Source organism: Schistocerca serialis, unplaced genomic scaffold (genome assembly GCF_023864345.2).
Source record: "Schistocerca serialis cubense isolate TAMUIC-IGC-003099 unplaced genomic scaffold, iqSchSeri2.2 HiC_scaffold_1393, whole genome shotgun sequence".
NCBI lineage: Eukaryota > Metazoa > Arthropoda > Insecta > Orthoptera > Acrididae > Schistocerca > Schistocerca serialis.
In genome coordinates this window covers 32,898,490-32,970,578 of record NW_026047617.1, presented here as the reverse complement: position 1 = coordinate 32,970,578, position 72,089 = coordinate 32,898,490, and positions in this window count along the sequence as shown.

The window sequence follows — 72,089 nt, the reverse complement described above, 5'->3', positions numbered from 1 at the left end:
ATCCCTTGGTCCTTCACATTGACCACGAAACACAGAAATTACACCGGGGTTGAATACAAAAGGCAGAAAGCCTACTTAAGTACAAGAAGATTGAATGTTCTAAGAGTTTGTGATTTGGGAGGCTCCTAGGAGACCAGTATTAGATTCCGATGCATCAGTGTAGGGTTACTTTATCCGTTGGATTTTCACATCGATCATGAAACACAAAAATTACATCGGGATTGAATACAATATCCGCAATGCCATCATAAGTACAAGAAGAGTGAATCTTCTAAGTGTTTGTGCTTTAAGAGGCTCCTGGAAGACCAGTATTTGATTCCGATGCAATAGTGCAGGTTTTCCGTATACCTTGGACCTTCATATTGACCATGAATCACAGAAATAGCATAGGGATTGAGTACTAAAAGCACAATGCCGACTTAAGTACAAGAAGATTTAATCTTCTAAGAATTAGTGTTTGAGTGGCTCCTGGGAGACCAGTATTAGATTCCGATGCACCTGTGCGGGTTCACTGTATCCCCTGGACCTTCACATAGACCATCAAACACAGAAATTGCATCGAAATTAAATACAAATGGCTCAATGCCGGCTTAAGTACAAGAAGATTGAATATTCTAAGGTTTTGTGTTTGAGCGGCTCTTGGGAGACCAGTATCGGATTCCGATGCACCAGTGCAGGTTTACTGTATCCCTTGGACCTTCACATTGACCATGAAACACAGAAATTAAACCGGGATTGAATACAAAAGGCAAAATGCCGACTTAAACACAAGAGTGAATCTTCTAAGAGTTTGTGTTTTGAGCGGCTCCTGGGAGACCAGTATTAGGTTCCAATGCATCAGTGCAGGTTTACTGTATCCCTTGGAGTTTCACATTGACCATGAAACACAGAAATTGCTACGGGATTGAATGCAAAAGACACAATGCCGACTTAAGTACATGAAGAGTGAATCTTCTAACAGTTGGCGACATGAGCGGCTTCTGGGAGACCAGTAATAGATTCCGATGCTTCAGTGCAGGTTTTCTTTATCCCTTGGACTTTCAAATTGTCCATGAAACACAGAAATTGCATCGGGATTGAATACAAAAGGCACAATGCCGACTTATGTACAAGAAAAGTGAATGTTCTAAGAGTTTGTGCTTTGAGCAGCTCCTGGGAGACCAGTATTAGATTCTGATGCACCAGTGCAGGTTTACTTTATCCCTTGGTCATTCACATTGACTATGAAACACAGAAATTTCATCGGGATTGAATACAAAAGGCACAATGCCTACTTAAATACAAGACGAGTGAATCTTTCAAGAGTTTGTGCTTTGCGAGGCTCCTGGGAGACCAGTATTAGATTCCGAAGCACCAGTGCAAGTTTACTGTATCCCTTGACCTTCAAATTGACCATGAAACACAGAAATTGCATCGGGATATAATACAAAAGGCACAATGCCGACTTAAGTACAAGAAGAGTGAATCTTCTAACAATTGGCGACTAGAGCTGCTTCTGGGATACCCGTATTAGATTCCGATGCACCACTGCAGGTTTATTGTATCCCTGGGACCTTCACATTGACCATGAAACACAGAAATTGTATCGGGATATAATACAAAAGGCACAATGCCGTCTTAAAAAAAAAGAAGTGTGAATCTTTAAAGTGTTTGTACTTTGAGCGGCTCCTGGGAGATCAGTATTAGATTCCGAAACCCCAGTGCAGGTTTACTTTATCCCTTGGTCCTTCACATTGAGCATGAAACACAGAAATTGCATCGGGATTGAATACATAAGGCACATTTCCTACTTAAGTACAAAAAGAGTGAATCTTCTAAGAGTTTGTGATTTGAGCGGCTCCTGGGAGACCAGTATTAGATTCCGATTTAATAGTGCTGGTGTACTGTATCCTTTGCACCTTCACATTGACCATGAAACACAGAAATTGCACGGGGATTGAACACAAAAGGTACAATGCCGACTTAAGCACAAGAAGAGTGAATCTTCTGAGAGTTTGTGCTTTGAGCGGCTCCTGGGACACCAGTGTTAGATTCCTATCCACCAGTACAGGTTTACTGTATCCCTTGGGCCTTCACATTGACCATGAAACACAGATATTGCAACGGGATTGAATACAAAAGGCACCATGGTGACTTAAGTAAAAGAAGAGTGAATCTTCTAAGAGTTTGTGCTTTGAGCGGCTCCTGGGAGACCAGTATTAGATTCCGATGCACCAGTGCAGGTTTACTTTATCCCTTGGTCCTTCACATTGACCATGAAACACAGATATTGCAACAGGGTTGTATACAAAAGGCACCAAACCTACTTAAGTACAAGAAAAGTGAATCGTCTAAGTGTTTGTGATTTGGGAGGCTCCTGGGAGACCAGTATTAGATTCCGATGCACCAGTGCAGGTTTTCTTTATCCCTTGGAAATTCATATTATACATGAAACACAGAAATTGCATCGGGATTGAATACAAAATGCGCAATGAAAACATAAGTACAAGAAGAGTGTATCTGCTAAGTGGTTGTGCTTTAAGAGGCTCCTGGGAGACCAGTATTAGAATCCGATGCAATACTGCAGGTTTTCTGTATCCCTTGGACATTCACATTGACTATGAAACAAAGAAATAGCATAGGGATTGAATACAAAAGGCACATTGCCGACTTAAGTACATGAAGAGTGAATCTTCTAACAGTTGGCGACTAGAGCGGCTTCTGGGAGACCAGCATTAGATTCCGATGCACCAGTGCAGGTTTTCTTTATCCCTTGGAAATTCATATTATACATGAAACACAGAAATTGCATCGGGATTGAATACAAAAAGCACAATGCCGACTTATGCACAAGAAAAGTGAATGTTCTAAGAGTTTGTGCTTTGAGCGGGTCCTGGGAGACCAGTATTAGATTCTCATGCACCAGTGCAGGTTTACTTTATCCCTTGGTCCTTCACATTGACTATGAAACACGGTAATTGCATCGGGATTGAATACAAAAGGTACAATGCCGACTTATGTACAACACTACTGAATCTCCTAAGAGATTGTACTTCGAGCGGCTCGTGGGAGAACAGTATTAGAATACGATGCACCAGTGCCGGTTTACTGTATTTCTTGGACCTTCACATTGGGCATGGAGCACAGAAATTGCATCAGGATTGAATACAAACTGCACAATGCCGACTTACGTCAAGAAGAGTGAATCTTCTATGAGTTTGTGATTTGAGTGGCTCCTGGGAGACTAGCATTAGATTCCGATGCACCGGTGCAGGTTTACTTTATACCTTGGATTTTCACATTGACCATGAACCACAGAAGTTGCATTGGGAGCGATTACAAAATGCACAATGACGACTTAAATACAAGAAGAGTGAATCTTCTAAGAGTTTGTGTATTGAGCGGCTCCTGGGAGACCAGTATTAGATTCCGATGCACCAGTGCAGGTTTACTGTATCCCTTGGACTTTCACATTGACCATGAAACACAGAAATTGCATCGGGATTGAATACAAAAGACACAATTCCGACTTAAGTACATGAAGAGTGAATCTTCTAACAGTTGGCGACTTGAGCGACTTCTGGGAGACCAGTATTAGATTCCGATGCACCAGTGCAGGTTTTCTTTATCCCTTGGACATTCATATTGTCCATGAAACACAGAGATTGCACCGGGATGGAATACAAAATGCACAATGCTGACTTACGTACAAGAACAGTGAATCTTCTATGAGTTTGTGTTTTGAGTGGCTCCTGGGAGTCTAGTATTAGATTCCGATGTACCACTGCAGGTTTATTGTATCCCTTGGACCTTCACATTGACCATGAAGCACAGAAATTGTATCGGGATATAGTACAAAAGGCACAATGCCGTCTTAAAAAAAAGAAGTGTGAATCTTTAAAGTGTTTGTACTTTGAGCGGCTCCTGGGAGATCAGTATTAGATTCCGATGCACCAGTGCAGGTTTACTTTATCCCTTGGTCCTTCACATTGAGCATGAAACACAGAAATTGCATCGGGATAGAATACAAAATGCACAATGCCGACTTAAGTACTAAAAGAGTGTATCTTCTAAGCGTTTGTGCTTTGAGCGGCTCCTGGGAGACCAGTATTAGATTCCGATGCACCAGTGCAGATTCACTGTATCCCCTGGACCTTCACATTGACCATGAAACAAAGAAATTGCATCGAAATTAAATACAAAATGCACAATGCCGGCTTAAGTACAAGAAGAATGAATATTCTAAGGTTTTGTGCTTTGAGCGGCTCTTGGGAGACCAGTATTGGATTCCGATGCAACATTGCAGGTTTACTGTATCCCTTGGACCTTTACATTGACCATGAAACACAGAAATTGCATCTGGATTTAATACAAAAGGCACAATGCCGACTTAAACACAAGAGGAATGAATCTTCTAAGAGTTTGTGTTTTTTAGCGGCTCCTGGGAGACCATTATTAGATTGCGATGCACCAGTGCAGGTTTACTGTATCCCTTGGACCTTCACATTAACCATGAAACACAGAAATTGCATCGGGATTGAATACAAAAGGCACAATGCCGACTTATCTACATGAAGAGAGAATGTTCTAAGAGTTTGTGCTTTGAGCGGCTTCTGGAAGACCAGTATTAGATTCTGAAGCACCACTGCGGGTTTATTGTATCCATTGGACCTTCACATTGACCATTAAACACAGAAATTGTATCGGGATTAAATACAAAAGGCACAATGCCGACTTAAGTTCAAGAAGAGTGAATCTTTTAAGTGTTTGAACTTTGAGCGGCTCCTGGGAGATCAGTATTAGATTCCGATGCACCAGAGCAAGTTTACTGTATCCCTTGGACCTTCACATTGACAATGAAACAAAGAAATTGTATCGGGATTGAATACAAAAGGCCCAATGCCGACTTAAGTACAAGAAGATTGAATCTTTTAAGTGTTTGTACTTTGAGCGGTTCCTGGGAGATCAGTATTAGATTCCGTTGCACCAGTGCAGGTTTACTTTATCCCTTGATCCTTCACATTGACCATGAAACACAGAAATTGCATTGGGATAGAATACATAAGGCACATTTCCTACTTAAGTACATGAAGAGTGAATCTACTGAGAGTTTGTGATTTGACCGGCTCCTGGGAGACCAGTAATTAATTCCGATTTAATAGTGCTGGTGTACTGTATCCCTTGCACCTTCACATTGACCATGAAACACAGAAATTGTACGGGGATTGAATACAAAAGGCACAATGCCGACTTAAGCACAAGAAGAGTGAATCTTCTAAGAGTTTGTTTTTTGAGCGGCTCCTGGGACACCAGTATTAGATTGCGATGCACCAGTGCAGGTTTACTGTATTCCTTGGACCTTCACATTAACCATGAAACACACAAATTGCATCGGGATTGAATACAAAAAGCACATTGCCGACTTAATTACAAGAAGAGTGAATCTTCTAAGAGTTGGCGACTTGAGCGGCTTCTGGGAGACCAGTATTAGATTCCGATGCACCAGTGCAGGTTTCCTGTATCCCTTGGACATTCACATTGTCCATGAAACACAGAAAATGCATCGGGATTGAATACAAAAGGCACAATACCGACTTATCTACGAGAAGAGTGAATGTTCTAAGAGTTTGTGCTTTGAGCGGTTTCTGGAAGACCAGTATTAGATTCCGATGCACCACTGCAGGTTTATTGTATCCCTTGGACCTTCACATTGATCATGAAACAGAAATTGTATCGGGATTTAATACAAAAGGCACAATGCCGACTTAAGTACAAGAAGAGTGAATCATCTAACAGTTGGCGACTTGAGCGGCTTCTGGGAGACCAGTATTAGATTCCGATGCACCAATGCAGGTTTTCTGTATCCCTTGGACATTCACATTGTCCATGAAACACAGAAATTGCATCGGGATTGAATACAAAATGCACAATGCCGACTTATCTACATGAAGAGAGAATGTTCTAAGAGTTTGTGCTTTGAGCGGCTTCTGGAAGACCAGTATTAGATTCTGAAGCACCACTGCGGGTTTATTGTATCCATTGGACCTTCACATTGACCATTAAACACAGAAATTGTATCGGGATTTAATACAAAAGGCACAATGCCGACTTAAGTACAAGAAGAGTGAATCTTTTACGTGTTTGAACTTTGAGCGGCTCCTGGGAGATCAGTATTAGATTCCGATGCACCAGAGCAAGTTTACTGTATCCCTTGGACCTTCACATTGACAATGAAACAAAGAAATTGTATCGGGATTGAATACAAAAGGCCCAATGCCGACTTAAGTACAAGAAGATTGAATCTTTTAAGTGTTTGTACTTTGAGCGGTTCCTGGGAGATCAGTATTAGATTCCGTTGCACCAGTGCAGGTTTACTTTATCCCTTGATCCTTCACATTGACCATGAAACACAGAAATTGCATTGGGATAGAATACATAAGGCACATTTCCTACTTAAGTACATGAAGAGTGAATCTACTGAGAGTTTGTGATTTGACCGGCTCCTGGGAGACCAGTAATTAATTCCGATTTAATAGTGCTGGTGTACTGTATCCCTTGCACCTTCACATTGACCATGAAACACAGAAATTGTACGGGGATAGAATACAAAAGGCACAATGCCGACTTAAGCACAAGAAGAGTGAATCTTCTAAGAGTTTGTTTTTTGAGCGGCTCCTGGGACACCAGTATTAGATTGCGATGCACCAGTGCAGGTTTACTGTATTCCTTGGACCTTCACATTAACCATGAAACACACAAATTACATCGGGATTGAATACAAAAAGCACAATGCCGACTTAATTACAAGAAGAGTGAATCTTCTAAGAGTTGGCGACTTGAGCGGCTTCTGGGAGACCAGTATTAGATTCCGATGCACCAGTGCAGGTTTTCTGTATCCCTTGGACATTCACATTGTCCATGAAACACAGAAATTGCATCGGGATTGAATACAAAAGGCACAATACCGACTTATCTACGAGAAAAGTGAATGTTCTAAGAGTTTGTGCTTTGAGCGGTTTCTGGAAGACCAGTATTAGATTCCGATGCACCACTGCAGGTTTTTTGTATCCCTTGGACCTTCACATTGATCATGAAAAAGAAATTGTATCGGGATTTAATACAAAAGGCACAATGCCGACTTAAGTACAAGAAGAGTGAATCATCTAACAGTTGGCGACTTGAGCGGCTTCTGGGAGACCAGCATTAGATTCCGATACACCAGTGCAGGTTTTCTGTATCCCTTGGACATTCACATTGTCCATGAAACACAGAAATGGCATCGGAATTGAATACAAAAGGCACAATGCCGACTTATCTACATGAAGAGGGAATGATCTAAGAGTTTGTGCTTTGAGCGGCTTCTGGAAGAGCAGTATTAGATTCTGAAGCACCACTGCAGGTTTATTGTATCCCTTGGACCTTCACATTGACCATGAAACACAGAAATTGCATCGGGATTGAATACAAAAGGCACAATGCCAACTTATCTACGAGAAGAGTGAATGTTCTAAGAGTTTGTGCTTTGAGCGGTTTCTGGAAGACCAGTATTAGATTCCGATGCACCACTGCAGGTTTATTGTATCCCTTGGACCTTCACATTGATCATGAAACACAGAAATTGTATCGGGATTTAATACAAAAGGCACAATGCCGACTTAAGTACAAGAAGAGTGAATCTTTTAAGTGTTTGTGCTTTGAGCGGCTCCTGGGAGATCAGTATTAGATTCCGTTGCACCAGTGCAGGTTTACTTTATCCCTTGATCCTTCACATTGACCATGAAACACAGAAATTGCATCGGGATAGAATACATAAGGCACATTTCCTACTTAAGTACATGAAGAGTGAATCTACTGAGAGTTTGTGATTTGACCGGCTCCTGGGAGACCAGTAATTAATTCCGATTTAATAGTGCTGGTGTACTGTATCCCTTGCACCTTCACATTGACCATGATACACAGAAATTGTACGGGGATTGAATACAAAAGGCACAATGACAACTTAAGCACAAGAAGAGTGAATCTTCTAAGAGTTTGTATTTTGAGCGGCTCCTGGGACACCAGTATTTGATTGCGATGCACCAGTGCAGGTTTACTGTATTCCTTGGACCTTCACATTAACCATGAAACACACAAATTGCATCGGGATTGAATACAAAAAGCACAATGCCGACTTAAGTACAAGAAGAGTGAATCTTCTAAGAGTTGGCGACTTGAGCGGCTTCTGGGAGACCAGTATTAGATTCCGATGCACCAGTGCAGGTTTTCTGTATCCCTTGGACATTCACATTGTCCATGAAACACAGAAATTGCATCGGGATTGAATACAAAAGGCACAATGCCAACTTATCTACGAGAAGAGTGAATGTTCTAAGAGTTTGTGCTTTGAGCGGTTTCTGGAAGACCAGTATTAGATTCCGATGCACCACTGCAGGTTTATTGTATCCCTTGGACCTTCACATTGATCATGAAACACAGAAATTGTATCGGGATTTAATACAAAAGGCACAATGCCGACTTAAGTACAAGAAGAGTGAATCTTTTAAATGTTTGTGCTTTGAGCGGCTCCTGGGAGATCAGTATTAGATTCCGATGAACCAGAACAAGTTTACTGTATCTCTTGGACCTTCACATTCACCATGAAACACAGAAATTGTATCGGGATTGAATACTAAAAGCACAATGCCGACTTAAGTACAAGAAGAGTGAATCTTTTAGGTGTTTGTATTTTGAGCTGCTCCTGGGAGATCAGTATTAGATTCCGTTGCTCCAGTGCTGGTTTACAGTATCCCTTGGTCCTTCACATTGACCATGAAACACAGAAATTGCACGGGGATTAAATACTAAAGGCACAATGCCGACTTGAGCACAAGAAGAGTGAATATTCTAAGAGTTTGTTCTTTGTGCGGCTCCTGGGACACCAGTATTAGATTCCTATCCACCAGTACAGGTTTACTGTATCCCTTGGACCTTCACATTGACCATGAAACGCAGATATTGCATCGGGTTTGAATACAAAAGTCACTATGGCGACTTAAGTACAAGAAGAGTGAATCTTCTAAGAGTTTGTGCTTTGAGCGGCTCCTGGGAGACCAGTATTAGATTCCGATGCACCAGTGCAGGTTTACTATATCCCTTGGTCCTTCACATTGACAATGAAACTCAGTAATTGCATCGGGATTGAATACAAAAGGCACAATGCCGACTTAAGTACAAGAAGATTGAATCTTCTAACAATTGGCGACTTGAGCGGCTTCTGGGAGACCCGGATTAGATTCCGATGCACCAGTGCAGGTTTTCTGTATCCCTTGGACATTCAGATTGACCATGAAACACAGAAATTGCATCGGGATTGAATACAAAAGACACAATGCCGACTCAAGTACATGAAGAGTGAATCTTCTAACAGTTGGCGACTAGAGCGGCTTCTGGGAGACCAGGATTAGATTCCGATGCACCAGTGCAGGTTTTCTTTATCCCTTGGAAATTCATATTATCCATGAAACACACAAATTGCATCGGGATTGAATACAAAAAGCACAATGCCAACTTATGTGCTAGAAGAGTGAATGTTCTAAGAGTTTGTGCTTTGAGCGGCTCCTGGGTGTTCAGTATTATATTCTCATGCACCAGTGCAGGTTTACTTTATCCCTTGGTCGTTCACATTGACTATGAAACACGGTAATTGCATCGGGATTGAAGACAAAATGTACAATGCCGACTTATGTACAACACTAGTTAATCTTCTAAGAGATTGTACTTTGAGCGGCTCCTGGGAGATCAGCATTAGATTATGATGCACCAGTGCTGGTTTACTGTATTTCTTGGACCTTCACATTGAGCATGGATCACAGAAATTGCTTCAGGATTGAATACAAACTGCACAATGCCGACTTACGTCAAGAAGAGAGATTCTTCTATGAGTTTGTGATTCGAGTGGCTCCTGGGAGACTAGCATTAGATTCCGATGCACCAGTGCAGGTTTACTGGGTCAGTTGACCATCACATTGACCATGAAACACAGAAATTGCATCGGAATTCAATACAAAAGGTACAATGCCGACGTAAGCACAAGAAGAGTAAATCTTCTAAGAGTTTGTGCTTTGCCGGCTATTGGGAGACCAGTATTAAATTACGATGCACCAGTGCAGGTTTACTGTATCCCTTGGACCTTCACATTGACCATCAAACACAGAAATTTCATCGGGATTAAATACAAAATGCACAATGCCGACTTAAGTACTAAAAGAGTGTATCTTCTATGCGTTTGTGCTTTGAGCAGCTCCTGGGAGACCAGTATTAGATTCCGATGCACCAGTGCAGATTTACTGTATCCCCTGGACCTTCACATTGACAATGAAACAAAGATATTGCATCGAAATTAAATACAAAATGCACAATGCCGGCTTAAGTACAAGAAGAATGAATATTCTAAGGTTTTGTGCTTTGAGCGGCTCTTGGGAGACCAGTATTGGATTCCGATGCAACAGTGCAGGTTTACTGTATCCCTTGGACATTTACATTGACCATGAATTACAGAAATTGCATCGGGATTGAATACAAAAGGCACAATGCCGACTTAAGTACAAGAAGATTGAATCTTTTAAGTGTTTGTAATTTGAGCGGCTCCTGGAAGATCAGTATTAGATTCCGTTGCACCAGTGCATGTTTACTTTATCCCTTGGTCCTTCACATTGACCATGAAACACAGAAATTGCATCGGGAGAGAATACATAAGGCACATTTCCTACTTAACTACATGAAGAGTGAATCTACTGAGAGTTTGTGATTTGACCGGCTCCTGGGAGACCAGTAATTAATTCCGATTTAATAGTGCTGGTGTACTGTATCCCTTGCACCTTCACATTGACCATGAAGCACAGAAATTGCACGGGGATTGAATACAAAAGGCACAATGCCGACTTAAGCACAAGAAGAGTTAATTTTCTAAGAGTTTGATCTTTGAGCGGCTCCTGGGACACAAGTATTAGATTGCGATGCACCAGTGCAGGTTTACTGTATTCCTTGGACCTTCACATTAACCATGAAACACACAAATTGCATCGGGATTGAATACAAAAAGCACAATGCGCGACTTAAGTACAAGAAGAGTGAATCTTCTAATAGTTGGCGACTTGAGCGGCTTCTGGGAGACCAGTATTAGATTCCGATGCACCAGTGCAGGTGTTCTGTATCCCTTGGACATTCACATTGTCCATGAAACACAGAAATTGCATCGGGATTGAATACAAAAGGTACAATGCCGACTTATCTACGAGAAGAATGAATGTTCTAAGAGTTTGTGCTTTGAGCGGTTTCTGGAAGACCAGTATTTGATTCCGATTTAATAGTGCTGGTGTACTGTATCCCTTGCACCTTCACATTGACCATGAAACACAGAAATTGCTCGGGGATTGAATACAAATGGTACAATGCCGTCTTAAGCACAAGAAGAGTGAATCTTCTAAGAGTTTGTGCTTTGAGCGGCTCCTGGGACACCAGTGTTAGATTCCTATCCACCAGTACAGGTTGACTGTATCCCTTGGACCTTCACATTGTCAATAAAACACAGATATTGCACTGGGATTGAATACAAAAGGCACCATGGCGACTTAAGCACAAGAATAGTGAATCTTCTAAGAGTTTGTGCTTTAAGAGGCACCTGGGAGACCAGTATTAGATTCCGATGCAATAGTGCGGGTTAACTGTATCCCCTGGACCTTCACATACACCATCAAACACAGAAATTGCATCTAAATTAAATACAAAAGGCTCAAAGCCGGCTTAAGTAGAAGAAGAATGAATATTCTAAGGTGTTGTGCTTTGAGCGGCTCTTGGGAGACCAGTATTGGATTCCGATGCACCAGTGAAGGTTTACTGTATCCCTTGGACTTTCAGATTGACCATGAAACACAGAAATTAAATCGGGATTGAATACAAAAGGCACAATGCCGACTTAAGTACAAGAAGAGTTAATCTTCTATTAGTTAGTGTCTGAGCGGCTCCTGTGCGACCAGTATTGGATTCCGATGCACCAGTGCAGGTTTACTGTATCCCTTATACCTTCTCATTGACCATGAAACACAGAAATTAAATCAGGATTGAATACAAAAGGCACAATACCGACTTAAACACAAGAAGAGTGAATCTTCTAAGAGTTTGTTTTTTGAGCGGCTCCAGGGAGACCAGTATTAGATTCCGATGCTGCAGTGCAGGTTTTTTGTATCCCTTGGACCTTTACATAGACCATGAAACACAGAAATTGCATCGGGATTGAATACAAAAGACACAATGCCGACTTAAGTACATGAAGAGTGAATCTTCTAACAGTTGGCGACTAGAGCGGCTTCTGGGAGACCAGTATTAGATTCCGATGCACCAGTGCAGGTTTTCTTTATCCCTTGGAATTTCATATTATCCATGAAACACAGAAATTGCATCGGGATTGAATACAAAAAGCACAATGCCGACTTATGTACAAGAAGAGTGAATGTTCTAAGAGTTTGTGCTTTGAGCGGCTCCTGGGAGACCAGTATTAGATTCTCATGCCCCAGTGCTGGTTTACATTATCCCTTGGTCCTTCACATTGACTATGAAACACAGAAATTGCATCGGGATTGAATTCAAATGGCACAATGCCTACTTAAATACAAGACGAGTGAATCTTCTAAGAGTTTGTGGTTTGCGAGGCGCCTGGGAGACCAGCATTAGATTCCGATGCACCAGTGCAGGTTTACTGGGTCCGTTGACCTTCACATTGACCATGAAACAAAGAAATTGCATCGAAATTAAATACAAGAGTCTCAATGCCGGCATAAGTACAAGAAGAATGAATATTCTAAGGTTTTGTGCTTTGAGCGGCTCTTGGGAGACCAGTATTGGATTCCGATGCAACAGTGCAGATTTACTGTATCCCTTGGAACCCTACATTGACCATGAATCACAGAAATTGCATCGGGATTGAATACAAAAGGCACATTGCCGACCTAAACACAAGAGGAGTGAATGTTCTAAGAGTTTGTGATTTTGAGCGGCTCCTGGGAGACCAGTATTAGATTGCGATGTACCAGTGCTGGTTTACTGTATCCCTTGGACCTTCACATTGACCATGAAACACAGAAATTGCATCGGGATTGAGTTCAAAAGGCACAATTCCGACTTAAGTACAAGAAGAGTGTATCTACTAACATTTGGCGACTTGAGCGGCTTCTGGGAGACCAGTATTTGATTCCGATGCACCACTGCAGGTTTATTGTATCCCTTGGACCTTCACATTGACCATGAAACACAGAAATTGAATCGGGATTTAATACAAAAGGCACAATGCCGACTTAAGTACAAGAAGAGTGAATCTTTTAAGTGTTTGTACTTTGAGCGGCTCCTGGGAGATCAGTATTAGATTCCGATACATCAGAACAAGTTTACTGTATCCCTTGGATCATCAAATTGACCATGAAACATAGAAATTATATCGGGATTGAATACAAAAGGCACAATGCCGACTTAAGTACAAGAAGAGTGAACCTTTTAAGTGTTTGTACTTTGAGTGGCTCCTGGGAGATCAGTATTAGATTCCGATGCACCAGTGCAGGTTTACTTCTTCCCATGGTCCATCACATTGACCATGAAACACAGAAATTGTATCGGGATTGAACACATAAGGCACATTTCCTACTTAAGTACAAGAAGAGTGAATCTTCTAAGAGTTTGTGATTTGAGCGGCTCCTGGGAGACCAGTATTTGTTTACGATTTAATAGTGCTAGTGTACTGTATCCCTTGCACCTTCACATTGACCATGAAACACAGAAATTGCACGGGGATTGAATACAAAAGGCAGAATGCCGACTTAAGCACAAGAAGAGTGAATCTTCTAAGAGTTTGTGCTTTGAGCGACTCCTGGGACACCAGTATTAGATTCCTATCCACCAGTACAGGTTTACTGTACCCCTTGGACCTTCACATTGACCATGAATCACAGATATTGCATCGGGATTGAATACAAAAGTCACTATCGCGACTTAAGTACAAGAAGAGTGAATCTTCTAAGAGTTTGTGCTTTGAGCGGCTCCTGGGAGACCAGTATTAGAGTCCGATGCAGCAGTGCAGGTTTTCTGTATCCCTTGGACATTCACATTGTCCATCAAACACAGAAATTGCATCGGGATTGAATACAAAAGGCACAATGAAGACTTATGTACAAGAAGAATGAATGTTCTAAGAGTTTGTGCTTTGAGCGGCTCCTGGGAGACCAATATTAGATTCCGATGCAATAGTGCAGGTTTTCTGTATCCCTTGGACATTCACATTGACAATGAAACACAGAAATAGCATAGGAACTGAATACAAAAAGCACAATGCCGACTTAAGTACAGGATGAGTTAATCTTCTAAGAGTTTTTGTTTTGAGCGGCTCCTGGGAAACCAGTGTTAGATTTCTATCCACCAGTACAGGTTTACTGTATCACTTGGACCTTAACATTGACCATGAAACACAGATGTTGCACCGGGACTGAATACAAAAGGCACCATGGCGACTTAAGCACAAGAAGAGTGAATCTTCTAAGAGTTTGTGCTTTGAGCGGCTCATGGGACACCGGTGTTAGATTCCTAACCACCAGTACAGGTTTACTGTATCCGTTGGACATTCACATTGCCCATGAAACACAGATATTGCACCGGGATTGAATACAAAAGGCACCATGGCGACTTAAGTACAAGAAGAGTGAATCTTCTAAGAGTTTGTGCTTTAAGAGGCTCCTGGGAGACCAGTATTAGATTCCGATGCACCAGTGCAGGTTCACTGTATCTCCTGGACCTTCACATAGACCATCAAACACAGAAATTGCATCGAAAATAAATACAAAATGCTCAATGCAGGCTTAAGTACAAGAAGAATGAATATTCTAAGGTTTTGTGCTTTGAGCGGCTCTTGGGAGACCAGTATTGGATTCCGATGCACCAGTGCAGGTTTACTGTATCCCTTGGACGTCCACATTGACCATGAAACACAGAAATTAAATCGGGATTGAATACAAAAGGCACAATGCCGACTTAAGTACAAGAAGAGTTAATCTTCTAAGAGTTAGTGTTTGAGCGGCTCTGGGGAGACCAGTATTAGATTCCGATGCACCAGTGCTGGCTTACTGTATCCCCTGGACCTTCACATAGACCATGAAACACAGAAATTGCGTCGATATTAAATACAAAAGGCTCAATGCCTGCTTAAGTACAAGAAGATTGAATATTCTAAGGTTTTGTGGTTTGAGCGGCTCTTGGGAGACCAGTATTGGTTTCCGATGCAGCAGTGCTGGTTTACTGTATCCCTTGGACCTTCACATTGACCATGAAACACAGAAATTAAATCGGGAGTGAATACAAAAGGCACAATGGTGACTTAAACACAAGAAGAGTGAATCTGCTAAGAGTTTGTGATTTGAGCGGCTCCAGGGAGACCAGCATTAGATTCCGATGCAGCAGAGCAGGTTTACTGTATCCCTTGGACCTTCACATTGACCATGAGACACAGAAATTGCATCGGGATTGAATACAAAAGACACAATGCCGACTTAAATACATGAAGAGTGAATCTTCTAATAGTTATCGACTAAATCGGCTTCTGGGAGACCAGTATTAGATTCCGATGCACCAGTGCTGGTTTTCTTTATCCCTTGGAAATTCATATTATCCATGAAACACAGAAATTGCATCGGGATTGAATACAAAAAGCACAATGCCGACTTAACTACAAGAAGAGTGAATCTTCTAACAGTTGGCGACTTGAGCGGCTCCTGGGAGATCAGTATTAGATTCCGATGCACCAGTGCAGGTTTACTTTATCCTTTCGTCCTTCACATTAACCATGAAACACAGAAATTGCATCGGGATTGAATAAATAAGGCACATTTCCTACTTAAGTACAAGAAGAGTGCTTCCTCTAAGAGTTTGTGATTTGAGCGGCTCCTGGGAGACCAGTATTAGATTCCGATTTAATAGTGCTGGTATACTGTATCCCTTGCACCTTGACATTGACCATGAAACACAGAAATTGCACCGGGATTGAATACAAAAGGCACATTGCCGACTTAAGCACAAGAAGAATGAATCTTCTAAGGGTTTGTGCTTTGAGCGGCTCCTGGGACACCAGTGTTAGATTCTTATCCACCAGTACAGATTTACTGTATCCCTTGGACCTTCACATTGACCATGAGACACAGGTATTGCATCGGGATTGAATACAAAAGGCACTATGGCGACTTCAGTACAAGAAGAGTGACTCTTCTAAGAGATTATGCTTTGTGCGGCTCCTGGGAGACCAGTATTAGAAACCGATGCACCAGTGCAGGTTTACCTTATCCCTTGGTCCTTCACATTGACCATGAAACACAGAAATTGCACCGGGGTTGAATACAAGAGACACAAAACCTACTTAAGTACAAGAAGAGTGAATCTTCTAAGAGTTTGTGATATGAGAGGCTCCTGGAAGACCAGTATTAGATTCCGATGCACCACTGCAGGTTTATTGTATCCCTTGGACCTTCACATTGACCATCAAACACAGAAATTGTATCGGGATTTAATACAAAACGCACAATTCCGACTTAAGTACAAGAAGAGTGAATTTTTTAAGTGTTTGTACTTTGAATGGCTCCTGGGAGATCGGTATTAGATTCCGATGCACCAGAGCAAGTTTACTGTATCCCTTGGACCTTCACACTGACCATGAAACACAGATATTGCATCGGGATTGAATACAAAAGTCACTATGCCGACTTAAGTGCAAGAAGAGTTAATCTTCTAAGAGTTTGTGCTTTGAGCGGCTCCTGGGAGACCAGTATTAGATTCCGATGCACCAGTGCAGGTTTACTATATCCCTTGGTCCTTCACATTGACCATGAAACACAGTAATTGCACCGGGGTTGAATACAAAAGGCACAAAGCCTACTTAAGTACAAGAAGAGTGAATCTTCTAAGAGTTTCTGATTTGTTAGGCTCCTGGGAGACCAGTATTAGATTCCGATGCACCAGTGTAGGTTTACTTTATCTCTTGGATTTTCACATGGACCATGAAATACAAAAATTAGATCGGGGTTGAATACAAAATCCGCAATGCCAACATAAGTACAAGAAGAGTGAATCTTCTAAGAGTTTGTGCCTTAAGAGGCTGCTGGGAGACCAGTATTAGATTCCGATGCAATAGTGCAGGTTTTCTGTATCCCTTGGACATTCACATTGACAATGAAACACAGAAATAGCATAGGGATTGAATACAAAAAGCACAATGCCGACTTAAGTACAAGAAGAGTTAATCTTCTAAGAGTTAGTGTTTGAGCGACTCCTGGAAGACCAGTATTAGATTCCGATGCTCAAGTGCGGGTTCACTGTATCCCCTGGACCTTCACATAGACCATCAAACACAGAAACTGCATCGAAATTAAATAACAAAGGTTCAATGCGGCTTAAGTACAAGAAGAATGAGTATTCTCTGGTTTTGTGCTTTGAGCGGCTATTGGGAGACCAGTACTAGATTCCTATGCAATAGTGCAGGTTTTCTGTATCCCTTGGACATTCACATTGACAATGAAACACAGAAACAGCATAGTACTTAAGTACAAGAAGAGTTAATCTTCTAAGAGTTAGTGTTTGAGCGGCTCCTGGGAGACCAGTATTAGATTCCGATGCACCAGTGCAGGTTTACTGTATCCCTTGGACCTCTACATTGACCATGAAACACAGAAATTGCATCGGGATTGAATACAAAAGGCACAATGCCGACTTAAAGACAAGAGGAGTGAATCTTCTAAGAGTTTGTGTTTTGAGCGGCTCCTGGGAGACCAGTATTAGATTGCGATGCACCAGTGCAGGTTTACTGCATCCCTTGGATCTTCACATTGACCATGAAACACAGATATTGCATCGGGATTGAATATAAAAGCTCAATGCAGACTTAATTACAAGAAGAGTGAATCTTCTAACAGTTGGCGACTTGAGCGGTTTCTGGGATAGCAGTATTAGATTTCGATGCACCAGTGCAGGTTTTCTGTATCCCTTGGACTTTCACATTGTCCATGAAACACAGAAATTGCATCGGGATTTAATACAAAAGCACAATGCCGACTTAAGTACAAGAAGAGTGAATCTTCTAACAGTTGGCGACTTGAGCGGCTCCTGGGAGATCAGTATTAGATTCCGATGCACCAGTGCAGGTTTACTTTATCCTTTCGTCCTTCACATTAACCATGAAACACAGAAATTGCATCGGGATTGAATAAATAAGGCACATTTCCTACTTAAGTACAAGAAGAGTGCTTCCTCTAAGAGTTTGTGATTTGAGCGGCTCCTGGGAGACCAGTATTAGATTCCGATTTAATAGTGCTGGTATACTGTATCCCTTGCACCTTCACATTGACCATGAAACACAGAAATTGCACCGGGATTGAATACAAAAGGCACATTGCCGACTTAAGCACAAGAAGACTGAATCTTCTAAGGGTTTGTGCTTTGAGCGGCTCCTGGGACACCAGTGTTAGATTCTTATCCACCAGTACAGATTTACTGTATCCCTTGGACCTTCACATTGACCATGAGACACAGGTATTGCATTGGGATTGAATACAAAAGGCACTATGGCGACTTCAGTACAAGAAGAGTGACTCTTCTAAGAGATTGTGCTTTGTGCGGCTCCTGGGAGACCAGTATTAGAAACCGATGCACCAGTGCAGGTTTACCTTATCCCTTGGTCCTTCACATTGACCATGAAACACAGAAATTGCACCGGGGTTGAATACAAGAGGCACAAAACCTACTTAAGTACAAGAAGAGTGAATCTTCTAAGAGTTTGTGATATGGGAGGCTCCTGGAAGACCAGTATTAGATTCCGATGCCCCAGTGTAGGGTTACTTTATCCCTTGGATTTTCACATCGACCATGGCACACAAAAATTACATCAGGATTGAATACAAAATGCGTAATGCCAACATAAGTACAAGAAGAGTGAATCTTCTAAGAGTTTGTGCTTTAAGAGGCTCCTGGGAGATCAGTATTGGATTCCGATGCAACAGTGCCGGTTTACTGTATCCCTTGGACCTTTACATTGACCATGAACCACAGCAATTGCATCGGGATTGAATACAAAAGGCACAATGCAGACTTAAGTACAAGAAGAGTGAATCTTCTAAGAGTTTGTGCTTTAAGAGGCTCCTGGGAGACCAGTATTAGATTCCGATGCACCAGTGCGGTTTGGCTGTATCCCCTGGACCTTCACATAGACCATGAAACACAGAAATTGCATCGAAATTAAATACAAAGGGCTCAATGACGGCTTAAGTACAAGAAGAATGAATATTCTAAGGATTTGTGAGAGACCAGTATTGGATTCCGATGCACCAGTGCAGGTATACTGTATCACTTGGACCTTCACATTGACCATGACACACAGAAATTAAATCGGGATTGAATACAAAAGGCACAATGCCGACTTAAACACACGAAGAGTGAATCTTCTAAAAGTTTGTGTTTTTAGCGGCTCCTGGGGGACCAGTATTAGATTCCGATGCACCAGTGCAGGTTTACTGTATCCCTTGGACCTTCACATTGACCATGAAACACAGAAATTGCATCGGGATTGAATACAAAAGACACAATGCCGACTGAAGTACATGAAGAGTGAATCTTCTAACAGTTGGCGACTTGAGCGGCTTCTGGGAGGCCAGTATTAGATTCCGATGCACCAGTGCAGGTTTTCTTTATCCCTTGGACATTCATATTGTCCATGAAACACAGAAATTGCATCGGGATTGAATACAAGAAGCATTATGCCGACTTATGTACAAGAAGAGTGAATGTTCTAAGATTTTCTGCTTTTAGCGGCTCCTGGAAGACCAATATTAGATTCCGATGCACCAGTGAAGGTTTTCTGTAGCGCTTGGGCCTTTACATTGACCATGAAACAGAGAAATTGCATCGGGATTGAATACAAAAGGCACAATGCCGACTTAAGTACAACACTAGTGAATCTTCTAATAGTTTGTACTTTGAGCGGCTCCTGGGAGATCAGTATTAGATTGCGATGCACCAGTGCAGATTCACTGTATCCCCTGGACCTTCACATTGACCATGAAACAAAGTAATTGCATCGAAATTAAATACAAAGGGCTCAATGCCGGCTTAAGCACAAGAAGAATGAATTTTCTAAGGTTTTGTGCTTTGAGCGGCTCTTGGGAGACCAGTATTGGATTCCGATGCAACAGTGCAGATTTACTGTATCCCCTGGACCTTTACATTGAGCATCAAACACAGAAATTGCATCGGGATTGAATACAAAAGGCACAATGCCGACTTAAACACAAGAGGAGTGAATCTTCTAAGACTTTCTGTTTTGAGCGGCTCCTGGGAGACCAGTATTAGATTGCGATGCACCAGTGCAGGTTTACTGTATCCCTTGGACCTTCACATTGACCATGAAACACAGAAATTGCATCGGGATTGAATACAAAAAGCACAATGCCGACTTAAGTACAAGGAGAGTGAATCTTCTAACAGTTGGCGACTTGAGCGGCTTCAGGGAGACCAGTATTAGATTCCGATGCACCAGTGCAGGTTTACTATATCCCTTGGTCCTTCACATTGACCATGAAACACAGTAATTGCACCGGGGTTGAATACAAAAGGCACAAAGCCTACTTAAGTACAAGAAGAGTGAATCTTCTAAGAGTTTCTGATTTGGGAGGCTCCTGGGAGACCAGTATTAGATTCCGATGCACCAGTGTAGGTTTACTTTATCTCTTGGATTTTCACATCGACCATGAAACACAAAAATTACATTGGGATTGAATACAAAATGCGCAATGCCAACATAAGTACAAGAAGAGTGAATCTTCTAAAAGTTTGTGCCTTAAGAGGCTGCTGGGAGACCAGTATTAGATTCCGATACAATAGTGCAGGTTTTCTGTATCCCTTGGACATTCACATTGACAATGAAACACAGAAATAGCATAGGGATTGAATACAAAATGCACAATGCCGACTTAAGTACAAGAAGAGATAATCTTCTAAGAGTTAGTGTTTAAGCGGCTCCTGGGAGACCAGTATTAGATTCCGATGCACGAGTGCGGGTTCACTGTATCCCCTGGACCTTCACATAGACGATCAAACACAGAAACTGCATCGAAATTAAATAACAAAGGCTCAATGCGGCTTAAGTACAAGAGGAATGAATATTCTCAGGTTTTGTGCTTTGTGCGGCTCTTGGGAGACCAGTATTAGATTTCTATGCAATAGTGCAGGTTTTCTGTATCCCTTGGACATTCACATTGACAATGAAACACAGAAATAGCTTCGGGATTGAATTCAAAAGGCACAATGCCGACTTAAAGGCAAGAGGAGTGAATCTTCTAAGAGTTTGTGTTTTGAGCGGCTCCTGGGAGACCAGTATTAGATTCTCATGCCCCAGTGCAGGTTTACATTATCCCTTGGTCCTTCACATTGACAATGAAACACAGAAATTGCATCGGGATTGAGTACAAATGCACAATGCCTAATTAAATACAAGACGAGTGAATCTTCTAAGAGTTTGTGGTTTGCGAGGCGCCTGGGAGACCAGTCTCAGATTCCGATGCAGGAGTGCAGGATTTCTTTAACCCTTGGAAATTCATATTATCCATGAAACACAGAAATTGCATCGGGATTGAATACAAAAGCACAATGCCGACTTATCTACATGAAGAGTGAATGTTCTAAGACTTTGTGCTTTGAGCGGCTTCTGGAAGACCAGTGTTAGATTCCGATGCACCACTGCAGGTTTATTGTATCCCTTGGACCTTCACATTGACCATGAAACACAGAAATTGTATCGGGATTTAATACAAAAGGCACAATGCCGACTTAAGTACAAGAAGAGTGAATCTTTTAAGTGTTTGTACTTTGAGCGGCTCCTGGGAGATCAGTATTAGATTCCGATACATCAGAACAAGTTTACTGTATCCCTTGGATCATCAAATTGACCATGAAACATAGAAATTATATCGGGATTGAATACAAAAGGCACAATGCCGACTTAAGTACAAGAAGAGTGAACCTTTTAAGTGTTTGTACTTTGAGTGGCTCCTGGGAGATCAGTATTAGATTCCGATGCACCAGTGCAGGTTTACTTCTTCCCATGGTCCATCACATTGACCATGAAACACAGAAATTGTATCGGGATTGAACACATAAGGCACATTTCCTACTTAAGTACAAGAAGAGTGAATCTTCTAAGAGTTTGTGATTTGAGCGGCTCCTGGGAGACCAGTATTTGTTTACGATTTAATAGTGCTAGTGTACTGTATCCCTTGCACCTTCACATTGACCATGAAACACAGAAATTGCACGGGGATTGAATACAAAAGGCAGAATGCCGACTTAAGCACAAGAAGAGTGAATCTTCTAAGAGTTTGTGCTTTGAGCGACTCCTGGGACACCAGTATTAGATTCCTATCCACCAGTACAGGTTTACTGTACCCCTTGGACCTTCACATTGACCATGAATCACAGATATTGCATCGGGATTGAATACAAAAGTCACTATCGCGACTTAAGTACAAGAAGAGTGAATCTTCTAAGAGTTTGTGCTTTGAGCGGCTCCTGGGAGACCAGTATTAGAGTCCGATGCAGCAGTGCAGGTTTTCTGTATCCCTTGGACATTCACATTGTCCATGAAACACAGAAATTGCATCGGGATTGAATACAAAAGGCACAATGAAGACTTATGTACAAGAAGAATGAATGTTCTAAGAGTTTGTGCTTTGAGCGGCTCCTGGGAGACCAATATTAGATTCCGATGCAATAGTGCAGGTTTTCTGTATCCCTTGGACATTCACATTGACAATGAAACACAGAAATAGCATAGGAACTGAATACAAAATGCACAATGCCGACTTAAGTACAGGATGAGTTAATCTTCTAAGAGTTTTTGTTTTGAGCGGCTCCTGGGAAACCAGTGTTAGATTTCTATCCACCAGTACAGGTTTACTGTATCACTTGGACCTTAACATTGACCATGAAACACAGATGTTGCACCGGGACTGAATACAAAAGCCACCATGGCGACTTAAGCACAAGAAGAGTGAATCTTCTAAGAGTTTGTGCTTTGAGCGGCTCATGGGACACCGGTGTTAGATTCCTAACCACCAGTACAGGTTTACTGTATCCGTTGGACATTCACATTGCCCATGAAACACAGATATTGCACCGGGATTGAATACAAAAGGCACCATGGCGACTTAAGTACAAGAAGAGTGAATCTTCTAAGAGTTTGTGCTTTAAGAGGCTCCTGGGAGACCAGTATTAGATTCCGATGCACCAGTGCAGGTTCACTGTATCTCCTGGACCTTCACATAGACCATCAAACACAGAAATTGCATCGAAAATAAATACAAAATGCTCAATGCAGGCTGAAGTACAAGAAGAATGAATATTCTAAGGTTTTGTGCTTTGAGCGGCTCTTGGGAGACCAGTATTGGATTCCGATGCACCAGTGCAGGTTTACTGTATCCCTTGGACCTCCACATTGACCATGAAACACAGAAATTAAATCGGGATTGAATACAAAAGGCACAATGCCGACTTAAGTACAAGAAGAGTTAATCTTCTAAGAGTTAGTGTTTGAGCGGCTCTGGGGAGACCAGTATTAGATTCCGATGCACCAGTGCTGGTTTACTGTATCCCCTGGACCTTCACATAGACCATGAAACACAGAAATTGCGTCGATATTAAATAGAAAAGGCTCAATGCCTGCTTAAGTACAAGAAGATTGAATATTCTAAGGTTTTGTGGTTTGAGCGGCTCTTGGGAGACCAGTATTGGATTCCGATGCAGCAGTGCTGGTTTACTGTATCCCTTGGACCTTCACATTGACCATGAAACACAGAAATTAAATCGGGAGTGAATACAAAAGGCACAATGGTGACTTAAACACAAGAAGAGTGAATCTGCTAAGAGTTTGTGATTTGAGCGGCTCCAGGGAGACCAGCATTAGATTCCGATGCAGCAGTGCAGGTTTACTGTATCCCTTGGACCTTCACATTGACCATGAGACACAGAAATTGCATCGGGATTGAATACAAAAGACACAATGCCGACTTAAATACATGAAGAGTGAATCTTCTAATAGTTATCGACTAAATCGGCTTCTGGGAGACCAGTATTAGATTCCGATGCACCAGTGCTGGTTTTCTTTATCCCTTGGAAATTCATATTATCCATGAAACACAGAAATTGCATCGGGATTGAATACAAAAAGCACAATGCCGACTTATGTACAAGAAGAGTGAATGTTCTAAGAGTTTGTGTTTGAGTGGCTCCTGGGAGACCAGAATTAGATTCTAATGCACCAGTGCAGCTTTACTTTATCCCTTGCTCATTCACATTGACTATGAAACACAGAAATTGCATCGGGATTGAATACAAATGGCACAATGCCTACATAAATAGAAGACGAATGAATCTTCTAAGATTTTGTGCAATGCGAGGCTCCTGGGAGACCAGTATTAGATTCCGATGCACCGGTGCAGGTTTACATTATACCTTGGATCTTCACATTGACCATGAAACACAGAAGTTGCATTGGGAGCGATTACAAAATGCACAATGTCGATTTAAATACAAGATGAGTGAATCTTCTAAGAGTTTGTGCTTTTAGCGGCTCCTGGAAGACCAGTATTAAATTCCGATGCACCAGCGCAGGTTTACTGTATCGCTTGGACCTTTACATTGACCATGAAACACAGAAATTGCATTGGGATTGAATACAAAAGGCACAATGACGACTTAAGTACAAAACCAGTGAATCTTCGAAGAGATTGTACTTTATGCGGCTCCTGGGAGATCAGTATTACATTGCGATACACCAGTGCTGGTTTACTGTATTTCCTGGACCTTCACATTGAGCATGAATCACAGAAATTGCATCAGGATTGAATACAAAATGCACAATGCCGACTTACGTCAAGAAGAGTGAATCTTCTATGTGTTTGTGATTTGAGTGGCTCCTGGGAGACTAGTATTAGATTCCGATGCACCAGTGCAGGTTTACTGGGTCCGTTGACCTTCACATTGACCATAAAACACAGAAATTGCATCGGAATTAAATACAAAGGGCACAATACCGACGTAAGCAGAAGAAGAGTAAATCTTCTGAGAATTCGTGCTTTGCCGGCTATTGGGAGACCAGTATTAGATTACGATGCACCAGTGCAGGTTTACTGTATCCCTTGGACCTTCACATTGACCATCAAACACAGAAATTGCATCGGGATTGAATACAAAATGCACAAAGCCGACTTAAGTACAAGAAGAGTTAATCTTCTATGAGTTTGTGATTTGAAAGGCTCCTGGGAGACTAGTATTAGATTCCGATGCACCAGTGCAGGTTTACTGTATCCCTTGGGCCTTCACATTGACCATGAAACACAGAAATAGCATCGGGATTGAATACAAAAGGCACAATGCCGACTTAAATACAAGAGGAGTGAATCTTCTAAGAGTTTGTGCTTTTGAGCAGCTCCTGGGAGACCAGTATTAGATAGCGATGCACCAGTGCAGGTTTACTGTATCCCTCGGACCTTCACATTGACCATGAAACACAGAAATTGCATCGGGATTGAATACAAAAGGCACAATGCCGCCTTAAGTACAAGAAGAGTGAATCTTCTAACAGTGGGCGACTTGAGCGGCTTCTGGGAGACCAGTATTAGATTCCGATGCACCAGTGCAGGTTTTCTGTATCCCTTGGACATTCAAATTGTGCACGAAACACAAAAATTGCATCGCAATTGAATACAAACAGCACAATGCCGACTTATCTACAAGAAGAGTGAATGTTCTAAGAGTTTGTGCTTTGAGCGGCTTCTGGAAGACCAGTATTAGATTCCGATGCACCACTGCAGGTTTATTGTATCCCTTGGACCTTCACATTGACCATCAAACACAGAAATTGTATCGGGATTTAATACAAAACGCACAATTCCGACTTAAGTACAAGAAGAGTGAATTTTTTAAGTGTTTGTACTTTGAATGGCTCCTGGGAGATCGGTATTAGATTCCGATGCACCAGAGCAAGTTTACTGTATCCCTTGGACCTTCACACTGACCATGAAACACAGATATTGCATCGGGATTGAATACAAAAGTCACTATGCCGACTTAAGTGCAAGAAGAGTTAATCTTCTAAGAGTTTGTGCTTTGAGCGGCTCCTGGGAGACCAGTATTAGATTCCGATGCACCAGTGCAGGTTTACTATATCCCTTGGTCCTTCACATTGACCATGAAACACAGTAATTGCACCGGGGTTGAATACAAAAGGCACAAAGCCTACTTAAGTACAAGAAGAGTGAATCTTCTAAGAGTTTCTGATTTGGGAGGCTCCTGGGAGACCAGTATTAGATTCCGATGCACCAGTGTAGGTTTACTTTATCTCTTGGATTTTCACATGGACCATGAAATACAAAAATTAGATCGGGGTTGAATACAAAATCCGCAATGCCAACATAAGTACAAGAAGAGTGAATCTTCTAAGAGTTTGTGCCTTAAGAGGCTGCTGGGAGACCAGTATTAGATTCCGATGCAATAGTGCAGGTTTTCTGTATCCCTTGGACATTCACATTGACAATGAAACACAGAAATAGCATAGGGATTGAATACAAAAAGCACAATGCCGACTTAAGTACAAGAAGAGTTAATCTTCTAAGAGTTAGTGTTTGAGCGACTCCTGGAAGACCAGTATTAGATTCCGATGCTCAAGTGCGGGTTCACTGTATCCCCTGGACCTTCACATAGACCATCAAACACAGAAACTGCATCGAAATTAAATAACAAAGGTTCAATGCGGCTTAAGTACAAGAAGAATGAGTATTCTCTGGTTTTGTGCTTTGAGCGGCTCTTGGGAGACCAGTACTAGATTCCTATGCAATAGTGCAGGTTTTCTGTATCCCTTGGACATTCACATTGACAATGAAACACAGAAACAGCATAGTACTTAAGTACAAGAAGAGTTAATCTTCTAAGAGTTAGTGTTTGAGCGGCTCCTGGGAGACCAGTATTAGATTCCGATGCACCAGTGCAGGTTTACTGTATCCCTTGGACCTCTACATTGACCATGAAACACAGAAATTGCATCGGGATTGAATACAAAAGGCACAATGCCGACTTAAAGACAAGAGGAGTGAATCTTCTAAGAGTTTGTGTTTTGAGCGGCTCCTGGGAGACCAGTATTAGATTGCGATGCACCAGTGCAGGTTTACTGCATCCCTTGGATCTTCACATTGACCATGAAACACAGATATTGCATCGGGATTGAATACAAAAGCTCAATGCAGGCTTAATTACAAGAAGAGTGAATCTTCTAACAGTTGGCGACTTGAGCGGTTTCTGGGATAGCAGTATTAGATTTCGATGCACCAGTGCAGGTTTTCTGTATCCCTTGGACTTTCACATTGTCCATGAAACACAGAAATTGCATCGTGATTTAATACAAAAGCACAATGCCGACTTAAGTACAAGAAGAGTGAATCTTCTAACAGTTGGCGACTTGAGCGGCTCCTGGGAGATCAGTATTAGATTCCGATGCACCAGTGCAGGTTTACTTTATCCTTTCGTCCTTCACATTAACCATGAAACACAGAAATTGCATCGGGATTGAATAAATAAGGCACATTTCCTACTTAAGTACAAGAAGAGTGCTTCCTCTAAGAGTTTGTGATTTGAGCGGCTCCTGGGAGACCAGTATTAGATTCCGATTTAATAGTGCTGGTATACTGTATCCCTTGCACCTTCACATTGACCATGAAACACAGAAATTGCACCGGGATTGAATACAAAAGGCACATTGCCGACTTAAGCACAAGAAGACTGAATCTTCTAAGGGTTTGTGCTTTGAGCGGCTCCTGGGACACCAGTGTTAGATTCTTATCCACCAGTACAGATTTACTGTATCCCTTGGACCTTCACATTGACCATGAGACACAGGTATTGCATCGGGATTGAATACAAAAGGCACTATGGCGACTTCAGTACAAGAAGAGTGACTCTTCTAAGAGATAGTGCTTTGTGCGGCTCCTGGGAGACCAGTATTAGAAACCGATGCACCAGTGCAGGTTTACCTTATCCCTTGGTCCTTCACATTGACCATGAAACACAGAAATTGCACCGGGGTTGAATACAAGAGGCACAAAACCTACTTAAGTACAAGAAGAGTGAATCTTCTAAGAGTTTGTGATATGGGAGGCTCCTGGAAGACCAGTATTAGATTCCGATGCCCCAGTGTAGGGTTACTTTATCCCTTGGATTTTCACATCGACCATGGCACACAAAAATTACATCAGGATTGAATACAAAATGCGTAATGCCAACATAAGTACAAGAAGAGTGAATCTTCTAAGAGTTTGTGCATTAAGAGGCTCCTGGGGGACCAGTATTGGATTCCGATGCAACAGTGCCGGTTTACTGTATCCCTTGGACCTTTACATTGACCATGAACCACAGCAATTGCATCGGGATTGAATACAAAAGGCACAATGCAGACTTAAGTACAAGAGGAGTGAATCTTCTAAGAGTTTGTGCTTTAAGAGGCTCCTGGGAGACCAGTATTAGATTCCGATGCACCAGTGCGGTTTGGCTGTATCCCCTGGACCTTCACATAGACCATGAAACACAGAAATTGCATCGAAATTAAATACAAAGGGCTCAATGCCGGCTTAAGTACAAGAAGAATGAATATTCTAAGGATTTGTGCTTTGAGCGGCTCATGGGAGACCAGTATTGGATTCCGATGCACCAGTGCAGGTATACTGTATCACTTGGACCTTCACATTGACCATGACACACAGAAATTAAATCGGGATTGAATACAAAAGGCACAATGCCGACTTAAACACACGAAGAGTGAATCTTCTAAAAGTTTGTGTTTTGAGCGGCTCCTGGGGGACCAGTATTAACTTCCGATGCACCAGTGCAGGTTTACTGTATCCCTTGGACCTTCACATTGACCATGAAACACAGAAATTGCATCGGGATTGAATACAAAAGACACAATGCCGACTGAAGTACATGAAGAGTGAATCTTCTAACAGTTGGCGACTTGAGCGGCTTCTGGGAGGCCAGTATTAGATTCCGATGCACCAGTGCAGGTTTTCTTTATCCCTTGGACATTCATATTGTCCATGAAACACAGAAATTGCATCGGGATTGAATACAAGAAGCATTATGCCGACTTATGTACAAGAAGAGTGAATGTTCTAAGATTTTCTGCTTTTAGCGGCTCCTGGAAGACCAATATTAGATTCCGATGCACCAGTGAAGGTTTTCTGTAGCGCTTGGGCCTTTACATTGACCATGAAACAGAGAAATTGCATCGGGATTGAATACAAAAGGCACAATGCCGACTTAAGTACAACACTAGTGAATCTTCTAATAGTTTGTACTTTGAGCGGCTCCTGGGAGATCAGTATTAGATTGCGATGCACCAGTGCAGATTCACTGTATCCCCTGGACCTTCACATTGACCATGAAACAAAGTAATTGCATCGAAATTAAATACAAAGGGCTCAATGCCGGCTTAAGCACAAGAAGAATGAATTTTCTAAGGTTTTGTGCTTTGAGCGGCTCTTGGGAGACCAGTATTGGATTCCGATGCAACAGTGCAGATTTACTGTATCCCCTGGACCTTTACATTGAGCATCAAACACAGAAATTGCATCGGGATTGAATACAAAAGGCACAATGCCGACTTAAACACAAGAGGAGTGAATCTTCTAAGACTTTCTGTTTTGAGCGGCTCCTGGGAGACCAGTATTAGATTGCGATGCACCAGTGCAGGTTTACTGTATCCCTTGGACCTTCACATTGACCATGAAACACAGAAATTGCATCGGGATTGAATACAAAAAGCACAATGCCGACTTAAGTACAAGGAGAGTGAATCTTCTAACAGTTGGCGACTTGAGCGGCTTCAGGGAGACCAGTATTAGATTCCGATGCACCAGTGCAGGTTTACTATATCCCTTGGTCCTTCACATTGACCATGAAACACAGTAATTGCACCGGGGTTGAATACAAAAGGCACAAAGCCTACTTAAGTACAAGAAGAGTGAATCTTCTAAGAGTTTCTGATTTGGGAGGCTCCTGGGAGACCAGTATTAGATTCCGATGCACCAGTGTAGGTTTACTTTATCTCTTGGATTTTCACATCGACCATGAAACACAAAAATTACATCGGGATTGAATACAAAATGCGCAATGCCAACATAAGTACAAGAAGAGTGAATCTTCTAAAAGTTTGTGCCTTAAGAGGCTGCTGGGAGACCAGTATTAGATTCCGATACAATAGTGCAGGTTTTCTGTATCCCTTGGACATTCACATTGACAATGAAACACAGAAATAGCATAGGGATTGAATACAAAAAGCACAATGCCGACTTAAGAACAAGAAGAGATAATCTTCTAAGAGTTAGTGTTTAAGCGGCTCCTGGGAGACCAGTATTAGATTCTGATGCACGAGTGCGGGTTCACTGTATCCCCTGGACCTTCACATAGACGATCAAACACAGAAACTGCATCGAAATTAAATAACAAAGGCTCAATGCGGCTTAAGTACAAGAGGAATGAATATTCTCAGGTTTTGTGCTTTGTGCGGCTCTTGGGAGACCAGTATTAGATTTCTATGCAATAGTGCAGGTTTTCTGTATCCCTTGGACATTCACATTGACAATGAAACACAGAAATAGCTTCGGGATTGAATTCAAAAGGCACAATGCCGACTTAAAGGCAAGAGGAGTGAATCTTCTAAGAGTTTGTGTTTTGAGCGGCTCCTGGGAGACCGTTAATAGATTGCGATGCACCAGTGCAGATTTACTGCATCCCTTGGACCTTCACATTGACCATGAACCACAGATATTGCATCGGGATTGAATACAAAAGGCACGATGCCGACATAAGTACAAGAAGAGTGAATCTTCTAACAGTTGGCGACTTGAGCGGTTTCTGGGATAGCAGTATTAGATTCCGATGCACCAGTGCAGGTTTTCTGTATCCCTTGGACTTTCACATTGTCCATTAAACACAGAAATTGCATCGGGATTTAATACAAAATGCACGATGCCGACATAAGTACAAGAAGAGTGAATCTTCTAACAGTTGGCGACTTGAGCGGCTTCTGGGAGATCAGTATTAGGTTCCGATGCACCAGTGCAGGTTTACTTTATCCCTTCGTCCTTCACATTAACCATGAAACACAGAAATTGCATCGGGATTGAATAAATAAGGCACATTTCCTACTTAAGTACAAGAAGAGTGCTTCCTCTAATAGTTTGTGATTTGAGCGGCTCCTGGGAGACCAGTATTAGATTCCGATTTAATAGTGCTGGTATACTGTATCCCTTGCACCTTCACATTGACCATGAAACACAGAAATTGCACGGGGATTGAATACAAAAGGCACATTGCCAACTTAAGCACAAGAAGAGTGAATCTTCAAAGGGTTTGTGCTTTGAGCGGCTCCTGGGACACCAGTGTTAGATTCTTATCCACCAGTACAGATTTACTGTATCCCTTGGACCTTCACATTGACCATGAAACACAGGTATTGCATCGGGATTGAATACAAAAGGCACTATGGCGACTTCAGTACAAGAAGAGTGACTCTTCTAAGAGATTGAGCTTTGTTCGGCTCCTGGGAGACCAATATTAGAATCCGATGCACCAGTGCAGGTTTACCTTATCCCTTGGTCCTTCACATTGACCATGAAACACAGAAATTGCACCGGGGTTGAATACAAAAGGCACAAAACCTACTTAAGTACAAAAAGAGTGAATCTTCTAAGAGTTTGTGATTTGGGAGGCTCCTGGGAGACCAGTATTAGATTCCGATGCCCCAGTGTAGGGTTACTTTATCCCTTGGATTTTCACATCGACCATGAAACACAAAAATTACATCAGGATTGAATACAAAATGCGTAATGCCAACATAAGTACAAGAAGAGTGAATCTTCTAAGAGTTTGTGCTTTAAGAGGCTCCTGGGAGACCAGTATTGGATTCCGATGCAACAGTGCGGGTTTACTGTATCCCTTGGACCTTTACATTGACCATGAAACACAGCAATTGCATCGGGATTGAATACAAAAGACACAATGCAGACTTAAGTACAAGAAGAGTGAATCTTCTAAGAGTTTGTGCTTTAAGAGGCTCCTGGGAGACCAGTATTAGATTCCGATGCACCAGTGCGGGGTGGCTGTATCCCCTGGACCTTCACATAGACCATGAAACACAGAAATTGCATCGAAATTAAATACAAAAGGCTCAATGCCGGCTTAAGTACAAGAAGAAAGAATATTCTAAAGATTTGTGCTTTGAGCGGCTCATGGGAGACCAGTATTGGATTCCGATGCACCAGTGCAGGTTTACTGTATCCCTTGGACCTTCACATTGACCATGACACACAGAAATTAAATCGGGATTGAATACAAAAGGCACAATGCCGACTTAAACACACGAAGAGTGAATCTTCTAAAAGTTTGTGTTTTGAGCGGCTCCTGGGAGACCAGTATTAGATTCCGATGCACCAGTGCAGGTTTACTGTATCCCTTGGACCTTCACATTGACCATGAAACACAGAAATTGCATCGGGATTGAATACAAAAGACACAATGCCGACTGAAGTACATGAAGAGTGAATCTTCTAACAGTTGGCGACTTGAGCGGCTTCTGGGAGGCCAGTATTAGATTCCGATACACCAGTGCAGGTTTTCTTTATCCCTTGGACATTCATATTGTCCATGAAACACAGAAATTGCATCGGGATTGAATACAACAAGCATTATGCCGACTTATGTACAAGAAGAGTGAATGTTCTAAGATTTTCTGCTTTTAGAGGCTCCTGGAAGACCAATATTAGATTCCGATGCACCAGTGCAGGTTTTCTGTGGCGCTTGGGCCTTTACATTGACCATGAAACAGAGAAATTGCATCGGGATTGAATACAAAAGGCACAATGCCGTCTTAAGTACAACACTAGTGAATCTTCTAAGAGTTTGTACTTTGAGCGGCTCCTGGGAGATCAGTATTAGATTGCCATGCACCAGTGCAGATTCACTGTATCCCCTGGACCTTCACATTGACAATGAAACAAAGTAATTGCTTCGAAATTAAATACAAAGGGCTCAATGCCGTCTTAAGCACAAGAAGAATGAATTTTCTAAGGTTTTGTGCTTTGAGCGGCTCTTGGGAGACCAGTATTGGATTCCGATGCAACAGTGCAGGTTTACTGTGTCCCCTGGACCTTTACATTGAGCATCAAACACAGAAATTGCATCGGGATTGAATACAAAAGGCACAATGCCGACTTAAACACAAGAGGAGTGAATCTTCTAAGACTTTCTGTTTTGAGCGGCTCCTGGGAGACCAGTATTAGATTGCGATGCACCAGTGCAGGTTTACTGTATCCCTTGGACCTTCACATTGACTATGAAACACAGAAATTGCATCGGGATTGAATACAAAAAGCACAATGCCGACTTAAGTACAAGGAGAGTGAATCTTCTAACAGTTGGCGACTTGAGCGGCTTCAGGGAGACCAGTATTAGATTCCGATGCACCAGTGCAGGTTTTCTGTATACCTTGGATATTCACATTGTCCATGAAACACAGAAATTGCATCGGGATTGAATACAAAAGGCGGAATGCCGACTTAAGTACAAGAATAGTGAATCTTTTAAGTGTTTGTAAGTTGAGCGGCTCCTGGGAGATCAGTATTTAATTCCGATGCACCAGAGCAAGTTTACTGTATCCCTTGGACTTTCACATTGACCATGAAACACAGAAATAGCATAGAGATTGAATACAAAAGGCACAATGCCGACTTAAGTACAAGAAGAGTTAATCTTCTAAGAGTTAGTGTTTGAGCGGCTCCTGGGAGACCAGTGTTAGATTCCGATGCACCAGTGCGGGTTCACTGTATCCCCTCGACCCCCACATTGACCATGAAACACAGAAATTGCATCGAAATTAAATACAAAAGGCTCAATGCCGGCTTATGTACAAGAAGAATGAATATTCTAAGGTTTTGTGCTTTGAGCGGCTTTTGGGAGACCAGTATTGGATTTCCATGCACTAGTGCAGGTTTACTGTATCCCTTGGACCTTCACATTGAGCATGAAACCACGCCCGGGTTCCCGGGTTCGATTCCCGGCGGGGTCAGGGATTTTCTCTACCTCGTGATGGCTGGGTGTTGTGTGCTGTCCTTAGGTTAGTTAGGTTTAAGTAGTTCTAAGTTCTGGGGGACTTATGACCACAGCAGTTGAGTCCCATAGTGCTCAGAGCCATTTGAACCATTTTTGAGCATGAAACACGGAAATTGCATCGGGATTGAATACAAAAGGCACAATGCCTACTTAAAATCAAGACGAGTGAATCTTCCAAGAGTTTGTGCTTTGCGAGGCTCCTGGGAGACCAGTATTAGATTCCGATTCACCGGTGCAGGTTTACTTTATACCTTGGATCTTCACATTGACCATGAACCACAGAAGTTGCATTGGGAGTGATTACAAAATGCACAATGACGACTTAAATATAAGAAGAGTGAATCTTCTAAAAGTTTGTGTATTGAGCGGCTCCTGGGAGAACAGTATTGGATTCCGATGCACCACTGCAGGCTTACTCCATCACTTTGACCTTTACATTGACAATGAAACACAAAAATTGCATCGGGATTGAATACAAAAGGCACAATGCCGACTTAAGTACAAGAAGAGTGAATCTTCTAACAGTTGGCGACTTGAGCGGCTTCTGGGAGAGCAGTATTAGATTCCGTTGCACCAGTGCAGATTTTCTGTATCCCTTGGACATTCACATTGTCCATGAAACACAGAAATTGCATCGGTATTGAATACAAAAAGCACAATGCCGACTTATGTACAAGAAGAGTGAATGTTCTAACAGTTTGTGTTTTCAGCGGCTTCTGGAAAGCCAGTATTACATTCCGATGCACCACTGCAGGTTTATTGTATCGCTTGGACCTTCACATTGACCATGAAACACAGAAATTGTATCGGGATTGAATTCAAAAGGAACAATGCCGACTTAAGTACAAGAAGAGTGAATCTTTTAAGTGTTTGTACTCTGAGCGGCTCCTGGGAGATCAGTATTAGATTCCGATGCATCAGTGCAGGTTTACTTTATCCCTTGGTCCTTCACACTGACCATGAAACACAGAAATTGAATCGGGATTGAGTACATAAGACACATTTCCTACATTAGTACAAGAAGAGTGAATCTTCTAAGAGTTTGTGATTTGAGCGGCTCCTGGTAGACCAGTATTAGATTCCGATTTTATAGTGCCAGTATACTGTATCCCTTGCACCTTCACATTGACCATGAAACAGAGATATTGCGCGGGGATTGAATACAAAAGGCACAATGCCGACTTAAGCACAAGAAGAGTGAATCGTCTAAGAGTTTGTGCTTTGAGCGGCTCTTGGGACACCAGTGTTAGATTCTTATCCACCAGTACAGATTTACTGTATCCCTTGGACCTTCACATTGACCATGAAACACAGATATTGCATGGGGATTGAATACAAAAGGCACTATGGCGACTTAAGTACAAGAAGAGTGAATCTTTTAAGAGATTGTGCTTTGAGCGGGTCCTGGGAGACCAGTATTAGATTCCGATGCCCCAGTGTAGGGTTACTTTATCCCTTGGATTTTCACATCGACCATGAAACACAAAAATTACATCGGGATTGAATACAAAATGCGCAATGCCAACATAAGTACAAGAAGAGAGAATCTTCTAAGAGTTTGTGCTTTAAGAGGCTCCTGGGAGACCAATATTAGATTCCGATGCAATAGTGCAGGTTTTCTGTATCCCTTGGACATTCACATTGACCATCAAACACAGAAATAGCATAGGGATTGAATACAAAAGGCACAATGCCGACTTAAGTACAATAAGAGTTAATCTTCTAAGAGTTAGTGTTTGAGCGGCTCCTGGGAGACCAGTATTAGATTCCGATGCACCAGTGTGGGATCAGTGTATCCCCTGGACCTTCACATAGACCATCAAACACAGAAATTGCATCGAAATTAAATACAAAAGGCTCAATGCCGGCTTAAGTACAAGATGAAATGAATATTCTAAGGTTTAGTGCTTTGAGCGGCTCTTGGGAGACCAGTATTGGATTCTGATGCACCAGTGCAGGTTTACTGTATCCCTTGGACCTTCACATTGACCATGAAACACAGAAATTAAATCGGGATTGAATACAAATGATCACAATGCCGACTTAAACACAAGAAGAGTGAATCTTCTAAGAGTTTGTGCTTTGAGCGGCTCCTGGGAGACCAGTATTAGATTCCGATGCACCAGTGCAGGTTTACTGTATCCCTTGGACCTTCACATTGACCATGAAACACAGAAATTAAATCGGGATTGAATACAAAAGGCACAATGCCGACTTAAACACAAGAAGAGTGAATGTTCTAAGATTTTGTGCTTTGAGCGGCTCCTGGGAGACCAGTATTAGATTCTGATGCACCAGTGCAGGTTTACTTTATCCCTTGCTCATTCACATTGACGATGAAACACAGAAATTGCATCGGGATTGAATCCAAAAGGCACAATGCCTACTTAAATACAAGACGAGTGAATCTTCTAAGAGTTTGTGCTTTGCAATGCTCCTGGTAGACCAGTATTAGATTCCGATGCACCGGTGCAAATTTACATTATACCTTGGATCTTCACATTGACCAAGAAACACAGAAGTTGCATTGGGAGCGATTACAAAATGCACAATGACGACTTAAATACAAGAAGAGTGAATCTTCTAAGAGTTTCTGCTTTTAGCGGGTTCTGGAAGACCAGTATGAGTTTCCGATGCACCAGTGCAGGTTTACTGTATCCATTGGGCCGTCACATTGAGCATCAAACTCAGAAATTGCGTCGGGAATGAATACGAAAAGCACAATGCCGACTTATGTACAAGAAGAGAAAATCTTCTAAGAATTGGTGATTTGAGCGACTTCTGGGAGACCAGTATTGGACTCCGATGCACCAGTGCAGTTTTTCTGTATCCCTTGGACCTTCACATTGTCCATGAAATATAGAAATTTCATCGGAATTGAATACAAAAGGCACAATGCCGACTTAAGTACTAAAAGAGCGTAACTTCTAAGAGTTTGTGCTTTGAGCGGCTCCTGGGAGACCAGTATTAGATTCCGATGCACCAGTGCAGGTTCACTGTATCCCCTGGACCTTCACATTGACCACGACACACAAAAATTGCATCGGAATTAAATACAGAAAGCTGAATCCCGGCTTAAGTACAAGAAGAATGAATATTCTAAGGTTTTGTGTTTTGAGCAGGTCTTGGGAGACCAGTATTGGATTCCGATGCAACAGTGCAGGTTTACTGTATCCCTTGGACCTTTACATAGACCATGAAACACAGAAATGGCATTGGGATTGAATACAAAAGGCACAATGCCGACTTAATCACAAGAGGAGTGAATCTTATAAGAGTTTGTGTTTTGAGCGGCTCCTGGGAGACCAGAATTAGATTCCGATGCACCAGTGCCGGTTTACTGTATCATTTGGACCTTCACATTGACCATGAAACACAGAAATTGCATCGGGATTGAATTCAAAAGCACAATGCCGACTTAAGTACAAGAGGAGTGAATCTTTTAAGTGTTTGTACTTTGAGCGGATCCCGGGAGATCAGTATTAGATTCGGATGCACCAGAGCAACTTTACTGTATACCTTGGACCTTCACCTTGACCATGAAACACAGAAATAGCATAGGGATTGAATAGAAAAGGCACAATGCCGGTTTAAGTACAAGAAGAGTGAATCTTCGAAGGGTTTGTGCTTTGAGCGGCTTCTGGAAGACCAGTATTAGATTCCGATGCACCACTGCAGGCTTACTGAATCCCGTTGACCTTTACATTGTCCATGAAACACAGAATTTGCATCGGGATTGAATACAAATGCACAATGCCGACTTAAGTACAAGAGGAGTGAATCTACTAAGACTTTGTGATTTGAGTAATTCCTGGGAGACTAGTATTAGATTCCGATGCACGAGTGCAGGTTTACTGTATCCCTTGGGCCTTCACATTGAGCATGAAACAAAGAAATTGCGTCGTTATTGAATACGGAATGCACAATGCCGATTTAAGTACAAGAAGAGTGAATCTTCAAAGGACTTGTGCTTTGAGCGGCTTTTGGAAGACCAGTATTAGATTCTGATGCAGCAGTGAAGGCTTACTGTATCCCTTTGACTTTTTACATTGTCCATGAAACACAGAAATTGCATTGGGATTGAATACAAAATGCTCAATGCCGACTTCAATACGACAAGAGTAAATCTTGTAAGGGTTTGACCTTTGAGCGTCTCCTGGGCACCAGTATTAGATTCCGATGCACCAGTTGCAGGTGTACTGTATCCCTTGGACCTTCACATTGAGCATGAAACACAGAAATAGCATCGGGATTGAATACAAAAGGCACAATGCCGACTTAAGTACAAGAAGAGTGTATCTTCCAAGAATTTGTGATTTGAGTGGCTCCTGGGAGACTAGTATTAGATTCCGATGCACCAGTTCAGTTTTACTGTGTCCCAAGACCTTCTCATTGACCATGAAACACAGAAATTGCATCGGGATTGAGTACAGAAGTCACAATGCCGGTTTAAGTACAAGAAGAGTGAATCTTCGAAGTGTTTGAATTTTGAGCTGCTTCTAGGAGACCAGTATTAGATTCCGATGCACCACTGCAGGCTTACTGAATCCATTTGACCTTTACATTGTCCATGAAACACAGAAATTGCATCGGGATTGAATATAAAAGGCACAAAGCCGACTTAAGTACAAGAAGAGTGAATCTTCTAAGACTTTGTGCTTTAAGCGGTCCCTGGGAGACCAGTATCTGATTCCGGTGCACCAGTTCAGGTTAACAATATCCCTTGGACCCTCACTTTGACCATGACACACAGAAATTGAATCGGGATTGAATACAAAATGCTTAGTGCCGACTTAAGTACAAAATGAGTGAATCATCTAAGGATTTGTGATTCGAGCGGCTCCTGGGAGACCGGTATTAGATTCCGATGCACCAGTGCAGGTTTAGTGCATCCCTTGGACCTTCACATTGACCATGAAACACAGAAATAGCATCGGGATTGAATACAACAGGCACAATGCCGACTTAAGTACAAGAAGAATGAATCTTCTAAGAGTTTGTGATTTGAGCGGCTCCTGGGAGACGAGTATTGGATTCCATTGCACCTGCGCAGGTTTACTGTGTCCCTTGGACCATCTCATTGACCATGAAACACAGAAATTTCATCGGGATTAAGTACAAAAGGCACAATGCCGGTTTAAATACAAGAAGAGTGAATCTTCAAAGGGTTTGTGCTTTGAGCGGCTTCTGGAAGACCAGTATTAGATTCCGATGAACCAGTGCAGGCTTACTGTATCCGTTGGACCTTCACATAGACCATGAAGCACAGTTGCATCGGGATTGAATACAAAATGCACAATGCGGACTTAAGTACAAGAAGAGTGAATCTTCTGTGAGTTTGTGATTTGAGCGGCTCCTGGGAGAGCAGTATTAGATTCCGATGCACCAGTGCAGGTTTGCTGTATCCCTTGGACCTTCACATTGACCATGAAACACAGAAATTGCATCGCGATTCAGTAAAAAAGGCACAATGCTGACTAGGGTAAATGAAGAGTGAATCTTCTGAGAGATTTCATTTTGAGCTGCTCCTGGGAGATCGGTGTTGGATTCTGATGCAGCAGAGCAGGTTTTCAGTATCCCTTGGACTCTCATATTGACATTGAAACACAGAAATTGCATCGGGATTGAATACAAAAGGCACAATGCCGACTTAAGTACAAGAAGAATGAATTTTGTAATTGTTTGTGATTTGTTCGGCTCCTGGGAGACCAGTATAAGATTCCGATGCCCCAGTGCAGGTTTACTGTATCCCTTGGACCTTCACATTGACCACGAAATAGAAATTGCATCGGGATTGAATACAAAAGGCACAATGCCGGCTTAAGTACAAAAAATGTGAATCTTCTAAGAGTTTGTGAATTGAGTGGCTCTTGGGAGTCTAGTTTTATATTCCGATGCACCGTGCAGGTTTACTGTGTCCCTTAGACCTTCACATAGACCATGAAGCACATAAATTGCATCGGGATTCAATACAAAAGGCACAATGCCGACGTAAGTACTAGAAGAGTAAATCCTCTAAGAGTTTGTGCTTTGCCGGCTATTGGGAGACCAGTATTAGATTCCGATGCACCAGTGCAGGTTTACTGTATCCCTTGGACCGTCACATTGACCATCAAACACAGAAGTTCCATCGGGATTGAATACAAAAGGCACAATACCGACATAAGTACAAGAAGACTGAATCTTCTATGAGTTTGTGATTTGAGCGGCTCTTGGGAGACCAGTATTAGATTCCGATGCACCAGTGCAGGTGTGCTGTATCCCTTGGACCTTCGCATTGACCATGAACCACAGAAATTGCATCGCGATTGAATATAAATGGCACAATGCTGACTTAAGTAAAAGAATACTGAATCTTCTAAGAGATTTTATTTGAGCGGCTCCTGGGAGATCAGTGTTTGATTCAGATGCAGCAGTGCAGGTTTCCTGGATCACTTGGTCTCTCACATTGACATTGAAACACAGAAATTGCATCGGGATTGAATACAAAATTCACAATGCCGTCTTAAGTAGAAGAAGAGTGAATCTTGTAAGGGTTTGTGATATGTGCGGCTCCTGGGAGACCAGTATTAGATTCCGATGCACCAGTGGAGGTTTACTGTATCCCTTAGACCTTCACATTAACCATGAAACAGAAATTGCTTCGGGATTGAATAGAAAAGGCACAATGCCGACTTAAATACTAAAAGAGAGTATCTTCTACGAGTTTGTGCTTCAAGCGGCTCCTCGGAGACCAGTATTAGATTCCGATGCACGAGTGCAGGTTTATTGTATCCCTTGGAAATTTACATTGACCATAAATTACATAAATTGCATCGGGACTGAATACAAAAGGCACAATGCCGACTTATGTACAAGAAAAGTGAATCTTCTAAGAGTTTGTGATTTGAGTGGCTCCTGGGAGACTAGTATTAGATTCCGATGTACCAGTGCAGGTTTACTGTAACCCTTGGACGTTCACATAGAAGATGAAACACAGAAATTGCATCGGGGTCAATACGAAAGGCACAATGCCGACGTAAGTACAAGAATAGTAAATCTTGTAAGAGTTTGTGCTTTGCCGCCTATTGGGAGACCAGTATTAGATTCCGATGCACCAGTGCAGGTTTACTGTATCTCTTGGACCTTCACATTGATCAACAAACACAGAACTAGCATCGGGATTGAATACAAAAGGCACAATGCCGACTTAAGTACAATTACAGTGAATCTTCTAAGAGTTTGTGATTTGAGTGGCTCCTGGGAGACTAGTATTACCTTCCGATGCACCAGTGCAGGTTTACTTTGTCCCTTGACCTTCACATTGACCATGAACCACAGAAATTGCATCGCGATTGAATATAAATGGCACAATGCTGACTCAAGTAAAAGAATACTGAATCTTCTAAGAGATTTTATTTGAGCGGCTCCTGGGAGACCAATTTTAGATTCCGATGCATCAGTGCAGGTTTGCGGTATCCCTTGGACCTTCACAATGACCTTGAAACACAGAAATAGCAACAGGATTGATTACAAAACTCACAATACTGACTTAAGTGAAAGAGGAGTGAATCTTCAAAGAGTTTGTGCTTTGAGCGGCTCCTGTTAGACCAATATTGGATTCTGATGGGCCTGTGCAGGTTTACTGTGTCCCTTGGACCATCACATTGACCATGAAACACAGAAATAGCATCAGGATTGAATACAAAAGGCACAATGCTGACTTAAGTAAAAGAAGACTGATTCTTCTAAGACTTTGTGGTTTGAGCGGCCCCTGGGAGACCAGTTTTAGATTCCGGTGCACCAGTGCAGGCTTACTGTATCCGTTGGACCTTCACATGGACCATGAAACACACAAATTACATCGGGATTGAATACAAAAGGCACAAAGCGTAGATAAGTACAAGAAGAGTGAACCTTCTAAGAGTTTGTGCTTTGGGAGGCTCCAGGGAGACCAGTATTAAAATCCGATGCACCAGTGCAGGTTTGCTGTATCCCCTGGACCTTCAACTTGGCCATGAAACACAGACATTGCATCGAAATTAGATACAAAAGGCTCAATGCCGGCTTAAGTACAAGAAGAATGAATATTCTAAGGGTTTTTGCTTTGAGCGGCTCCTGGGATACCAGTATTCGCTTCCGATGCACCAGTGCAGGTTTACTGTATCCCTTGGACCATCAAATTTAAAATGAAATACAGAAATTGCATCGGGATTGAATACAAAAGTCACAATGCCTACATAAATACAAGATGAGTGAATCTTCATGGAGTTTGTGCTTTGCGAGGCTCCTGGGAGACCAGTATTAGATTCCGATGCACTGGTGCAGGTTTACTGTATCCCTTGGACCTTCACATTGACAATGAAACACAGAAATTGCATCGGGATTGAATACAAAAGCACAATGTCGACTTAAGTACAAGAAGAGTGAATCTTCTAAGAGTTTGTGATTTGAGTGGCTCCTGGGAGACTAGTATTACCTTCCGATGCACCAGTGCAGGTTTACTTTGTCCCTTGACCTTCACATTGACCATGAAACACCGAAATTGTATCGGGATTGAGTGCAAAAGGCACAATGCCGGTTAAAGTACAAGAAGAGTGGATCTTCGAAGGCTTCGTGCTTTCAGCGGCTTCTGGAAGACCATTATTAGATTCCGATCCACCACTGCAGGCTTACTGTATCCCTTTGACCTTTACATTGTCCATTAAACACAGAAAATGCATCGGGATTGAATACAAAAGGCACAATACCGACTTAAGTACAAGAAGAGTGAATCTTCTAAGAATTCGTGATTTATATAGCTCTTGGGAGTCTAGTATTAGATTCCGATGCACCAGTGCAAGTTTACCATATCCCTTGGACGTTCACATAGACCATGAAGCAGAGAAATTGCATCGGGATTCAATACAAAAGGCACAATGCCGACGTAAGTACAAGAAGAGTAAGTCTTCTAAGAGTTTGTGCTTTGCTGGCTATTGGGAGAGCAGTATTAGATTCCGACGCACCAGCGCAGGTTTACTGTATCCCTTGGACCTTCACATTGACCATCAAGCACAGAAATTCCATCGGCATTGTATACAAAAGGCACAATGCCGACTTAAGTACAGGAAGAGTGAATCTTCTATGAGTTTGTGATTTGAGCGGCTCCTGGGTGACCAGTATTAGATTCTGATGCACCAGTGCAGGTTTGCTGTATCCCTTGGACCTTCACATTTACCATGAAACACAGATATTGCATCGCGATTGAATACAAAATGCACAATGCTGACTTAAGTAAAAGAAGAGTGATTTTTGTAAGAGATTTTGTTTTGAGCGGCTCCTGGGACATCAGTGTTTGATTCAGATGCAGCAGTGCAGGTTTTCTGTATCCCTTGGTCTCTCACATTGACATTGAAACACAGAAATGGCATCGGGATTGAATACAAAATTCACAATGCCGACTTAAGTACAAGAAGAGTGAATCTTCTAAGGGTTTGTGATTTGTGCAGCTCCTGGGAGACCAGTATTAGATTCCGATGCACCAGTGCAGGTTTAATGTTTCCCTTGGACTTCACATTCACCATGAAACACAGGAATAGCATCGGGATTGAATACAAAATTCACAATGCCGACTTAAGTACAGGAAGAGTGAATCTTCTAAGAGTTTGTGCTTCGAGCGGCTCCTCGGAGACCAGTATTAGATTCCGATGCACCAGTGTAGTTTCACTGTATCCCCTGGAACTTCACATTGACCAGGAATCACAGAAATTGCATCGAAATTAAATACAAAAGGCTCATTGCCGGCTTAAGTACAAGAAAAATGAATATTCTAAGGTTTTGTGCTTTGAGCGGCTCTTGGGAGACCAGTATTGGATTCCGTTGCACCAGTTCTGAAAAACTGAAATTGCATCAGGATTGAATACAAAAGGCACAATGCTGACTTAAGTAAAAGAAGAGTGAATCTTCTAAGAGTTTGTGGTTTGAGCGGCCCCTGGGGACCAGTATTAGATTCCGGTGCACCAGTGCAGGTTTACTATTTCCCTTGGACCTTCACATTGACCATGAAACACAGAAATTGCATCGGGATTGAATACAAAATGCTCAGTGCCGACTTAAGTACAAGAAGAGTGAATCATCTAAGGATTTGTGATTTGAGCGGTTCCTGGGAGACCGTTATTAGATTCCGATCCACCAGTGCAGGTTTAATGTTTCCCTTGGAACTTCACATTGAGGATGAATTACAGAATTTGCGGCGGGATTGAATACGAAAATCACAATGCCGACGTAAGTACAAGAAGAGAAAATCTTCTAAGTGTTAGTGTTTTAAGCGGCCCCTGGGGGACCAGTATTAGACTCCGATGCACCAGTGCAGGTTCACTCTATCCCCTGGACCTTCACATTGACCATGAAACACAGAAATTGCATCGGGATTGAATACAAAATGCTCAGTGCCGACTTAAGTACAAGAAGAGTGAATCATCTAAGGATTTGTGATTTGAGCGGCTCCTGGGAGTCTGTTATTGGATTCCGATGCATCAGTGCAGGTTTAATGTATCCCTTGGAACTTTACATTGTCCATGAAACATAGAAATTGCATCGGGATTGAATACAAAAAGCGCAATGCCTACTGAAATACAAGACGAGTGAATCTTCTAAGAGTTTGTGCTTAGCGAGGCTCCTGGGAGACCAGTATAAGATTCCGATGCACCGGTGCAGGTTTACTTTATACCTTGGATCTTCACATTGACCATGAAACACAGAAGTTGCATTGGGAGCGATTACAAAATGCACAATGGCGACTTAAATACAAGAAGAGTGAATATTCTAAGAGTTTGTGTTTTGAGTGGCTCCTGGGAGACCAGTATTAGATTCCGATGCACCAGTGCAGGTTTACTGTATCGCTTGGGCCTTCACATTGGGCATGAAACACAGAAATTGCGTCGGGATTGAATACGAAAGCACAGTGCCGACAGAAGTACAAGAAGGGAAATTCTTCTAAGAGCTGGTGATTTCAGCGGCAGCTGGGAGACCAGTATTAGATTCCGTTGCACCAGTGCAGGTTTGCTGTATCCCTTGGACCTTCACATTGACCATGAAACACAGAAATTGCATCGCGATTGAATACAAAATGCACAATGCTGACTTAAGTAAAAGAAGAGGGATTTTTGTAAGAGATTTTGTTTTGAGCGGCTCCTGATACATCAGTGTTTGATTCAGATGCAGCAGTGCAGGTTTTCTGTATCCCTTGGTCTCTCACATTGACATTGAAACACAGAAATTGCATCGGGATTGAATACAAAATTCACAATGCCGACTTAAGTACAAGAAGAGTGAATCTTCTAAGGGTTTGTGATTTTTGCAGCTCCTGGGAGACCAGTATTAGATTCCGATGCACCAGTGCAGGTTCAATGTTTCCCTTGGACTTTCACATTGACCATGAAACACAGGAATAGCATCGGGATTGAATACAAAATTCACAATGCCGACTTAAGTACAGGAAGAGTGAATTTTCTAAGAGTTTGTGCTTCGAGCGGCTCCTCGGAGGCCAGTATTAGATTCCGATGAACCAGTGCAGTATCACTGTATCCCCTGGACCTTCACATTGACCATGAATCACAGAAATTGCATCGAAATTAAATACAAAAGGCTCATTGCCGCCTTAAGTACAAGAAATATGAATATTCCAAGATGTAGTGCTTTGAGCGGCTCTTGCGAGACCAGTATTGGATTCCGTTGCACCAGTTCTGAAAAACTGAAATTGCATCAGGATTGAATACAGAAGGAACAATGCTGACTTAAGTAAAAGAAGAGTGAATCTTCTAAGAGTTTGTGGTTTGAGCGGCCCCTGGGAGACCAGTATTAGATTCCGGTGCACCAGTGCAGGTTTACTATTTCCCTTGGACCTTCACATTGACCATGAAACACAGAAATTGCATCGGGATTGAATACAAAATGCTCAGTGCCAGCCTAAGTACAAGAAGAGTGAATCATCTAAGGATTTGTGATTTGAGCGGTCCCTGGGAGACCGTTATTAGATTCCGATGCACCAGTGCAGGTTTAATGTTTCCCTTGGACTTTCACATTGACCATGAAACACAGGAATAGCATCGGGATTGAATACAAAAGGCACAATGCCGACTTAAGTACTAAAAGAGTGTATCTTCGAAGTATTTGTGCTTTGAGCGGCTCCTGGGAGACCAGTATTAGATTCCGATGCACCAGTACAGGTTTACCGTATCCCTTGGACCTTCACGTTGACCATGAAACACAGGAATAGCTTCAGGATTGAATACAAAAGGCACAATGCCGACTTAAGTACAAGAAGAGTGAGTCTTCTAAGAGTTTGTGCTTTGAGCAGCTCCTGGGAGACCAGTATTGGATTCCGATGCACCAGTGCAGGTCTAATGTTTCCCTTTGACTTTCACATTCACCATGAAACACAGAAATAGCTTTGGGATTGAATACAAAGGACACAATGCTGACTTAAGTACAAGAAGAGTGAATCTTCTAACAGTTGGTGACTTGAGCGGATTCTGGGAGAGAAGTATTAGATTCCGATGCACCAGTGCAGGTTTACTGTATCCCTTGGACGTTCACATTGACCATCAAACACAGTAATTCCATCGTCATTGTATACAAAACGCACAATGCCGACTTAAGTACAAGAAGAGTGAATCTTCTATGAGTTGGTGATTTGAGCGGCTCCCGGGTGACCAGTATTAGATTCCGATGCACCCGTGTAGGTTTGCTGTATCCCTTGGACGTTCACATTGACCATGAAACACAGAAATTGCATCGCGATTGAATACAAAATGCAAAATGCTGTCTTAAGTAAAAGGAGAGTGATTTTTCTAAGAGATTTTGTTTTGAGCGGCTCCTGGGACATCAGTGTTTGATTCAGATGCAGCAGTGCAGGTTTTCTGTTTCCCTTGGTCTCTCACATTGACATTGAAACACAGAAATTGCATCGGGATTGAATACAAAATTCACAATGATGACATAAGTAGAAGAAGAGTGAATCTTCTTAGGGTTTGTGATTTGTGCAGCTTCTGGGGGACCAGTATTAGATTCCGGTGCACCAGTGCAGGTTTACTATTTCCCTTGGACCTTCACATTGACCATGAATTACAGAAATTGCATCGGGATTGAATACAAAATGCTCAGTGCCGACTTAAGTACAAGAAGAGTGAATCATCTAAGGATTTGTGATTTGAGTGGTTCCTGGGAGACCGTTATTGGATTCCGATGCACCAGTGCAGGTCTAATGCTTCTCTTTGACTTTCACATTCACCATGAAACACAGAAATAGCATCGGGATTGAATACAAAAGGCACAATGCCGACTGAAGTACAGGAAGAGTGAATCTTCTAAGAGTTTGTGCTTCGAGCGGCTCCTGGGAGACCAGTATTGGATTCCGATGCACCTGTGCAGGTTTACTGTGTCCCTTGGACCATCACATTGACCATGAAACACAGAAATTGCATCGCGATTGGGTACAAAATGCACAATGCCGGGTTAAGTACATGAAGAGTGAATCTTCAAAGGGTTTGTGCTTTGAGCGGCTTCTGGAAGAGCAGTATTAGTTCCCAATGCGCAAGTGCAGGCTTACTGTATCCCTTCTACCTTGTCCATGAAACACAGAAATTGCATCAGGATTGAGTACAAAAGCCAAAATGCCGACTTGAGTACAAGAAGAGTGAATCGTCTAACAGATTGTGATTGGAGTGGCTCCTGGGAGACTAGTATTAGATTCCGATGCACCAGTGAAGAGTTACTGTATCCCTTGGACCTTCACATTGACCATGAAACACAGAAATGACATCGGGATTGAATAAAAACTGCTCAGTGCCGACTTAAGTACAAGAAGAGTGTATCATCTAAGGATTTGTGATTTGACCGGTTCCTGTTAGACTGTTATTAGATTCCGATGCACCAGTGCAGGTTTACTGTATCCCTTGGACCTTCACATAGACCATCAAACACAGATAATGCATCGGTATTGAATACAAATGGCACAAAGCTGACTTAAGTACAAGAAGAGTGAATCTTCTATGAGTTTGTGCTTTGAGCGGCTCCTGGGAGACCAGTATTAGATTCCGATGCACCAGTGAAGGTTTGCTGTATCCCTTGCACCTTCACGTTGACTATGAAACACAGAAATAGCATCGGGATTGAATACTAAAGTTACATTGCCGACTTAAGTAAAAGAGGAGGGAATCTTCTAATAGATTTTGTTTTGAGCGGCTCTTGGGAGACCAGTGTTTGATTCCGATGTAGCAGTGCAGGTTTACTGTACACCTTGGACTCTCACATTGCCAATGTAACACAGAAATTGCATCAGGGTTGAATACAAAATGCACAATGCCGACTTAAGTACAAGAAGAGTGAATCTTGTAAAGGTTTGTGATTTGAGCGGCTCCTGGGAGACCAGTAATAGATTCCGATGCACCAGTGCAGTTTTTCTGTATCCCTTGGACTTTCACATTGACCATGAACAGAAATTGCATCGGGATTGAATACAAAAGGCGCAATGCCGACTTAAGTACAAGAAGAGTGAATCTTCTTAGAGTTTGTGCTTTGAGCAGCTCCTGGGAGACCAGTATTGGATTCCGATGCACCGGTGCAGGTTTACTGTGTCCCTTGGGCCTTCGCCTTAACCATGAAACACAAAAATTGCTTCGGGATTGAGTACAAAGGGCACAATACCGGTTTAAGTACAAGAAGAGTGAATCTTCAAAGTGTTTGGGCTTTGAGTGGCTTCTAGATGTCCAGTAATTGATTCTGATGCACCAGTGCTGGTTTACTGTATCCCTTTCACCTTTACATTGTCCATGAAACACAGAAATTGGATCGGGATTGAATCCAAAGGCACAATGCCGATTTAAGTACAAGAAGAGTAAATCTTCTAAGAGTCTGTGATTTGAGTGGGTCCTGGGAGACTAGTATTAGATTCCGATGCACCAGTGCTGGTTTACTGTATCCCTTGGACCTTTACATAGACCATGAAGCACAGAAATTGCATCGGGATTCAATACAAGAGGCACAATGCCGACGTAAGTACAAGAACAGTAAATCTTCTAAAAGTTTGTGCTTTGACGACTATTGGGAGACCAGTATCAGATTCCGATGAACCAGTGCAGGTTTACTGTATCCCGTGGACCTTCACATTGACCATGAAACACAGAAATTGCATGGGGATTGAATACAAAAGGCACGATGCTGACTTAAGTACAAGAAGAGTGAATCTTCTAATAGTTGGTGACTTGAGCGGATTCTGGGAGACAAGTATTAGATTCCGATGCACCAGTGCAGGTTTTCTGTATCCCTTGGACATTCACATTGTCCATGAAACACTGAAATTGCATCGGAATTGAATACAAAAAGCACAATGCAGACTTATGTACAAGAAGATTGAATGTTCTAAGAATTTGTGCTTAGAGCGGCTCCTGGTAGACCAGTATTAGATTCTGATGCACCAGTGCAGGTTTACTTTATCCCTTGGTCCTTCACATTGACCATGAAACACAGAAGTTGCATTGGGAGCGATTACAAAATGCACAATGACAACTTAAATACAAGAAGAGTGAATCGTCTAAGAGTTTGTGCTTTGAGCGGCTCCTGGGAGACCAGTATAACATTCCGATGCACCAGTGCAGGTTTACTGTATCCTTGGACCTTCACATTGACAATGAACCGCAGAAATTACATGGGGATTGTATACAAAAAGCACAATGCTGACTTAACACATGAAGAGTGAATCTTCTAAGAGTTTGTGGTTTGAGCGGCTCCTGGGAGACCAGTATTAGATTCCGATGCACCAGTGCAGGTTTACTGTATCCCTTGGACCTTCATATTGAGCATGAAACACAGAAATTGCATCGGGATTGAATACAAAAGGTACAATACCGACGTAAGTACAAGAATAGTAGATCTTCTTAGAATTTTTGCTTTGACAGCTATTGGGAGACCAGTATTAAATTCCGATGCACCAGTGCAGGTTTACTGTATACCTTGGACCTTCACATTGACCATCAAACACAGAAATTGCATCGGGACTGAATACAAAAGGCACAAAGCCGACTTAAGTACAAGAACAGTTAATCTTCTATGAATTTGTGCTTTGAGCGGCTCCTGGGAGACCAGTGTTTGATTCCGATGTAGCAGTGCAGGTTTACTGTATCCCTTTGACTCTCACATTGACAATGTAACACAGAAATTGCTTCGGGATTGAATACAAAATGCACAATGCCGACGTAAGTACAAGAAGAGTGAATCTTGTAAGGGTTTGTGATTTGAGTGTCTCCTGGGAGACCAGTATTAGATTCCGATGAATCAGTGCAGGTTTACTGTATCCCTTGGACCGTCAAATAGACCATCAATCACAGAAATCGCGTCGGGATTGAATACAAAAGGCACAATGCCAACTTAAGTACTAGAAGAGTGAATCTTCTACGAGTTTGTGCTTTGAGCGGCTCCTGGGTGACCAGTATAAGATTCCGGTGCGCCAGTGCAGATCTTCTGTATCCCTTGGACATTCGCATTGACCATGAAACACAGAAATTGCATCGGGATTGAATACAAGAGGCACAATGCCTACTTAAATACAAGACGAGTGAATATTCTAAGAGTTTGTGCTTTGTGAGGCTCCTGGGAGAACAGTATTAGATACCCATGCAGCGATGCAGGTTTACTTTGTACCTTGGATCTTCACATTGACCATAAATCACAGAAGTTGCATTGGGAGCGATTAAAAAATGCACAATGACGCCTTAATTACAAGAAGAGTGAATCTACTAAGAGTTTGTGCTTTGAGCGGCTCCTGGGAACCCGTATAACATTCCGATGCACCAGTGCTGGTTTACTGTATCCCTTGGCCTTTCACATTGACAATGAAACACAGAAATTGCATCGGGATTGAATACAAAAGGCACAATGCCGACTTTAACACAAGAAGAGTGAATCTTCTAAGAGTTTGTGTTTTGAGCGGCTCCTGGGAGACCAGTATTAAATTCCGAGGCACCAGTGCAGGATTAATGTATCCCTTGGACTTTCACATTGACAATGAAACACAGAAATTGCATCGGGATTGAATATAAAAGGGACAATGCCGACTTAAGTACACGAAGAGTGAACCTTCTAAAAGTTTGTGATTTGAGTGGCTTCTGGGAGACTAGTATTAGATTCCGATTCACCAGTGCAGGTTGACTGTATCCCTTGGACTTTCACATAGACCATGAAGCACAGAAATTGCATCGGGATTCAATACAAAAGGCAGAATGCCGACATAAGTACAAGAAGAGTAAATCTTCTAAGAGTTTGTGCTTTGCCGGCTATTGGAAGACCAGTATTAGATTCCGATGCACCAGTGCAGGTTTACTGTATCCGTTGGACCTTCACATTGACCATCAAACACAGAAATTGTATCGGGATTGAATACAAAAGGCACAATGCCGACTTAAGTACAATAACAGTGAGTCTTCTATGAGGTTGTGATTTGAGCGGCTCCTGGGAGACCAGTATTAGATTTCGATGCACCTGTGCAGATTTGCTGTATTTCTTGGACCTTCACATTGACCACAGAACACAGAAATTGCATCGGGATTGAATACAAAAGGCACAATGCTGACTTAAGTTAAAGAAGAGAGACTCTTCTGAGAGTTTGTGATTTGAGTGGCACCTGGGAGACTAGTATTAGATTCTGATGCACCAGTGCAGGTTTACTGTATGCCTTGGACCTTCACATTGACCATCAAACACAGAAATTGTATCGTGATTGAATACAAAAGGCACTATGCCGACTTAAGTACAAGAAGAGTGAATCTTCTATGAGGTTGTGATTTGAGCGGCTTCTGGGCGACCAGTATTAGATTCAGATGCACCAGTACACGTTTACTGTATCCCTTGGACCTTCACATTGACCATGAAACACAGAAATTGCTACGGGATTGCATACAAAAGCACAATGCCGACTTAAGTACAAGAAGAGTGAATATTCAGAGAGTTTGTGCTTTGAGCGGCTCCTGGGATGCCAGTATTGGATTCGGAGCCACCAGAGCAGGTTTACTGTGTCCGTTGAACCTTCACATTGACCATGAGACATAGAAATTGCAACGGGATTGAATACAAAAGGCAAAATGCCGGCTTCAGTACATGAAGAGTGAATCTACAAAGGACTTGTGCTTTGAGCGGCTTCTGGAAGACCAGTATTAGATTCTGATGCACCAGTGCAGGCTTACTGTATCCCTTTGACCTTTACATTGTACATGAAACACAGAAATTTCATCGGGATTGAATACAAAATGCTCAATACCGACTTAAATACAAGAAGAGTGAATCTTGTAAGGGTTTGATCTTTGAGCGGCTCCTGGGAGACCAGTATTAGATTCCGTTGCACCAGTGCAGGTTTACTGTATCCCTTAGAACTTCACATTCTCCATGAAACACAGAAATTGCATCAGGATTGAATACAAAAGGCAAAATGCCGACTTAAGTACAAGACTAGTGAGTCTTCTAAGAGTTCGAATTTTGAGCGGCTCCTGGGAGATCAGTATTAGATTCCGATGCACCAGTGCAGGTTAACTGTATCCCTTGGGCCTTCACATTGAGCATGAAACACAGTAATTGCTTCGGGATTGAATACAAAATGCACAATGCCGAGTTAAATACAAGAAGAGTGAATCTTCTAAGAGTTTATGCTTTGAGCGGCTTCTGGGAGACCAGTTTTACATTCCGATGAACCAGTGCAGGTTTACTGTATCCCTTGGACCTTTAGATTGACAATGAAACACAGAAATTGGATTGCGATTGAATACAAAAGGCACAATCAGACTTAAGTACAAGAAGAGTGAATCTTCTAAGACTTTGTGATTTGGGCGGCCCCTGGGAGACCAGTATTAGATTCCTGTGTACCAGTGCAAGTTTTGCTATATCCCTTGGACCTTCAGATTGACCATGAAACACAGAAATAGCATCGGGATTTAATATAAAATGCTCAGTGCCGACTTAAGTACAAGAAGAGTGAATCATCTAAGGATTTGAGATTTGAGCGGCTCCTGGGAGACCGTTATTAGATTCCGATGCACCAGTGCAGGTTTAATGTATCCCTTGGACCTTCACATTGACCATGAAACACAGAAATTGCATCGTGATTGAATACAAAAAGCACAATGCCGACCTAAGTACAAGAAGAGTGAATCTCCTATGAGTTTGTGCTTTGAGCGGCTCCTGGGAGACCAGTATTAGATTCCGATGCACAAGTGAAGGTTTGATGGATCCCTTGGACCTTCACATTGACCATGAGGCACAGAAATTGCATCGAGATTGAATACAAGAGGCACAATGCTGACTTAAGAACAAGAAGAGTGAATATCTAAGGGTTTGTGTTTTGAACGGCTCCTGGGAGACCAGTATTAGATACCGATGCACCTATGCTCGTTTACTGTATCCGTTTGACATTCACATTGACCATTAAACACAGAAATTCCATCGGTATTGAATACAAAAGGCACAATGCCGACTTAAGTACAAATAGAGTGAATCTTCTAAGAGTTTGTGCTTAGAGCGGCTCCTGCGAGACCAGTACTAGATTCCCATGCACTGGTACAGGTTTACTGGATCCCTTGGTCCTTCACATTGACCATGATACACAGAAATTGCATCGGGATTGAATAAAAGAGGCACAGTGCCGACTTAAGTACAAGACTAGTGAATCTTCTAAGAGTTAGTATTTTGAGAGGCTCCTGGGAGATCAGAGTTGGATTCTGATGCACCACTGCAGGTTTTCTGTATCCCTTGGACCTTCACATTGACCATGAAACAGAAATTGCATTGGGATTGAATGCAAAAGGCATAATGCCGTCTTAAGTAGAAGAAGAGTGAATCTTCAAAGTGTATTATGTTGAGCGGCTCCTGGGAGATCAATAATACATTGCGATGCATCAGTGCTGATTTACTGTATCCCTTGGTCCTCCACATTGAGCATGAAACGCAGGAATTGCATCGGGATTGAATACGGAAAGCACAATGCCGACTTAAGTACAAGAAGAGAAAATCTTCTAAGAGTTGGAGATTTGAGTGGCTCCTGGGAGACTAGTATTAGATCCCGATGCACCAGTGAAGGGTTACTGTATCCCTTGGACCTTCACATAGACCATGAAGCACTGAAAGTGCACCCGGATTCAATACAAAAGGTACAATACCGACGTAAGTACAAGAACAGTAAATCTTCTAAGAGTTTTTGTTTTGACGGCTATTGGGAGACCAGTATTAGATTCTGTTGCACCAGTGAAGGTTTGCTGTATCCCTTGGACCTTCACGTTGACAATGTAACACAGAAATTGCATCGGGATTGAATGCAAAAGGCACAATGCCGACGTAAGTACAAGAAGAGTGAATCTTGTAAGGGTTTGTGAATTGAGCGTCTACTGGGAGACCAGTATTAGATTCCGATGCACCAGTGCAGGTTTTCTGTATCCCTTGGACCTTCACATTGATCAACAAACACAGAACTTGCAACAGGATTGTTTACAAAAGGCACAATACTGACTTAAGTAAAAGAAGAGTGAATCTTCTAAGAGTTTGTGATTTGAGTTGCTCCATTGGGACTAGTATTAGATTCCGATGCACCAGTGCAAGTTTACTGTATCCCTAGGGCCTTTCACATTGAGCATGAAACACAGAAATTGCGTCGGGATTGAATACGAAAATCTCAATGCCGACTTAGGTACAAGAAGAGATAATCTTCTAAGAGTTGGTGATTTGACGGCCTCTGGGAGACCAGTATTAGATTCCGATGCACCAGTGCAGCTTTTCTGTATCACTTGGACCTTCACATTGTCAATGAAAAACAGAAATTGCATCGGGATTGAATACAAAAGGCACATTGCCGACTTAAGTACAAGAATCGCAAATCTTCAAGGACTTTGTGATTTGAGCGGCTCCTGGGAGACCAGTATTAGATTCCGATGCACCAGTACACGTTTAGTGTATCCCTTGGACCCTTACATTGACCATGAAACACATAAACTGCATCGGGATTGCATACAAAACCACAATGCCGACTTAAGTACAAGAAGAGTGAATCTTCAAGGAGTTTGTGCTTTGAGCGGCTCCTGTTAGAACAGTATTGGATTCCGATGGGCCTGTGCAGGTTTACTGTGTCCCTTGGACCATCACATTGACCATAAAACACAGAAATTGCATCAGGATTGAATACAAAAGGCACAATGCTGACTTAAGTAAAAAAAGACTGATTCTTCTAAGACTTTGTGGTTTGAGCGGCCCCTGGGAGACCAGTATTAGATTCCGGTGCACCAGTGCAGGTCTACTGTATCCGTTGGACCTTCATATGGACCATGAAACACACAAATTGCATCGGGATTGAATACAAAAGGCACAAAGCGTAGTTAAGTACAAGAAGAGTGAATCCTCTAAGAGTTTGTGCTTTGGGATGCTCCAGGGAGACCAGTATTAGATTCCGATGCACCAGTATAGGTTTACTTTATCCCTTGGATTTTTACAATGATCATGAAGCACAGAAATTACATCGGGATTGAATACATAAAGCACAATGCCGGCTTATGTACAGGAAGAGTGAATCGTCTAAGACTTTGTGCTATGAGCGGCTCCTGGGAGACCAGTATTAGAATCCGATGTACCAGTGGAGGTTTACTGTATCCCTTGGACCTTCACATTGGCCATGAAACACAGACATTGCATCGAAATTAAATACAAAAGGCTCAATGCCGGCTTAAGTACAAGAAGAATGAATATTCTAAGGGTTTGTGCTTTGAGCGGCTCCTGGGATACCAGTATTCGATTCCGATGCACCAGTGCAGGTTTACTGTATCCATTGGACCTTCAAATTTAAAATGAAATACAGAAATTGCATCGGGATTGAATACAAAGGTCACAATGCCTACATAAATACAAGATGAGTGAATCATCATGGAGTTTGTGCTTTGCGAGGCTCCTGGGAGACCAGTATTAGATTCCGATGCACCGGTGCAGGTTTACATCATACCATGGAGCTTCACATTGAAAATGAAACACAGAAGTTGCATTGGGATTGAATACAAACGGCACAATGCCGACTTAAGTACAAGACTAGTGACTCTTCTAAGAGATTGTACTTTAAGCGGCTCCTGGGAGATCAGTATTAGATTACGATGCACCAGTACAGGTTTACTGTATCCCTTTGACCTTTACATTGTCCATTAAGCACAGAAATAGCATCGGGATTGAATACAAAAGACACAATGCCGACTTAAGTACAAGAAGAGTGAGTATTCTATCAGTTTGTCATTTGAGCGGCTCCTGGGTGACCAGTATTAGATTCCGATGCACCAGTGCAGTTTCACTGTATCCCCTGGACCTTCACATTGACCATGAATCACAGAAATTGCATCGAAATTAAATACAAAAGGCTCAATGCCGGCTTAAGTACAAGTGAATGATTATTCTAAGAGTTTGTGCTTTGAGCGGCTCTTGGGAGACCAGTATTGGATTCCGATGCACCAGTTCTGAAAAACTGAAATTGCATCAGGATTGAATACAAAAGGCACAATGCTGACTTAACTAAAAGAAGAGTGAATCTTCTAAGAGTTTGTGGTTTAAGCGTCCCCTGATAGACCAGTATTAGATTCCGGTGCACCAGTGCAGGTTTACTATATCCCTTGGACCTTCACATTGACCATGAAACACAGAAATTGCATCGGGATTGAATATAAAATGCTCAGTGCCGACTTAAGTACAAGAAGAGTGAATCATCTGAGGATTTGTGATTTGAGCGGTTCCTGGGAGACCGTTATTAGATTCCGAAGCACCAGTGCAGGTTTAATGTTTCCCTTGGACTTTCACATTGGCCATGAAACACAGGAATAGCATCGGGATTGAATACAAAAGGCACAATGCAGACTTAAGTACAGGAAGAGTGAATCTTCTAAACGTTTGTGCTTCGAGCGGCTCCTGGGAGACCAGTATTGGATTCCGATGAAACTGTGCGGGTTTACTGTGTCCCTTGGACCATCACATTGACCATGACACACAGAAATTGCATCGGGATTGGGTACAAAATGCACAATGTCGGTTTAAGTACAAGAAGAGTGAATCTTCAAAGGGTTTGTGCTTTGAGCGGCTTCTGGAAGACCAGTATTAGATCCCAATGCACCAGTGCAGGCTTACTGTATCCCTTCCACCTTGTCCATGAAACACAGAAATTGCATCGGGATTGTGTACAAAAGACACAATGCCGACTTGAGTACAAGAAGAGTGAATCGTCTAACAGATTGTGATTTGAGTGGCTCCTGGGAGACTAGTATTAGATTCCGATGCACCAGTGAAGAGTTACTGTATCCCTTGGACCTTCACATTGACCATGAAACACAGAAATTGCATCGGGATTGAATACAAAATGCTCAGTGCCGACTTAAGTAAAAGAAGAGTGAATCATCTAAGGATTTGTGATTTGACCGGTTCCTGTTAGACCGTTATTAGTTTCCGATGCACCAGTGCAGGTTTACTGTATCCCTTGGACCCTCACATTGACCATCAAACACAGATATTGCATCGGGATTGAATACAAATATCACAAAGCTGACTTAAGTACAAGAAGAGTGAATCTTCTATGAGTTTGTGCTTTGAGCGGCTCCTGGGAGACCAGTATTAGATTCCGATGCGCCAGTGAAGGTTTGCTGTATCCCTTGGACTTTCACGTTGACTATGAAACACAGAAATAGCATCGGGATTGAATACAAAAGGTACATTGCCGACTTAAGTAAAAGGAGAGTGATTTTTGTAAGAGATTTTGTTTTGAGCGGCTCCTGGGACATCAGTGTTTCATTCAGATGCAGCAGTGCAGGTTTTCTGTATCCCTTGGTCTCTCACATTGACATTGAAACACAGAAGTTGCATCGGGATTGAATACAAAATGCACAATGATGACTTAAGTACAAGAAGAGTGAATCTTCTAAGGGTTTGTGATTTGTGCAGCTCCTGGGGGACCAGTATTAGATTCCGGTGCACCAGTGCAGGTTTACTATATCCCTTGGACATTCACATTGACCATGAAACGCAGAAATTGCATCGGGATTGAATACAAAATGCTCAGTGCCGACTTAAGTACAAGAAGAGTGAATCATCTAAGGATTTGTGATTTGAGCGGTTCCTGGGAGACCGTTATTGGATTCCGATGCACCAGTGCAGGTTTAATGTTTCCCTTTGACTTTCACATTCACCATGAAACACAGAAATAGCATCGGGATTGAATACAAAAGGCACAATCCCGACTTAAGTACAGGAAGAGTGAATCCTCTAAGAGTTTGTGCTTCGGGCGGCTCCTGGGAGACCAGTATTACATTCCCATGCACCAGTGCAGGTTTACTGTACCCCTTGGACCTTCACATTGACAATGAAACACAGAAATTGCATTGGGATTGACTACAAAAGGCACAATCAGACCTAAGTACAAGAAGAGTGAATCTTCTAAGACTTTGTGATTTGGGCGGCTCCTGGGAGACCAGTATTGGATTCCGATGCACCTCTGCAGGTTTACTGTATCCCTTGGACCTTCACATTGACAATGAAACACAGAAATTGCATTGGGATTGAATACAAAAGGCACAATCAGACCTAAGTACAAGAAGAGTGAATCTTCTAAGACTTTGTGATTTGGGCGGCCCCTGGGAGACCAGTATTAGATTCCTGTGCACCAGTGCAGGTTTTGCTACATCCCTTGCACCTTCAGATTGACCATGAAACACAGAAATAGCATCGGGATTTAATACAAAATGCTCAGTGCCGACTTAAGTACAAGAAGAGTGAATCATCTAAGGGTTTGAGATTTGTGCGGCTCCTGGGAGACCGTTATTAGATTCCGATGCACCAGTGCAGGTTTAATGTATCCCTTGGACCTTCACATTGACCATGAAACACAGAAATAGCATTGGGATTGAATACAAAAGGCACAATGCCGACTTAAGTACAAGAAGAGTGATTCTTCTAAGAATTTGTGCTTTGGGCGGCTCCTGGGAGACCAGTATTGGATTCCGATGCACCTCTGCAGGTTTACTGTCTCCCTTGGACCATCACATTGACCATGAAACACAGAAATTGCATCGCGATTAAGTACAAGAGGCACAATGCTGGTTTAAGTACAAGAAGAGTTAGTCTTCAAAGGGTTTGTGCTTTGAACGGCTTCTGGAAGACCAGTAATAGATTCCAATGCACCAGTGCAGGCTTACTGTATCCCTTTCACCTCGTCCATGAAACACAGAAATAGAATCGGGATTGAATACAAAAGGCACAATGCCGACTTGAGTACAAGATGACTGAATCGTCAAAGAGTTTGTGATTTGAGTGGCTCCTGGGAGACTAGTATTAGATTCCGATGCACCAGTGCCGGTATACTGTATCCCTTGGACCTTCACATAGACCATGAAGCACAGAAATTGCACTGGGATTCAAAACAAAAGGTACAATACCGACGTAAGTACAAGAACAGTAAATATTTTAAGAGTTTTTGCTTTGACGGCTATTGGGAGACCAGTATTTGATTCCGATGCACCAGTGCAGGTTTACTGTATCCTTTGTACCTTCACATTGACCATCAAACACAGAAATTGCATCGTGATTGAATACAAAAAGCATAATGCCGTCTTAAGTACAAGAAGAGTGAATCTTCAAAGTGTATTATGTTGAGCGGCTCCTGGGAGATCAATAATACATTGCGATGCATCAGTGCTGATTTACTGTATCCCTTGGTCCTCCACATTGAGCATGAAACACAGGAATTGCATCGGGATTGAATACGGAAAGCACAATGCCGACTTAAGTACAAGAAGAGAAAATCTTCTAAGAGTTGGAGATTTGAGTGGCTCCTGGGAGACTAGTATTAGATCCCGATGCACCAGTGAAGGGTTACTGTATCCCTTGGACCTTCACATACACCATGAAGCACTGAAAGTGCACCCGGATTCAATACAAAAGGTACAATACCGACGTAAGTACAAGAACAGTAAATCTTCTAAGAGTTTTTGTTTTGACGGCTATTGGGAGACCAGTATTAGATTCTGTTGCACCAGTGAAGGTTTGCTGTATCCCTTGGACCTTCACGTTGACAATGTAACACAGAAATTGCATCGGGATTGAATGCAAAAGGCACAATGCCGACGTAAGTACAAGAAGAGTGAATCTTGTAAGGGTTTGTGAATTGAGCGTCTACTGGGAGACCAGTATTAGATTCCGATGCACCAGTGCAGGTTTTCTGTATCCCTTGGACCTTCACATTGATCAACAAACACAGAACTTGCAACAGGATTGTTTACAAAAGGCACAATACTGACTTAAGTAAAAGAAGAGTGAATCTTCTAAGAGTTTGTGATTTGAGTTGCTCCAGGGGGACTAGTATTAGATTCCGATGCACCAGTGCAAGTTTACTGTATCCCTAGGGCCTTTCACATTGAGCATGAAACACAGAAATTGCGTCGGGATTGAATACGAAAATCTCAATGCCGACTTAGGTACAAGAAGAGATAATCTTCTAAGAGTTGGTGATTTGAGCGGCCTCTGGGAGACCAGTATTAGATTCCGATGCACCAGTGCAGCTTTTCTGTATCACTTGGACCTTCACATTGTCAATGAAAAACAGAAATTGCATCGGGATTGAATACAAAAGGCACATTGCCGACTTAAGTACAAGAATCGCAAATCTTCAAGGACTTTGTGATTTGAGCGGCTCCTGGGAGACCAGTATTAGATTCCGATGCACCAGTACACGTTTAGTGTATCCCTTGGACCCTTACATTGACCATGAAACACATAAACTGCATCGGGATTGCATACAAAACCACAATGCCGACTTAAGTACAAGAAGAGTGAATCTTCAAGGAGTTTGTGCTTTGAGCGGCTCCTGTTAGAACAGTATTGGATTCCGATGGGCCTGTGCAGGTTTACTGTGTCCCTTGGACCATCACATTGACCATAAAACACAGAAATTGCATCAGGATTGAATACAAAAGGCACAATGCTGACTTAAGTAAAAAAAGACTGATTCTTCTAAGACTTTGTGGTTTGAGCGGCCCCTGGGAGACCAGTATTAGATTCCGGTGCACCAGTGCAGGTCTACTGTATCCGTTGGACCTTCATATGGACCATGAAACACACAAATTGCATCGGGATTGAATACAATAGGCACAAAGCGTAGTTAAGTACAAGAAGAGTGAATCCTCTAAGGGTTTGTGCTTTGGGATGCTCCAGGGAGACCAGTATTAGATTCCGATGCACCAGTATAGGTTTACTTTATCCCTTGGATTTTTACAATGATCATGAAGCACAGAAATTACATCGGGATTGAATACATAAAGCACAATGCCGGCTTATGTACAGGAAGAGTGAATCGTCTAAGACTTTGTGCTATGAGCGGCTCCTGGGAGACCAGTATTAGAATCCGATGTACCAGTGCAGGTTTACTGTATCCCTTGGACCTTCACATTGGCCATGAAACACAGACATTGCATCGAAATTAAATACAAAAGGCTCAATGCCGGCTTAAGTACAAGAAGAATGAATATTCTAAGGGTTTGTGCTTTGAGCGGCTCCTGGGATACCAGTATTCGATTCCGATGCACCAGTGCAGGTTTACTGTATCCATTGGACCTTCAAATTTAAAATGAAATACAGAAATTGCATCGGGATTGAATACAAAGGTCACAATGCCTACATAAATACAAGATGAGTGAATCATCATGGAGTTTGTGCTTTGCGAGGCTCCTGGGAGACCAGTATTAGATTCCGATGCACCGGTGCAGGTTTACTTCATACCATGGACCTTCACATTGAAAATGAAACACAGAAGTTGCATTGGGATTGAATACAAACGGCACAATGCCGACTTAAGTACAAGACTAGTGACTCTTCTAAGAGATTGTACTTTAAGCGGCTCCTGGGAGATCAGTATTAGATTACGATGCACCAGTACAGGTTTACTGTATCCCTTTGACCTTTACATTGTCCATTAAGCACAGAAATAGCATCGGGATTGAATACAAAAGACACAATGCCGACTTAAGTACAAGAAGAGTGAATCTTCTAAGAGTTTGTGATTTGAGTGGCTCATGGGAGTTTAGTATTAGATTCCGATGCACCAGTGCAAGTTTACCATATCCCTTGGACGTTCACATAGACCATGAAGCAGAGAAATTGCATCGGGATTCAATACAAAAGGCACAATGCCGACGTAAGTACAAGAAGAGTAAATCTTCTAAGAGTTTGTCCTTTGCCGGCTATTGGGAGACCAGTATTAGATTCTGATGCACCAGTGCAGGTTTACTGTATCCCTTGGACCTTCACATTGACCACCAAACACAGAAATTGCAATGGCCTTGTATACAAAAGTCACAATGCCGACTTAAGTACAAGAAGAGTGAGTCTTCTATCAGTTTGTCATTTGAGCGGCTCCTGGGTGACCAGTATTAGATTCCGATGCACCAGTGCAGTTTCACTGTATCCCCTGGACCTTCACATTGACCATGAATCACAGAAATTGCATCGAAATTAAATACAAAAGGCTCAATGCCGGCTTAAGTACAAGTGAATGATTATTCTAAGATTTTGTGCTTTGAGCGGCTCTTGGGAGACCAGTATTGGATTCCGATGCACCAGTTCTGAAAAACTGAAATTGCATCAGGATTGAATACAAAAGGCACAATGCTGACTTAACTAAAAGAAGAGTGAATCTTCTAAGAGTTTGTGGTTTAAGCGGCCCCTGATAGACCAGTATTAGATTCCGGTGCACCAGTGCAGGTTTACTATATCCCTTGGACCTTCACATTGAGCATGAAACACAGAAATTGCATCGGGATTGAATATAAAATGCTCAGTGCCGACTTAAGTGCAAGAAGAGTGAATCATCTGAGGATTTGTGATTTGAGCGGTTCCTGGGAGACCGTTATTAGATTCCGAAGCACCAGTGCAGGTTTAATGTTTCCCTTGGACTTTCACATTGGCCATGAAACACAGGAATAGCATCGGGATTGAATACAAAAGGCACAATGCAGACTTAAGTACAGGAAGAGTGAATCTTCTAAACGTTTGTGCTTCGAGCGGCTCCTGGGAGACCAGTATTGGATTCCGATGAACCTGTGCGGGTTTACTGTATCCCTTGGACCCTCACATTGACCATCAAACACATATATTGCATCGGGATTGAATACAAATATCACAAAGCTGACTTAAGTACAAGAAGAGTGAATCTTCTATGAGTTTGTGCTTTGAGCGGCTCCTGGGAGACCAGTATTAGATTCCGATGCGCCAGTGAAGGTTTGCTGTATCCCTTGGACTTTCACGTTGACTATGAAACACAGAAATAGCATCGGGATTGAATACAAAAGGTACATTGCCGACTTAAGTTAAAGGAGAGTGATTTTTGTAAGAGATTTTGTTTTGAGCGGCTCCTGGGACATCAGTGTTTGATTCAGATGCAGCAGTGCAGGTTTTCTGTATCCCTTGGACCTTCACATTGACATTGAAACACAGAAATTGCATTGGGATTGAATACAAAAGGCACAATCAGACCTAAGTACAAGAAGAGTGAATCTTCCAAGACTTTGTGATTTGGGCGGCCCCTGGGAGACCAGTATTAGATTCCTGTGCACCAGTGCAGGTTTTGCTACATCCCTTGGACCTTCAGATTGACCATGAAACACAGTTATAGCATCGGGATTTAATACAAAATGCTCAGTGCCGACTTAAGTACAAGAAGAGTGAATCATCTAAGGGTTTGAGATTTGAGCGGCTCCTGGGAGACCGTTATTAGATTCCGATGCACCAGTGCAGGTTTAATGTATCCCTTGGACCTTCACATTGACCATGAAACACAGAAATAGCATCGGGATTGAATACAAAAGGCACAATGCCGACTTAAGTACAAGAAGAGTGATTCTTCTAAGAATTTGTGCTTTGGGCGGCTCCTGGGAGACCAGTATTGGATTCCGATGCACCTCTGCAGGTTTACTGTTTCCCTTGGACCATCACATTGACCATGAAACACAGAAATTGCATCGCGATTGAGTACAAAAGGCACAATGCTGGTTTAAGTACAAGAAGAGTTAGTCTTCAAAGGGATTGTGCTTTGAGCGGCTTCTGGAAGACCAGTAATAGATTCCGATGCACCAGTGCAGGCTTACTGTATCCCTTTCACCTCGTCCATGAAACACAGAAATAGAATCGGGATTGAATACAAAAGGCACAATGCCGACTTGAGTACAAGATGAGTGATTCGTCAAAGAGTTTGTGATTTGAGTGGCTCCTGGGAGACTAGTATTAGATTCCGATGCACCAGTGCCGGTATACTGTATCCCTTGGACCTTCACATAGACCATGAAGCACAGAAATTGCACTGGGATTCAAAACAAAAGGTACAATACCGACGTAAGTACAAGAACAGTAAATCTTTTAAGAGTTTTTGCTTTGACGGCTATTGGGAGACCAGTATTTGATTCCGATGCACCAGTGCAGGTTTACTGTATCCTTTGTACCTTCACATTGACCATCAAACACAGAAATTGCATCGTGATTGAATACAAAAAGCATAATGCCGTCTTAAGTACAAGAAGAGTGAATCTTCAAAGTGTATTATGTTGAGCGGCTCCTGGGAGATCAATAATACATTGCGATGCATCAGTGCTGATTTACTGTATCCCTTGGTCCTCCACATTGAGCATGAAACACAGGAATTGCATCGGGATTGAATACGGAAAGCACAATGCCGACTTAAGTACAAGAAGAGAAAATCTTCTAAGAGTTGGAGATTTGAGTGGCTCCTGGGAGACTAGTATTAGATCCCGATGCACCAGTGAAGGGTTACTGTATCCCTTGGACCTTCACATACACCATGAAGCACTGAAAGTGCACCCGGATTCAATACAAAAGGTACAATACCGACGTAAGTACAAGAACAGTAAATCTTCTAAGAGTTTTTGTTTTGACGGCTATTGGGAGACCAGTATTAGATTCTGTTGCACCAGTGAAGGTTTGCTGTATCCCTTGGACCTTCACGTTGACAATGTAACACAGAAATTGCATCGGGATTGAATGCAAAAGGCACAATGCCGACGTAAGTACAAGAAGAGTGAATCTTGTAAGGGTTTGTGAATTGAGCGTCTACTGGGAGACCAGTATTAGATTCCTATGCACCAGTGCAGGTTTTCTGTATCCCTTGGACCTTCACATTGATCAACAAACACAGAACTTGCAACAGGATTGTTTACAAAAGGCACAATACTGACTTAAGTAAAAGAAGAGTGAATCTTCTAAGAGTTTGTGATTTGAGTTGCTCCAGGGGGACTAGTATTAGATTCCGATGCACCAGTGCAAGTTTACTGTATCCCTAGGGCCTTTCACATTGAGCATGAAACACAAAAATTGCGTCGGGATTGAATACGAAAATCTCAATGCCGACTTAGGTACAAGAAGAGATAATCTTCTAAGAGTTGGTGATTTGAGCGGCCTCTGGGAGACCAGTATTAGATTCCGATGCACCAGTGCAGCTTTTCTGTATCACTTGGACCTTCACATTGTCAATGAAAAACAGAAATTGCATCGGGATTGAATACAAAAGGCACATTGCCGACTTAAGTACAAGAATCGCAAATCTTCAAGGACTTTGTGATTTGAGCGGCTCCTGGGAGACCAGTATTAGATTCCGATGCACCAGTACACGTTTAGTGTATCCCTTGGACCCTTACATTGACCATGAAACACATAAACTGCATCGGGATTGCATACAAAACCACAATGCCGACTTAAGTACAAGAAGAGTGAATCTTCAAGGAGTTTGTGCTTTGAGCGGCTCCTGTTAGAACAGTATTGGATTCCGATGGGCCTGTGCAGGTTTACTGTGTCCCTTGGACCATCACATTGACCATAAAACACAGAAATTGCATCAGGATTGAATACAAAAGGCACAATGCTGACTTAAGTAAAAAAAGACTGATTCTTCTAAGACTTTGTGGTTTGAGCGGCCCCTGGGAGACCAGTATTAGATTCCGGTGCACCAGTGCAGGTCTACTGTATCCGTTGGACCTTCATATAGACCATGAAACACACAAATTGCATCGGGATTGAATACAATAGGCACAAAGCGTAGTTAAGTACAAGAAGAGTGAATCCTCTAAGGGTTTGTGCTTTGGGATGCTCCAGGGAGACCAGTATTAGATTCCGATGCACCAGTATAGGTTTACTTTATCCCTTGGATTTTTACAATGATCATGAAGCACAGAAATTACATCGGGATTGAATACATAAAGCACAATGCCGGCTTATGTACAGGAAGAGTGAATCGTCTAAGACTTTGTGCTATGAGCGGCTCCTGGGAGACCAGTATTAGAATCCGATGTACCAGTGCAGGTTTACTGTATCCCTTGGACCTTCACATTGGCCATGAAACACAGACATTGCATCGAAATTAAATACAAAAGGCTCAATGCCGGCTTAAGTACAAGAAGAATGAATATTCTAAGGGTTTGTGCTTTGAGCGGCTCCTGGGATACCAGTATTCGATTCCGATGCACCAGTGCAGGTTTACTGTATCCATTGGACCTTCAAATTTAAAATGAAATACAGAAATTGCATCGGGATTGAATACAAAGGTCACAATGCCTACATAAATACAAGATGAGTGAATCATCATGGAGTTTGTGCTTTGCGAGGCTCCTGGGAGACCAGTATTAGATTCCGATGCACCGGTGCAGGTTTACTTCATACCATGGACCTTCACATTGAAAATGAAACACAGAAGTTGCATTGGGATTGAATACAAACGGCACAATGCCGACTTAAGTACAAGACTAGTGACTCTTCTAAGAGATTGTACTTTAAGCGGCTCCTGGGAGATCAGTATTAGATTACGATGCACCAGTACAGGTTTACTGTATCCCTTTGACCTTTACATTGTCCATTAAGCACAGAAATAGCATCGGGATTGAATACAAAAGACACAATGCCGACTTAAGTACAAGAAGAGTGAATCTTTTAAGAGTTTGTGATTTGAGTGGCTCATGGGAGTTTAGTATTAGATTCCGATGCACCAGTGCAAGTTTACCATATCCCTTGGACGTTCACATAGACCATGAAGCAGAGAAATTGCATCGGGATTCAATACAAAAGGCACAATGCCGACGTAAGTACAAGAAGAGTAAATCTTCTAAGAGTTTGTTCTTTGCCGGCTATTGGGAGACCAGTATTAGATTCTGATGCACCAGTGCAGGTTTACTGTATCCCTTGGACCTTCACATTGACCACCAAACACAGAAATTGCAATTGCCTTGTATACAAAAGTCACAATGCCGACTTAAGTACAAGAAGAGTGAGTCTTCTATCAGTTTGTCATTTGAGCGGCTCCTGGGTGACCAGTATTAGATTCCGATGCACCAGTGCAGTTTCACTGTATCCCCTGGACCTTCACATTGACCATGAATCACAGAAATTGCATCGAAATTAAATACAAAAGGCTCAATGCCGGCTTAAGTACAAGTGAATGATTATTTTAAGATTTTGTGCTTTGAGCGGCTCTTGGGAGACCAGTATTGGATTCCGATGCACCAGTTCTGAAAAACTGAAATTGCATCAAGATTGAATACAAAAGGCACAATGCTGACTTAACTAAAAGAAGAGTGAATCTTCTAAGAGTTTGTGGTTTAAGCGGCCCCTGATAGACCAGTATTAGATTCTGGTGCACCAGTGCAGGTTTACTATATCCCTTGGACCTTCACATTGACCATGAAACACAGAAATTGCATCGGGATTGAATATAAAATGCTCAGTGCCGACTTAAGTGCTAGAAGAGTGAATCATCTGAGGATTTGTGATTTGAGCGGTTCCTGGGAGACCGTTATTAGATTCCGAAGCACCAGTGCAGGTTTAATGTTTCCCTTGGACTTTCACATTGGCCATGAAACACAGGAATAGCATCGGGATTGAATACAAAAGGCACAATGCAGACTTAAGTACAGGAAGAGTGAATTTTCTAAACGTTTGTGCTTCGAGCGGCTCCTGGGAGACCAGTATTGGATTCCGATGAACCTGTGCGGGTTTACTGTGTCCCTTGGACCATCACATTGACCATGACACACAGAAATTGCATCGGGATTGGGTACAAAATGCACAATGTCGGTTTAAGTACAAGAAGAGTGAATCTTCAAAGGGTTTGTGCTTTGAGCGGCTTCTGGAAGACCAGTATTAGATCCCAATGCACCAGTGCAGGCTTACTGTATCCCTTCCACCTTGTCCATGAAACACAGAAATTGCATCGGGATTGTGTACAAAAGACACAATGCCGACTTGAGTACAAGAAGAGTGAATCGTCTAACAGATTGTGATTTGAGTGGCTCCTGGGAGACTAGTATTAGATTCTGATGCACCAGTGAAGAGTTACTGTATCCCTTCGACCTTCACATTGACCATGAAACACAGAAATTGCATCGGGATTGAATACAAAATGCTCAGTGCCGACTTAAGTAAAAGAAGAGTGAATCATCTAAGGATTTGTGATTTGACCGGTTCCTGTTAGACCGTCATTAGTTTCCGATGCACCAGTGCAGGTTTACTGTATCCCTTGGACCCTCACATTGACCATCAAACACAGATATTGCATCGGGATTGAATACAAATATCACAAAGCTGACTTAAGTACAAGAAGAGTGAATCTTCTATGAGTTTGTGCTTTGAGCGGCTCCTGGGAGACCAGTATTAGATTCCGATGCGCCAGTGAAGGTTTGCTGTATCCCTTGGACTTTCACGTTGACTATGAAACACAGAAATAGCATCGGGATTGAATACAAAAGGCACAATCAGACCTAAGTACAAGAAGAGTGAATCTTCCAAGACTTTGTGATTTGGGCGGCCCCTGGGAGACCAGTATTAGATTCCTGTGCACCAGTGCAGGTTTTGCTACATCCCTTGGACCTTCAGATTGACCATGAAACACAGAAATAGCATCGGGATTTAATACAAAATGCTCAGTGCCGACTTAAGTACAAGAAGAGTGAATCATCTAAGGGTTTGAGATTTGAGCGGCTCCTGGGAGACCGTTATTAGATTCCGATGCACCAGTGCAGGTTTAATGTATCCCTTGGACCTTCACATTGACCATGAAACACAGAAATAGCATCGGGATTGAATACAAAAGGCACAATGCCGACTTAAGTACAAGAAGAGTGATTCTTCTAAGAATTTGTGCTTTGGGCGGCTCCTGGGAGACCAGTATTGGATTCCGATGCACCTCTGCAGGTTTCCTGTTTCCCTTGGACCATCACATTGACCATGAAACACAGAAATTGCATCGCGATTGAGTACAAAAGGCACAATGCTGGTTTAAGTACAAGAAGAGTTAGTCTTCAAAGGGTTTGTGCTTTGAGCGGCTTCTGGAAGACCAGTAATAGATTCCGATGCACCAGTGCAGGCTTACTGTATCCCTTTCACCTCGTCCATGAAACACAGAAATAGAATCGGGATTGAATACAAAAGGCACAATGCCGACTTGAGTACAAGATGAGTGATTCGTCAAAGAGTTTGTGATTTGAGTGGCTCCTGGGAGACTAGTATTAGATTCCGATGCACCAGTGCCGGTATACTGTATCCCTTGGACCTTCACATAGACCATGAAGCACAGAAATTGCACTGGGATTCAAAACAAAAGGTACAATACCGACGTAAGTACAAGAACAGTAAATCTTTTAAGAGTTTTTGCTTTGACGGCTATTGGGAGACCAGTATTTGATTCCGATGCACCAGTGCAGGTTTACTGTATCCTTTGTACCTTCAAATTGACCATCAAACACAGAAATTGCATCGTGATTGAATACAAAAAGCATAATGCTGACTTAAGTACAAGAAGAGTGAATCTTCTAAGGGTTTGTGCTTTGAGCGGCTCCTGGGAGACCAGAATTAGATTCCGATGCACAAGTGAAGGTTTGCTGGATCCCTTGGACCTTCACATAGACCATGAGGCACAGAAATTGCATCGAGATTGAATACAAGAGGCACAATGCTGACTTAAGAACAAGAAGAGTGAATTTCTAAGGGTTTGTGTTTTGAGCGGCACCTGGGAGACCAGTATTAGATACCGATGCACCATTGCTCGTTTACTGTATCCGTTGGACATTCACATTGACCATTAAACACAGAAATTCCATCGGTATTGAATACAAAAGGCACAATGCCGACTTAAGTACAAATAGAGTGAATCTTCTAAGAATTTGTGCTTACAGCGGCTCCTGCGAGACCAGTACTAGATTCCCATGCACTGGTACAGGTTTACTGGATCCCTTGGTCCTTCACATTGACCATGATACACAGAAATTGCATCGGGATTGAATACAGGAGGCACAATGACGACTTAAGTACAAGACTAGTGAATCTTCTAAGAGTTTGTATTTTGAGAGGCTCCTGGGAGATCAGAGTTAGATTCTGATGCCCCAGTGCAGGTTTTCTGAATCCCTTGGACCTTCACATTGACCATGAAACAGAAATTGCATTGGGATTGAATGCAAAAGGCATAATGCCGTCTTAAGTACAAGAAGAGTGAATCTTGTAAGGGTTTGTGATTTGAGCGTCTCCTGGGAGACCAGTATTAGATTCCGATGCACCAGTGCAGGTTTTCTGTATCCCTTGGACCTTCACGTTGATGAACAAACAGAACTTGCATCGGGATTGAATACAAAAGGCACAATGCCGACTTAAGTACAATTAGAGTGAATCTTCTATGAGTTTGTGATTTGAGCGGCTCCTGGGAGACCAGTGTTAGATTCCGATGCATCAGTGCAAGTTTGCAGTATCCCTTGGACCTTCACATTGACCTTGAAACACAGAAATTGCATCGGGATTGAATACAAAATTCACAATGCCGACTTGAGTACAAGAAGAGTGAATCTTCTAAGGGTTTGTGATTTGTGCAGCTCCTGGGATGCCAGTATTAGATTCCGAAGCACCAGTGCAGGTTTAATGTTTCCCTTGGACTTTCACATTGACCATGAAACACAGGAATAGCATCGGGATTGAATACAAAAGGCACAATGCCGACTTAAGTACAGGAAGAGTGAATCTTCTTAGAGTTTGTGCTTCGAGCGGCTCCTGGGAGACCAGTATTGGATTCCGATGCACCTGTGCGGGTTTACTGTGTCCCTTGGACCATCACATTGACCATGACACACAGAAATTGCATCGAGATTGGGTACAAAATGCACAATGCCGGTTTAAGTACAAGAAGAGTGAATCTTCAAAGGGTTTGTGCGTTGAGCGGCTTCTGGAAGACCAGTATTAGATCCCAATGCCCCAGTGCAGGCTTACTGTATCCCTTCCACCTTGTCCATTAAACACAGAAATTCCATCGGTATTGAATACAAAAGGCACAATGCCGACTTAAGTACAAATAGAGTGAATCCTCTAAGAATTTGTGCTTACAGCGGCTCCTGCGAGACCAGTACTAGATTCCCATGCACTGGTACAGGTTTACTGGAGCCCTTGGTCCTTCACATTGACCATGATACACAGAAATTGCATCGGGATTGAATACAAGAGGCACAATGCCGGTTTAAGTACAAGAAGAGTGAATCTTCAAAGAGTATTACGTTGAGCGGCTCCTGGGAGATCAGTAATACATTGCGATGCATCAGTGCAGATTTACTGTATCCCTTGGTCCTCCACATTGAGCATGGAACACAGGAATTGCATCGGGATTGAATACGGAAAGCACAATGCCGACTTAAGTACAAGAACAGTAAATCTTCTAAGGGTTTTTGCTTTGACGGTTATTGGGAGACCAGTATTAGATTCCGATGCACCAGTGAAGGTTTGCTGTATTCCATGGACCTTCACGTTGACAATGTAACACAGAAATTGCA